Source organism: Schistocerca serialis, chromosome 11 (genome assembly GCF_023864345.2).
Source record: "Schistocerca serialis cubense isolate TAMUIC-IGC-003099 chromosome 11, iqSchSeri2.2, whole genome shotgun sequence".
In the NCBI taxonomy this organism is placed as follows: Eukaryota; Metazoa; Arthropoda; class Insecta; order Orthoptera; family Acrididae; genus Schistocerca; species Schistocerca serialis.
The window spans coordinates 212673012-212745100 of record NC_064648.1 but is presented as its reverse complement, the minus strand read 5'-3'; the positions used below and the strand labels follow the sequence as shown (position 1 = coordinate 212745100).

General features: G+C 43.6%; 1 protein-coding gene across 1 annotated transcript; it reads right to left on the bottom strand.

Moving 5' to 3' along the window:
- Positions 1 to 13791: 13791 nt before the first annotated feature.
- On the bottom strand, positions 13792 to 34220 carry LOC126426665 (protein roadkill-like). Its single transcript, XM_050088550.1, has 2 exons — positions 33655 to 34220; positions 13792 to 14173 (listed from the first exon to the last, which is right to left on the bottom strand). The coding sequence occupies exons 1-2, from the start codon at positions 34218 to 34220 to the stop codon at positions 13792 to 13794; spliced, it is 948 nt and encodes a 315-aa protein (XP_049944507.1).
- Positions 34221 to 72089: the final 37869 nt, after the last annotated feature.

The window sequence follows — 72089 nt, the reverse complement described above, 5'->3', positions numbered from 1 at the left end:
CGGATTTTTATTCTTCAAAACTAAATGTGGCGAGAGCAAAGTTGAATCATTAGGAATTCTATGAACGGTGTGCTGAAATATCTGTCCCATTCAGTGTGTTGTTTGGTTCGTCTGTTGCTGCTTCACAAGTGTCTACCTTGGCTTTGATTCTTCACCTGTATTGGCGAGAGCAAAAGACGTGTCAGTGAAAAATTGTGTATATCATTGTGTATTGTTTGTGCGTGGAAAAAGCTCCAATCTGTTAATTTCCTGTTGCTCGATAGAAATGCTCTGCTGAAACTGTACTGTTAATCTCTTGAATTAAACCAAGTTGTCCCTGTGCTTTAATGATCTGGCAAATAATGTTGTACATGAAATGGTCCCTGTGCGCTGATCATTTTCGTAGCAAACAGATCGTGAAATCAAAATGTCTCACTTCGTAATGTAACTGCTTGGAGACGCAGTGCTTGCTTCTCTGCGCACGCCAGTTGCAAATTTCTGACTGCAGTTGCTGAGAGCTTACTGCCGATGCTCCAGCCAGGAAGTAAACTGTGTTGTACACACCACTGAGTGAGAGACTCTTTTAAATAAAAATTACTTGGACCGAGGATGTGGACAATGCTCTTAGGTGAAATATTCGTTTAACAAACTGTTTTTACATTATCTGATGTATTATTAACTGTATGAAATTTGTGTTACAACATGCACTAACATTGAAAAAGGACAACATTGATGTCAAATGCTTACTCTCACAATTGTTAGAAAAATAATTGACAGACATGAAAAAAACCCTTACAGTGAAAATTAAACAATCTTCAATGAAAAATCTCAATTCCCTTCACATGGCTGTCAGATTCAACAATGAATCTAACTACGCGCGACTGCGGTGCCACAAAATAAAAAAATGTTTCCTTCATCCCAGCAGCGATGACAAAAACGAGCACACCTTCCAGCGACACAGTTGCTCTGAGCGAAGCCTGCGAGCGAATAATAAGCGATTCAGAAGTGTCTCTTAGCGTCTGAGACACACGTAGTATGTACAAAATCCAGAAGTGCAAATAACAGACTCCCAGTAGACCTGTTCAGTGACAGGTTTGTTCTCCTGCTCTTTCTCAGCAGGTTAAGCTGTGTGTTCTGGCTGCCTCCATTTACTCTGCCACCTGCTGGGCTTTAACTCCAAATAAAGATGAGCTACTGGAAAACTGGTGTTGACATATGGCCAAATAAGTACTTCCGTCTTTCATCTGGTAAGCGATTGCATCTTATTAACGATTTTAATATTACATCCTGGAACCTCAGATTCCTGTATGAAATGTAGCAATGGGTTTGTTCGCCTTCTCTTTATCAGCAGGTTAATGAGCATCTTATGGGTGCCGCCACTTATTCTGCCATCGACTGCGTTTTATTTGCAAAGCTGGCTTTCAAATGTAGAGAAATGATTACGTCCTTCTTTACTCTGGTAAGTAATTACATCTGGCTACATTTTTAACATTACATTCTGCTATCTCCAATTCTGTCTACAGATTCCCTTATGAACTGCGCTAATAGCATTGTTCTCCTGTTGTTTTTCAGCACATTTATGAATTTATTCTGGCTGCCACTATTTTTTCTGTCAACAACTGTGTTTTATTTGCAAAATGAAGATGCTCTGCCCGAAAGAACGCTTTTAAACACACAGGAATCAGTACCTCCTTCTTCCATTCGGTAAGTAATTGCATCTGGTTAACATTTTTACTATTACGTTCTATATATTAAAAGCACCACCTCGGTTCCGAGAGTGCCGGAAACTGTACATTTCCGCCCTTTTTATTGCTCACGAAAACCACATATATGCATGTTGTGCCACCATACAGAGAGACCTTCAGAGGTGGTGGTCCAGATTGTTGCACTGCTAAACGGAGATTCGTCGTAGACCCTCAGAGTGGTTGGTGGGTCACGTCGTCCATAAGCAGCCCTTTTCAACCTATGCCAGGTATGTCCGATAGGGTTCATGTCTGGAGAACACGCTGGCCACTCTAGTCGAGTGATGTCGTTGTGCTGAAGGAAGGCATTCACAAGATGTGCACGACGGGGGCGCGAATTGTCGTCCATGAAGACGAATGCCTCGCCAATACGCCGCCAATATTGTTGCACTATCGGTCGGAGGACGGCATTCACGTTTCGTACCTCCGTTACGGCGTCTTCCGTGACAACCAGTGGCGTACGTCGGCCCCACATAATGCCGCCCCAAAACAGCAGGGAACCTCCACCTTGCTGCACTCGCTGGACAGTGTGTCTAAGGCGTTCAGCCTGACCAGGTTGCCTCCAAACACCTCTCAGACGATTGTCCAGTTGAAGGCATATCCGACACTCATCGGTGAAGAGAAGTGATGCCAATACTGAGCGGTCCCTTCGGCATGTTGTTGGGCCCATCTGTACCGCGCTGCATGGTGTCGTGGTTGCAAAGATGGACATCGCCACGGATGTCGGGAGTGATGTTGCGCATCATGCAGCCTATTGCGCACAGTTTGAGTCGCAACACGACGTCCTGTGGCTGTACGAAAAGCACTATTCAACATGGTGGCGTTGCTGCCAGGTTTCCTCCGAGCCAAAATTCATAGACAGCGGTCATCCACTGCAGTAGTAGCCCTTGCGCGCCTGAGCGAGGCATGTCATCGACAGTTCCTGTCTCTCTCTGTATCTCCTCCGTGTCCGAACAACATCGCTTTGGTTCGCTCCGAGACGCCTGGACACTTCCCTTGCTGAGAGCCCTTCCGTGGCACAAAGTAACAATACGGACGCGATCGAACCGCGGTACTGGCCGTCTAGGCGTGGTTGGACTACAGACAACACGAGCCGTATACCTCCTTCCTGGTGGAATGACTGGAACTTTTAACATTTTTTGTGGGATCTGAAATTTAAAAACCTCTCTCACACCGGCCTGATTTAGCGTCACTGATCAGGATAGCAAAAAACATTCGTATATTAAGGAAATTTTCATTCACAAAGCAGGCTTATCACATTCACACAGTTCAATACTGTTCTATCCTGATTAAATTGAGCTTAACTTAAATTGCATAAGGCAGTGAAGCAATTTCGAAGTCTCGGTGCGATGAAAATTGTCAGTCCATCTCCTGAAAACATTTGTAATAATTATTAACTTTCGGTGACCACATGGGGAAGACCGGAGATCTGCTGGTAAGAGCGTGTTAGCCCATTTATTGAATGTAATAAACTGGATATCTTGAGCGTACAAAACGGCAGGTTCGTCCAGTGTAAATCAGACGTTCCCCACTGATCCCGTGCAACACAGCGTAGTAAGCAGACACTGCCAGTAATAATCAGCTAAATAACACGCGAACACACTTACTTTAGTTTAGTTCATGTATTAAATTCCTTCTCATACAGAATCTCATCAAGATGGCGACTAGCTCAACAATACACACATATACATCTTCGTTCTTTCACGGCTGATGGGCAAGATCTGAATCCTTCTTTTCATAAGAGAAAACGTAGACAGCAGAGGAGCTATTCCATGGAGTAAATGCACGGTCCAACGAATAATAGGAATTGAAACTACTTTGCTTTGATAATCATAGTATATTAAAGTTTATGAATCGGTAAGATAAGAAGAGATATTTCGAGATGTGTACAGAGTTATATTATTTATAAAATTTCTGAAAATATCGCGGAGAGACCGCTGCAAGAGACATTTCAAACTGATCAGCTGTCGGACCCGCTCCATCTACTTGGCGCTGCTCATGCATCGTTGTTTAGATCTTTTGGTCGGTTTAGTGACATCTCTGAACAGTCAAAGCGACCGTGTCTCTGATACAATATCCACAGTCGACGTCTGTCTTCAGGAGTTCTGGGAACCGGGGTGACGCAAAACTTTTTTTGATGTGTGTATTTGAAACAAAACATTTAGTTCAAAACTATTGAGCAAATTTGCGTGCTTAGTCAGCTTCATACCTGTTGTCGCCAATAGTGCGGAACGAAACACTTCATTTCAAATAAACTGCCTCAACCGAAAAAAAATTAATAGAAGCAAAGTTCTCCACAGATGTGACAGAAATAGCTTCATTAAGACATTAATGGTTGATTGTTAATAACGTGGAAATAGTAGAAAATCAGAAAATTGAAACTACTATCTTATTTTGCCCTTTCATGATTATGAGAATGCATATTAATTCACTTTATGGCTCCCAGCCACAGAAATGTGTTTTGTTTTCATTTGACGTGGAAGCTGTAAAGGAAGAGAGACCGGCAATATCACGAAACATACACACGGGTCACGTGGAGAATGAGCCCCCACTGTAACTCAGCTTGCTCTGCGCATGCGCGAATCTGGCATTATTAAAAACAAAATTCGATGTAGCATCTGGCTGCTACTCATACGGGAAACAGCCGCGTTTCAAGTAGCCAGGAGCGGGAGAAGGCACTGCTCATACGCGAATTCAGCTCTGCGCATGCGCACGAACTCGCTGGCAACTGCTCACAGGAACCTCGGGTTTCCTACGCAGTCGCCGCCGCGCGTGCGCAGTGACGCCTGTTTCCTGGCGCTCCCTGGCAGCTGCTCAGACGTACGTAAGCAGCCGTAGCGAGACGAAAGGCCCCACAAAATTGTCGCCAGAAATAGAAAATACTTTTTTCCGTTACAGATGTGACACAGGCTGAACTTAATTTAATTTTTATCAGCGTATGACGCGGAATGTACAAAGTAGCTGTTTAGCGGAAGAGTGGAACTGTTTTCTGGCAACACTGCGATAGTTAGTTCCGGTTGTGAATGGCGGTAGCTTTTTAGTTTCATTTTGTTAAGCTAAACACAAATCTACAAAGAAGATGGATATGCTTCCTGAAAGCGGAAGAAAAGCGTGACGCATTAAAACTGTAACAACACTCATGTTGCCATTTTTCCAGATGTCGATGAGTCTATCACTACTTTGTGTGTGGGTGACGTTGACCTTTGCACAAGTCCTGCACTTTCCAGCCGATTGACTCAGGTAACAATGAACACCTGACCCACCCACAGTGATTATGTGTATTACCCTGTATCCGCCTCTTAACGCCTCTCAATGAAAGCGTCCTTTTATCGCAAATTCAGAGACTGGTTTCATTGTTCACGGTAGACTCACTGTGAGCAGCGGTCCTATTCCTTACATATCAGACAAAATGTACCAACACCTAAATATGAATTATATACTTTTAAGACCTTCTTCTCGGTACCTTCTTTATTATCTTTCTAGACGTGATTTTCTGCGATGTTTTGGAAGCGGGTAGTCCAACTTCGTCAAGCACAAATTCTTTCGCTCCTTATATCGTTAGCAATATCAGAAACCATGACATGCAAGATGGTGTTTCTGTCACTGATTGACTTTTCTATTGCTTCATAGGAATAGGTCCAAAGTGTGTACATTAAACGTCGCGACTATTGACGACCGGATTTCACGTTATTCTGCATCTCCCTATTCATCGGATTGCTTTCCATCATGGCTACCAACATGTAAGCACGTCACTATGGTTGGCCGTTTCTTTACGAGAGTAACTGCCTGCGATTTCTTCACTTCGGAGAACCAGCAGTCGGTTTTATCGAGCATTTCAGTCCCAACGAACCACATGCTGCACCACTTAAACGCTCATCTGGGAGGTTAACAACAATTTTGTTCTTCACACAGTCCTTACAGGCGTTTGCCTTTGATGCGTGTTTCATTTCGATGCATTCAGTTGCCGCCAATCCTAAATCTCCGTAGCAAGCTGCGAAACATTTACGGCACTCCCTATGACCTGTGTGTCGAGACTGAGCGCGAAGAATTTTTTGAACACGAATTACGCTCATGAGGCGATGGTACAGATTTATTCTCTGCTGGGCGTTGTGTAGCTGTGGCTGTGGATAAATGACGAAACGTGTAAGCAGTGGGCGTGGTGGGAATTGTGTACGACGTGAGATCGACTTAACGGCACTACTTTTGAGTTCTGGAGGACGCGGTCTGTGTTTTGCCGTAACCTCTCACACCTCGCTACAGCCGGCAGCTGGGTACAGGAGTGCGCTGTGTCACCTCTACACATGGTGTTCAGTACCACGGCGACGGTGTGGAAGATTGCGTGCGACGTGGTACGAAATGTGTAATGCAGTTCCTATCGCAATATTGGGTATAAATATGAGAGGACGCGAAAGAACAAAACTTGGGTCGGCGGACGAGAATCGGTGTATTCAAAGAGGTACGGCCGTGTGGGCGTCTCTCCAGACATACAGAATTCACAACTGTCTGCCGAAACCGGGCGATATTTTATGCAAGGATGGCCGCCCTGCACTGTGCAGCATGCGGCAATGAAGTTACGTGTGTGAGTGGTGGTGAAGTGTTGGTCTGTCTCTACTGTACTCCACTCCGTTCCACCCCCGATTGGATTCAGGAGTTGATACTGCCACTAAACTGGAGGCTCACGCTTTTTGGAAAATTCCCATAATGCAGAAATATCTCGTGTTGGCAATTAAATGAGAAATGGAAACGGGGTGTCCTATTTGCTGTGTCAATTTTCAAGTACTTTGGGCCATAAATCTGAATGAACCTGTGAATTTGATAAATGCACTCAACTTCTGTAGTATCGTTGTAATCATATTCGTTGTAGGTCTGTTGCCGACAGCACGGGTGTTGCTTCCTTTCACGGCAGTAGCAGGCAGTGTGTGTGTCGGGCGGTCTGGCTGTGTACTCGGCCTGCCGTGTGCTGGAGACAGCGTTAGCTCAGGGGGACTTTGTACCGACATACTTCGAATAATGAAAACATGTCCGTATTTCACATACTTTCAACTGTGTAGTTTGTTATTTTTATGACACTGCGTATGGCTGAAGTTTGCACAAGAAATTTCATATTGCAACATAACGTTTTGTCTCGTAAGTGAAACAACTGTTGTCGAAATAGCGTTTAGTGTTAGTGCACCGTATACGGCCATTAGGTAGATGTAACCTGCTGAGATACAACGGCGAAATTATTGGTAGAGCAGAAGAAAATACCTTTGTAATATCGTGACATTAGCTACTAGCCGGACGCTGGTGTCTGCGATCACGGCTGAATTTTGAATTGTTGAGTAGAACTGGAGCTCGAATCGCCAAACAGTGTTGCAGATTTTATATGCTAAGTGATAATCCCGATTTAGTTTCGGCGTCCCCGTCGCGTGGCCGGTCTTCTCTCTCTCTCTCTCTCTCTCTCTCTCTCTCTCTCTCTCCCTCTCTCTGCTCGCAGCGCCCCTACCGCCTGTTCCCGCCCCGCCCGCCGCTTCTGCGCATGCGCGGCCCTCGGCCGGATTCGCTCCCCACATTCCGCGTCGCGCCCCCACCTGCGACTTTCCCCGCGGCGTAAATGTCGCCCCCTGAAGCTACTTGTACGTGGATAAAAGTGCCGTAAGCATTTTTCCCTAAACCACCAGACCGAATGTTTACGCAGGTTTTCGTCACGTAGAGAGTAACGCAGCAAGTTACAGGTGTGGATCGCTTCCCACAAAGAACTCTTTCTTTGGCTCGAGTTCCATTGATGACATTCGGATCTCTGTCATTTCTGTACTGTTCTCTCGTGTTCTGGCGTGCGCCGACGCGCACTTGTATGCAGATCGGTGCCTTAAACTCATCGCTGTGATCCTAAAGCGTACTGTACGATACTCTTCAACTTCTCCCACTGACACCCGCGCTGTTTGTGCTGCAGAGGGAATTTTAGTGCTGACTGCTCAGGTAGTCTGAAGCCTGTTTCTCGTCGCTCTTGCTAGGCAGAACGACCTTCCCACCTTTCTTTGTATTCCTGTTTACAGTCATCCTCAGTGATGCTGTAACGGCCTTGTGATCCACGATTCCCTGTTCTACGCTAACAGATACGAAAAGTTCGGGTCTCTTTGTTCCCGGCAGGTGTAAGATGTTATCTTCACCAGTCGCTTCTCAGACTAATGGCTCGGGGTAGTTTTTGGGTAAAGTACTTGGATCAATTTATTATGATTTTCTGGCCCTACCACCAGTTTTAGCCACCTGTCTCCCTGTATAGATGGCAGGATAAAGTTTCCACCTAAAATGGCCAGCAAATTCACGCGAAACATTCTCCAGGTTCCCCTCAAACTGTTGCGCCGCTGTTGCCGCTGAGTCTATGGAAGCATCTCATTACCACATTTGAGCCAACCTTAACACTTCTGTCGATACAAATTATTTTACATTCGGGATCTCCACTGATCTCTCTAATGTAATCCTACTTCTCACTGCTTTAAACACCAGCGATCGACCTCTCTTTACGACCTACGTTTCGACCGGAATTTAGAATCTCGTTGCTACTGACTTCGCGTTTCACCCAGCTTTCTGTCCCTACTGCTGTGTGGACGTTGTTACTGCTTATAAGCGAGATTACTTCTGAGAACTTTCCGTAGACGCTACTGCAGTTAACTAATACCATGTCGAGACAGTGAGAACAATTCAAGGCCAAGTTCTCCAGATTATAGCGTGCTGCATGCGTGACGGCGCTGGATCGGTTGTAATAAACACGTCACGAGTTGAGTGGATTCTGGGAGCAATGGCCGCCCAACGTCGGTCTGTCGCCAAAGGACGAAAAACCAGACAGAACTCTTAATAGACGAGTAGTCCAAAGATGTCTCTCGCACCGTCCCTGAGGACTAACCTGCCACAGCATTTCACTTACCAAATATTCTACAGTCCTCCGTTCCGAATCATTGATACATGGGAAGCACGTCAACAGAAACGGCAGAATCTCAGCTCCGTTCTCGATTGCTTCCTGAGTTACAGTAAGCCTAGCTTGAGAATGAACCTTGTCCACTACAGTTGTGAAGCAGCTTTTAGGAAAAGGAGGACAATGCAATTTCATAATCTCAATACAGTTCAACAGAGCTGTACAAAAATTAAATTTTGAACGGAAGTACGTGGAGGATGCGCTCGGCACTTCTGCTAATCGTAATTGGAACTGATACTTTGAGCTGAAACTTATGAAAGCTGTTTACTCTTTTGGACGTGAAGTTTTTCACTCGATTTCAAACTTTTTTATGAGAGTACAACACATTGGCGACTGGAACAGGAAAAGGCTGAAACACCTGTGGTACTCAGAGTATCCTCCGTCACACACCTGAATGCATCTGTGAAGGTATCACACCATTTGAGACGTTTCAGATCGGTAAATTGTTTCAGAAAGGTGTTATTTGTCAATTTTTTAAGCCGTTTGACACAAACTCAGATCTGTTAAATTTTATGTTCATTTGCATTATAAATACAAAAGCAGTTCTGGTACAGTCATTGTTTCCATGTCTAAAGATAAGGATTAACAGTATCCAGGGCCAACATTTTAATCTGAGTCATTTGTTTTGTAGACAAGTAGCGTATATAAATTACACTGAAAACCGCCTGCGCTCTCGCAGGCGAATTGTTTCATGTACTGGCTAGCCTGGGTTTCGCATCGTGTAGCGTGTTCTTCACATACTTCTGTTCAAAATTTTATTTTTACACATTTCTGATGCTCTGCACTGAGATTTACATATTTCGGTATCAAAATAAATTTCAATAATTTCTCAGGCACCAGACAGACACTTTAACCGACGAGTTTAAATAAATACGAACACGTTTCAAAAGATATCACTTTAGTTTCATCGCCAGATATATACGGTGAATGCCGTTGTGTTTGGTGATGGGAAGAACGCAGACGGAGTTCTGGGCTGTTTCCCCTCTGCTGAAGCGTGCCGTACCGTTGCAGTGCGCCGTAATACCAGAGAACAACAGACGAAGGCCGTTAAAGGAGCGTTCCGAATTTTCGGCAGTCGCCGTTCTTCAGCGCGCTCTAGCGCCGTCACCGCTTGTCGTCACAAAATCAGACCTGATTGGTGCGTTTTGTAGAAGAGTTTGGCTACTGTAATTTTGTTCAGGGTTTTCAACTCCGAGAAACGCATAGTCTTCGTGAAACGAACGAAAATCTGAGAAGAGTGAAAATTTTGACGCTTTCTGGATCTCTCGTTGTGAAGCCAGTCTGCTACAAGGCAGCAACCACGAAATTATTATTTAGTAGGCCAAAACACGTCATTAAAAGATCTTCCGCAGTTTCGTTATGGGACAACAACCAGTTGACTGGGCTACATTCAGTTGCAGAGATGAAAACAGACATACATACCACGTTTTATTTTAAGAATCTGCCAAAGGAAAGAGGTCGAAAACTAAACCTTGGAATATTTGTAGTTATTTAGCTCCATTACTTTGTAGATTTTTCCATTTTCTTCGAAGGCGGTGCGCTCAACACCGATTATGTTAATTATTTTTCCACTTCAGCTCTAAGACATTTTTTGCACAATTGGATATCCGTTGCGTCATTTGAAATACATTACATTTTCGAAATTACGGTTGAACCTTTCTTCACCTGATTGTTCTCTAGTCTCCTACAGATTGTCGCTACCTGTAAGAACTGTTCTATAACTGGAGATGCGAGAAAAACAAAGTATTTTTCCTAATATCAGCCTTTACTGTGCAGCTGTAAGTAAACATATACAGGGCTGATAATATTTCGTAATGATTTTCTCATGTACGGTCTGGGCCGTGCAGCACTGCATTCAGACTCAGTTCTGGAGACATTGTGCTGGAACAGCTGGAGGCTGTCAACTACAGACGTATCAGCAAAAACACAAAAGGTAGAAATTACCCCGAAACTAATAACATACCACAAAATATTCGAAATATGAAATGATGTAACAATCATGGTGGCAAGGTGGGCAATGTGTTTTGCATTATAGCACAGCACTGTAGCTATCAACGCAGCGCGCGAAATCACAATAGATTCTCCAGTTCCTGCGTGGTGAGTCGTTTTAAGTATTTTACTCGTAGTATGTAAGCGCGTCGCACCAGGGAGTGTGCTGGCATGTGTGGTTGTGAGTAATTCACGGAAGGGTGTGTTGCTGTTGTGGCTTAGTGAGGCATAGTTATACTTGGAACCTTCCTCTCATTTCTCAGTCGTTAACTTCAGTTCCTCTTTTTTGGTTTTTGACAGTTCTGTCATTATACTAATACTAAATAGGTTGCAGAAGAAACGAACCTTCCGTTCTCAGAGGTAGGCCAACATATTTAATTACCATTGCCCACTGTCAGATAGTGCAATTGTCGGGATATATCTGTTAAAGTACATCACTTCAGAGGTTTCAAATCGGTAGATGATCTGAGACAGGTGTTACCTCGTGAGTTTTGAAACAGTTTTAACACAAAGTTGGATGCGTAAAATTTTGTGTTCATTTGCTCTGTAATTACCGTAAAACTGCTGGTACAGTGATTCTTTGCGAGGCTGAAGATAAACATTAACAACATTCAGGACCAACGTTTTAACCTGAGTCATTTGTTTGCAATGAAATAGCACTTGTAAGTTTCATTGAAAACACCATGCTCTCTCGCAGGCGAATTGTTTGACGTGGTGGCTCGACTGGATTTCGCATCGTGTAGCGTGTGCTTCACATACTTCCGATCAAAATTTAATTTTAAAACAGTTTTGCTGCCCTGCTCTGAGATTAACCTATTTACATATCAACATAAATTTTACCAGTTGCTCAGATACCAACCAGACGTTTACATACACGAGTTTAAACAGGAACACGTTTCAGACTATTTAGCGTCCGGTTATTGAGCGATATGAGCAGTGAATTCCGGCGTGTTTGACGATACGAGGAAACGGGATGGAGTTCTGGGCTGTTTCCCCTCTGCTGTAGCGTGCTGTGCCGTTCCAGTGAGCCGCAGTAGCAGGCAGCACCAGCTGGAGGGCGTCAGGCGCGTCCCGAACTTTCGGCGAGATGCATAACATGGCTCTCTGTTACCTCCTTAAAGAGCGTTTAATATCACGGCGGTGTGTAAGATTGTGCCTGATGTGGAAGTCGTAGTTGCACACACAGCAACGAAACGTCAACTTACATGTGCCACATGTGGGGAAGACGCGGCAAAAAGAAGCACTCGAGTTAACTGCCATACTTCCCCATGACGTTTCTCCTCTGTCTCCAGTACAACTGCTGTTTCTAAGAAACTCATTTAAAATGAAAGTGGCAGCTATGGAAAGTTTTAAAAGAAAATATCGGCAACGAGAGGGTCTGTGTGGGTAGGTGCCATGCGTCCATTTGCCGAGAATTGGCCTGGATTACAATGGGCGGTTGAACTTGCTAATAACCTGGACTGCGGGAGCAACACATTGAACTAAGGAGCATTCAGAAGTATTTGAAATTATTACTAGCAATAAACATACGTAAAGTTGTACTTCAAACCGGAGAAACATATGTTTGAAGTAGTATTAATAAGAGTCTCGCGGAAGAATTAAATCAGCTGAGAAATGTTGGGATACTATTTACGCAGGAAGTTGGAAAGTAGCAGAAAATATTGGAATATGACCTGAAGTGAATGTAATGATTGATGCCGGAGAGAAACGGCAAGGCAGAAGAAAACGCTTTGTTGATGAAGCATCAGGGGACGATTTAAACCAAAGCTCGAAGAACAGTTTTCAGCTAAATGTTTGCCACGTTATTACACAGCTGTAGGGAACTTGACTGTACCGTGTGCAGCCACACGCAACACGGACACATTCCGTTTCCCGTGGAACTACGTAAGCGAACACGATTCTCCGGTCCAAGAGCTTGTGGGAAACGACGAATGTTGCTACAGTGTAGACGTTAATAACGACGGTCTCGGAGAAGAAATTTTACTGTTGAAAAGATTCGTGAAGGCAATGTTGTGTGCGAGCATTTCTTCTGCGCCTTGTCAGCACTCTTTGTGAGTGAAGTTTGAGTGACGGCCTCACGGACTGTTGTGCCGTTTGGCTGCTGGCGCCTCACAAGCAGAGGGGCGGCTGACAGTTGTGGCAGGAGTCACGGAGTGGCGGGGAGCGGCGAGCTGCGTCAGCTGCGGCGCAGGGAGTGAAGTGAGGTGACAGCAGCTGAGTTGACAGGCGTACACTCTCCACTGCACTTATCTACTCGATGTACGAGTCAAAGTAAGTGTAATTTTCTTACCTGTAGCTCCACGACTTGCGCCACCGCCTCAGCTTTGCCGTTGTGACCGATGAGTGTCGAGACTCGTGTGCGTCGTCGCGAAATTGCTTTCGTGTGCTGAAACTCGGGCCCCGGTGTTCTGACTCCAATACAACTAGGATTGCTTTGCTCGTTGCAATCTTTTACGTCAAGTAGAGACAGCAGTACCAGATAGAGAGGATTTCCTTCATATTTTGTATGCGTCTCTTGTTGTGGTCTGATTGTGTTTAGTTAAATGTAGACTGACTGTATGGTTCCAGATGATGGTCGCATTATGTGGTGTGAATACCGCTACTACTATCTCATTGTTATTAAACACAACAGGTACGGTAGAGTAGGATGTTTGCTGAATATGGAGAAGTAAATTGAGTCTGGTATCAGGAGCGAGAATTCTGGTGATACAACTGATATAGCATTAATCTCGGTATGTTGCAAATTAGAATAGTCTGATGCAGCACCTTGCTGACTGGTGTGAAATACTTTTCAGCGATCAGATATTATAGAGCAGTTGTGATTGTTCACAATGAACTGTGGACTTTTGCCAAGTTTAGTCTGGAAGTTTTACTCGGGACATTTTTCTTGAGAGAAGGATTGTCCGTTGTTACCTGAATTATTTTGCTGTTATCTGGAGTTGTCTCAGTTTTGCTACAGCATTGCTTAGAGTATTTGTGTGGTGTATGCTACTCGAGGAGGGCTGAAATTAGTGAGTCACAATAGGATTGACTTTTTTGGATCTTTATTTAAAAAATTATGAATATTGCTCTGGTACAAACTCTTTCAGTTCCTGTTTTTTTTGCACAGAGTTCGCTGGACTGCCTGCCTCATGACAGCATCTCCACCAGCCGCCTGTAGGCAGACTCCCTGGCGAGGTCCAGCGCTGTCTCCCCACGACGAGTTGTGGCCCCCCTGTCGGCCCCCGCGACGAGCAGCGCAGCCGCCACTTCTGCGCGGCCGTTGTATGCCGCCAGATGCAGCGGCGTCCACCCACCCTCACTCCTGGCGTCCACCGCTGCACCCGCCCCCACCAGCAGCCTCGCCGCCTCGACGCCTCCCCTGTCTGCTGCCCAGTGCAGGGCGGTCCGCCCCCACCTGCCCCTCACCACCACGTCGGCCCCTGCGGCGATCAGCGCCCTCAGCTCCCCCACTGCCCCCTCCTCAGCCGCCTGGAGCAGCCTCCTGTCCCTCTCCTCTGCAGAGAGGCTCCTGCACAAAACACACAAACTGCCACTCTCTGCTGCAAACACACAACACACAGAATGGGGAAAACAGTCACACGAGGAAACAACTGCTGCGAATACAAATCTGTCCTGAAACAAACCTACCGTATTCCCCCTCCCACAGTACAAAACAGTGCGCAGTTGTGTGTATGTATTAAATTACAGCAAATCTGTTCTACCCCCCTCATAAGAAAATCTTCATTCATCGTCCATTACAAATAGCATTATACAACCTCTGAAAGAATTTCATTACCACATTTTGTCACACTCATTGCTGCAAGTCAGTTCCTTCGCTCTCGGGACGCTACACCTAACCACTCCCTCACCTCCACTACAGGACAGCCATCTTGCAGCTAATACTGGTCTCTGTCTGCAGCTTCACTGCCACACGTCACACACAAGAAGAATCCCATCTCCTGGTTTTCAAACAGACACTTTCTTGCTATGCAGGCAAAAAAATTTCACTGCAGTTACCGGCAGTTTTCTTCATTCAGCCTCACCAAACACTGAAACTTTCTGACACACAGACAACAATTTATTCAAAACATGTGAGAGATAAACACCAACTCGGCAACACCACCCCCATAAAAAAACTGTGTGTGTGTGTGTGCGTGTGTGTGTGTGTCAGACTTTATGGCCTCATAGCTTACGCACATGTATTTAACATGTGCTTTCATGCTCAAAATCATCTGAACGACCTCAGTTGTCGTCCATCTGAATGTTTTTGCGGCGTAAGGACTGTTCCATAAAGTTTCTGGCGTGCAGCCGCATAAATTCAGTGGTTCGGTCCTCGGGTTTAAAAGGACGGACCAGGTGCGGCAGCGTCACTCACCACAGCTCACTCTGGAGATGGCTGGACGGTGTTCGGCCGAAATATTAGGAGAAGAGGCTGAATTTATGCGGCTGCACGCCAGAAACTTTACGGAACGGTCTGAATTGTGTTTCGCCTGATTTGTAATCAGTCCTCATAAGATTGTTCCTCTGCTCTGTTTTCGGTACAGTCTTTGGCTGTACAAAATGTTCACTGCATGAGGCCACAAGAGACAACTGCCCTGTGCGACCATCAGTTTACACGCAAATTAATAATTCCATAATGCAAATACGAGAAAACGTGTTATTCGAGATTACAGAACCATTACGCTTGCATATTCAAATTTATTGTAGTAAATGAAACCTCAGAAAGCAGCATCCTCCTTTAAATGACACGACGAAAGTTTTCTTACTTCGCTACAATCCGGGAATGCAATCTAACAAGTAAAGAAGAAATATCTCAAGTATGGTTTCAGTCACAAGTAACAAAGAGTGTGCAAGTTGAAACTTGAAATGATCTGCCATAAAGTTTTGTGTTTCTCGGAGATTCGAACGCAGCACTTAATAGGATGGTTAACTAAGCACAATGAAACGCCAGAAGTCGTCATTTTTAACCAGCAATGAGATGACAAACTGAAACCAGGAGACGAAAGTGTTTTGCGTTATGCGCACTCAAACCCAGTACCTATCGACACTGACTTCTAGTCATGCGTAGACCTTCTACACTGATTTACTTCATTAGCAGCGAAATGTGCGCATTTCTGTATTGTAAATAAAATTATGAAAATTTTCTGCTGACTAGCAATCGAACCCTGGACACACAGTTGTTGACTACATACAAAGATACCTCGACTGTACTATTCTCTTTCACCAGTAGCTAGGAGTGGCATGTTTGAAAGTGACACGAAAGGGACGAAAAGCTGCCCGTCTGACTTGAGACTCGAAACCAGTACCACCATTATTGTTAACAAAGTCCAGAGAATCGGTAAAATCAGGATAATTTCTCACATGTATTTTGCTGAGCTCATGTTGCAACTTAAAGTGACATGCCAGGATTCGAACCCAGGGATGTCTCTTGTGAACGTCTTTATGACTTTGCAGACAAGTGGAGACAATGAAGCAGTGGAAATGCATCATCTGAAAGTGATCAAACGTGACGAAAAGGGAGATCCGAGTTCGAATTCCAGTCCATCGTCAATATTTTCCACGTAAGAGTCAAGTGCGCTGCGGCCTTGTACAGCAATTGGCTCATTGATTTAAAAAAAATATCGCTTAAGAAAGGTGACTGGTGACAGAGTTTCGACCTGGCGTGACTTCCGCCTCTGTCAGGGCCCAACCTGTAGCGACTCTCCTCCAGGCTACCAGAGGTGGGAGAGATGCTGCTTATGCTTGTTAAAAATGATTGCCGGATGTGAGAAACGAACCTTCAGCATATGTAGCAAGAATCATTTCAACTTTTTCGTAACTAATTAAAATTCATGCGATTTGCGGTATTCGAATCCAGTGCACGCAGACTAGAAACTCGCGCCCTTAACCCCTTTTCTTTCATTTAATTTTTTAGCCATTCCGAGGTCTGGCCACGACGCCTTCCCCATACCTGTCAGCGAGTCGCTGCGCTATTTTCGCGCATTATTTTTTATTTTTTTTATTTCTAATTTTTTTTATTTTTAGCACTTCATCTGAAAGACCATGTTTGCACACAAACTAACTCAGCTGAGAGCGACGCCTTCCAAGTTCCGTGTTCACGATGGTCTGCTTTCCGATTTATTTCTCAACATCTTGTAACTCGCCCAATGCCTCGGTTGCCGAGGCTCGTTTGGAAAGCTGGTCTTCTGCCATCGCTGAGTACTGCACGCGCTGGAAGCTCCGTGCTGCGATTCCTGATACAGCGGGTGACGATGAATGTAACGCAGAACAGCAGAAATCAGTGCAGTCGCTTCTGTCTAAAAGGAGTTTCGACATACGGAACGAAGTGAAATAAAGTGTCCTAAAAAGTACCACGTGTTCTGTCGTGAGGACCAGATTTTCCTCCGAGATTCCTTCAACACAAAACAGAGTGCTTCTGAGCTATGTATTTCAAATTAGATTTCTGTTTCCTTAAAAATAAATAAGGCAGTAAGAAACACCGTTTAACACAAAAGAGCTTAAGGACGATTCATTATGATGTTCTTGCGTTCACGCCTTTTTCTATTCACTTTGCACACTGTACCACGTAACTGTATGTACTGAAACATGTTGCGAAGTTCCTCTCGCAGTTTCCCGCCTCAGCGACGCACGCGCCGCCCCGTGGCCCGCTTGTGCCCGGCGTGCGTGCGGCGACCCACCCAGCGCCCGCCCGTCTCGCTTCCCTCTGCTGGCAGGTGGTGCGTTGTCTGTCCTCTTAGCCAGTTTACAGCATTCCTTTATTCACGCGGCACGTCGCTACGATTAAAAAAAATTGTAAGGCAAGGTATTGGGAGTAGAGTTCGCGTTATTGTGGCTAAGAATTCTCTGATAACTCACCAGATGTCGTTCACTTGAGCGCGTACGAACCTCGCCTGCTGTCAGGTCGTAATTCTCTCACGTGCTGCCGACCACCCAGGTGGACTGCCTCAAGTTTCGCTTTGGTTGCTACTTTCCTGTTTACTGCCCTCTAAGCGAGTAGTTTTCACACTTGTTGGTAGGTGAGGGGTGCCGATGTTTGTCTAAATGGCCCTCCAGCTGTAGTGCGGCTACTTTTGTACAGTCACGTTTCCGCTTTTGCTTCTCATTAATTCCACGTACATGTTCCTGACTTTTACCATATTCGACGGCCAACTCTGGTTTGAGTATAACTGAGTTGGAATCAAAATTGTTCAAAATGATAAAAGCCATTGGCGACGTGCCGTACATCTGTGGGTGGATCCCAGACAGTGGGAGTAATTTCGTCTGGTAAGTGCGGCATGAGGGCCGTCTGTGTCTTCTTCCGCATGTCGTGTGTGGAACACACGAATATAGTTTCTGACTTTCTCCCAAAGTCGGTGAGGTTTCATCCCCCCCGTTTCCGCCTGAGATGGTAAACGTGTCAAACTTTATCTTAAAAATATTACCACGAGTTAGAAAATGACTCGTAGCTGACAGAAATATTGCTACTGTTTCACGTGGTATGGGTAAAATTGTGCTGTAGAGATGCAGCTCATTCACCAGGAGTGATTCGCTTTTTTAGCACAACGAATTGACGCATGGTGCAGGGAATGGCAATTTAACCTCAATGTAGACAAGTGTAATGTGCTGCGAATACATAGAAAGAAAGATCCTTTATCATTTAGCTACAATACAGCAGGTCAGCAACTGGAAGCAGTTAATTCCATAAATTATCTGGGAGTAGGCATTAGGAGTGATTTAAAATGGAATGACCATATGAAATTAATCGCCGGTAAAGCAGATGCCAGACTGAGATTCACTGGACGAATCCTAAGGAAATGCAGTCCGAAAACAGAGGAAGTAGGTTACAGTACGCTTGTTCGCTCACTGCTCGAATACTGCTCACCAGTTTGGGATCCGTACCAGATAGGGTCGTTGGAAGAGATAGAGAAGATCCAACGGACAGCAGCGCGCTTCGTTACAGGATCATTTAGTAATCGCGAAAGCGTTACGGAGATGACAGACAAACTCCAGTGGAAGACTGCAGGAGAGACGCTCAGTAGCTCAGTACGGGCTTTTGTTGGAGTTTCGAGAACATAACCTTCACCGAAGAGTCAAGCAGTATATTGCTCCCTCCTACATATATTTCGCGAAGAGACCATGAGGATAAAATCAGAGAGATTAGAGCCCACACAGAGGCATAGTGAAAATCTTTCTTTCCACGAACAATACGAGACTGGAATAGAAGGGAGAACCGGTAGAGGTACTCGAGGTTCCCTCCGTCACACACCGTCAGGTGGCTTGCGGAGTATGGATGTAGATGTAGATGTAGACACTATTTACATTATAACTTAATAACTTTATTTTTAATACTATTCACTTAAAGCGCTCTCCGTTACAGATACGTTGCTTGGCATCACCAAAGACAGTGTAACACCGATTACAAAAGATTTTTCGTAAGGCGCGAATAACAGAATGCTTCCAATCAGAAAAACACACAGTACAAGGAAATCTCATCAATGACCAAAGAAAAAGCATTGAAAATGTGTTAAGCAAACGAAACAGTCTAATGAATACTATGCAAGTTCGATAACGTTAGATAATTTGGGAGACTACATTCCTAATGCTATTTCTTACGTTTAGCTGTAGAGTTCAGTAAACCTAGAAAAGAAAACAATGAGGTGTACGCTGTAGTAACGCGAACGTATTGCTACTTACCATGTTAACCTTACAAGAAAAATATTCTAGAGTAAAACAATGTTCCCATAGCACAAACGCCCATAAATAGTCGTGAGTAGGCGAGATATTGTGCCCTTCCTGCACAAAAGGAGGCTTTGACAATGCGCAGCCCACAGTCACAATGAAGTTGTGTCACAGGACTACCACGAAAGTATGTGTGGAAAAGTAGCAGTGGGTGCACACATATAACGAACTCAAGTTAACAAGTTATTCAGTGCCCCAATTGAGTGACTACACTTGGTTCTGCATTTAAAAAAAAAAACTAGAAATTATCTCTGGAGAAGACGAAACAACAGCAACTACGTTTTCAAATCCATAAGTTTTTTCACTTTTAGACCTACAGCGCACTGAATCAATTTAGGAAAAAAACTTATGTGGAGACGTTTTCTAAGAACTTCTTAACTGGTTGTGGGTCTGCCTGAGGATAACTTTGCTACAGAAGAAATAAAAAATTCTTTCCAGCGAGATTTCAGCCTACATCTAACACAGTCAGCCCTTTGAAGGGTTTATGCTACACCCCCGAGCTATCGGAGTTCCATCACATGTAGCTCGCTCCTTGACCCCGTGGGGGTCAAGTTGGATAATTTTCGGTGTAAAAGGTTAAAGTGGCTGTAGTTTCAGCTTGGAACGAGCTTTCTGCACTCGGAAACATAAATCTTCTAATCTATACCGTCCCTTATTTAACGACCATTCAGAATGTTCAATGGTAACGACAGGAAAATATCAAGTAAATGCGTCAGGACGATACTCTGCCACTCCAGGAACTAAGTCTGAGGTCACATTGTTGAAATGAGATCAGTCGGAAATTTGAGGGAAGTAAAAGTAGGATGACTGCAGGAAGAATTAGAAGAAATCGGAAAGGAAAGGAACATAGGGAGGACGCATTCAGCACATGCGAAAGTCGGAACAACCTTCTGTGAAATTAAATGCAAGGATGGCTACACAAAGAGTTCGAAAGGAATCCCAGTGTTAAACGCGCAAGAGAGAGCAGGTGGCAGAACATAGTACGTTAAAGACCTCTTTGAGTGGGAGGAACTAACAGATAATGTGACAGAAGAAGAGATGGAAGCCGAATTGGAAAACGTGCGGTACTGGCCATTACACTCATAATTTCACAAAGCTCTGGAAAACTTGCACACAAACAAGGTGGAACGGTTAGTTAACGTTCCCTTGGAACTTACATGATCATTTGGGAAGGTGAAAATCAAACGACAATTCAGTTTTGTCTGTAGGATCCATGAGACAGGAGTCGTAACAACAGACTGCCAGAAACACACCATCCAAACACTACAGAGGCGAGCAAGGGTCGATATTGCGACAGCTTTCGCCCAGTGAGCTAAACAGCTCATTTATCCAAATTACTAACAAGAATAATTATAATACGCAGAAGAATCAAAGGTAAAACTGAGGATCTGTTCGAGCACACTAAATTTGGAGTAAAGGATCGAGAGAGGCCTATCAGACCTTTGACCTGATAGTGGAAGGAATGTGTAAGAAAAATGGAGCTCTTTATTGGATTTGTAGATCTTTAAATGACGTTTGACAATGTGAAATAGTGAAAGTGTACGAAACTTTTTAAAAAAAATAGGTATAAGACATAGGGAACAGCAGATAACACAGAATATGTACAGTAATCAGGAAGGGCTGGTGCTTTGATTAAAGATGGTGAAAGACAGCGATGCTGGTAGTCTCCACAAATATTCAGTCTGAACACTAAAGAATCGTTGGTGGAACTGAAGAAACTTCCAGGAATTTAATTAAAACTGAGGGTAAAAAGCATTTCATTGATAAAATTTCCTGGCGATATTTCTTTCCCTGAAAGTGAGAAAGAATCACTGGAGTTGGTGAATGTAATAAATAGTCGAATGATCTCTGAATTAGGATTAATGAACAGAAGAAAGAGGAAGATATTGGGGAGTGGCGGAAATAACATCAGAATTAAGGACCACGAAGCTGACAAATTGCAGGGATTCTGCTAAATGCGAAGCGTATTTACACTTAGGGACAAGGCGAGGTTGTTATAAAAAGTTATCTAGCACACGAAAACAGGACATTCCTCCTTAAACAAGGCTATTGGTACAAAAGATAGTCCTTAACTGGGGAAGAAACCTCTGAATGTATGTTTGTAACAAAGTACTGTATGAAAATGAATCGTGGATTACGGGAAAAAACGAGAAAGAAATCGAAGCATCCTGAATTCAGTGCTATTGGAGGATATTGAAATTAGGTGAATTCATACCAGAGGAACCCTGAAACGTCCCTCCAGAATAGGTGAGGATAACAATATGTGGAAAACCGTGACATGTACAAGGGTCAGCGTAATAGGTTACATGTGAAGTCATCAGAGAACAAGTGCCATGGTGCTAGAGGTAGCTGTAGAGGGTAAAACCTGTAGGGCAGGACAGAGATAGGAGTGCACAGCACAAGTAATTGTGGACTCTGGGTGGTCACAGCACTTTAAACTTGTTGGTAAGACAGACAGAAACATGGTCAACAGCAGGCAGAGTTTCTGCTTCGCATGTGTGTTGTTCCTGGGACTGGCTGTTACTCCAGAGTGCGGCGGGTCGACCAAAGTCGTCCACACCCTGACGAGCTGACGCTCTTCCGACATTTGCTTCTCTTTGCTGCTTGACGAGCATACTTGTTGTTATTAGCGGAAATTTTATGGCAAATAATTGTTTTTCTTTTTGTCCTGTCTCAGTGCTGCCAACCACCCCAAATGGTCTCACCAACATGTGTTTATCTGACCCCTGTTAGACCATTCCAATATGCCAAGAGTGCTGGACGTTTACCTCTTTTGACATAGAGAGTCACACATTCAGTGCAATCACAATGGCTCCCCGCCACCAGATCTTCTGTGTACGACGTTGGAGTACGTGCGTGAATTATCGCTGACATTCGCTGCGTGAGAATAAATCACTGAACTGTTGACAATAACTCACTATTTTCCCTACCAACCTATTCTTAATGACTCTCTCTCTCTCACGATACAACCTCCTATCATGTCGATACAGTCCCATTATTCATCTGACTGTATTGTTCTGATTTTAGTGCCAGTTCGCTTTGATGACCGTCATTAACTCTAGACTCTGCATTTACGCTTTGCTTTTCGGTATTTAAATCTTATCTACCACAGAATGGTCGTGTGTGTGTGTGTGTGTGTGTGTGTGTGTGTGTGTGTGTGTATGGTGAGAACTCACCGCAAGTGAGAGACAGTGGCGTCATCAGGTGCAGGAGTCGTGGGCAGTGCAGCAGCAGCAGCAGCAGGAGTCCGGCGGGTTGTGCCGGCAGTGGTGGTGGTGGCGGTGGCGGTGGTGGTGGCGGTGGTGGCGGTGGCGGTGGTGGTGGTGGTGGAGGTGGTGGTGGGCCTCAGCTGTGCAGTGGCTGGTGGGCTGCACACACAGAGAGAGAGAGGCACAGTGTGAGCAGGCGTGTCCTCGTGGGGTCCTGGGGACGGCCCACTGCAGCGCACACACACACTCATACACGCCGACAACAGGAGTAGCGGTCCAGTAAATACAAATGATTTACCAGTGCGGTAATCACATTCATTTGCACCACCTGAGTTCCCCACAGCAGTTGCTCACCGTACCACACAACAGGAAGTTCAAAATCAAGCATGAAGAAAATGTACATACAGCGCCTGACACTTACACGAAACTTAATTACAGACCCACTGTACAGGCCAGCTCTGGTACTATCGTTCTCAAAGATCCGAATGATCTGAACTGGACTGTGCCTCCTTGTACATGACCCACATAACTTGACTACCTCGCAATTCATGTGCACCCTTTTAGATATTGTCGTTTTACTATACATAATAAACGTCCTAGGACTGGTTGGGTACCAATCCCTGAAGTGTGGCATCTGAGACCAGTACAGACCAAAGTATGTGCTTCAGGTAGAGGCATTTGTACGCCTGTCTGTCTTTGTAGCTGTTGTAATGGTAACAGACAGTCAAATGTTAAGGACAAGTGGCCCTTCCAAACTTTGAAAAATATCGTGATTAACACTTTGAGCTATTTCTAAATTTCCTTATTTAACAACCACTTTTGAAATATGTATGACCTGTAGGACAGCAGCTCCAGAAAAAATTTCAAGACATTTGGCTTACCATGTGCAGTCATTACTGAACAGTCCTCTGTGGGACTTGCGCAGCTGGCTCTGTCCACACCGCTCCCTGTGTGAGAGACCCCCTGCTCCGTGTGGCGGGATTACTGCAAGTCTACACTCTCTGTTCTGTGATATTTGTATGACTGCTTCAGCGCCTCAGCGTCTCTGTCTATCAAGAAGGTTAAGGAGGAAGGTGGTGGTGTATATTTGGTGTATAAGACAGACCTGGAAGAATTGGAAGGTTCCAGCCGTATTATATCATTCCCAGATAGAGAATCCGATGAATTGCAAGAGGTACGCACGAGCAGACCTAGGGTCAGTTAGTTATGGTGGTGAACAAACTGAAAAGAACTGTTAGGAGCAATCAGTGTGTAGATAAATGGGATAATGAAGAGCTGACGAAAGGAATGGGTTCTTCAACTTCTGTGACACTGCAGATGACGCGATAATGAATGTCTCAGCTGGAATTTCAGGTGAACAGCAGCTGATGTCTCTGACAACGCGAAACACGAAAATTGAACAGAGAAATGTTGGAGCAAGGAAGGCAACTCTGAAGAAATCTGAGCAAACGAAAAAATACATAAAATGATTGATGAAAGACAGAAGTACTAAAATAGCCAGGGAAAGCCAGGAATAAAGTATTACAGGTCGCTAAAGAATGTAATTCTAAGTTCGAGGGACGATGAAGTAGAATGACTGCAATAAGTTTCAGGTAAATAAACAAAAAGTGATCGTAGGATGCACGCAATCAGCACATAGAAAAGCCTAAAGATACCTCAGTGAAATTAAATGCAAGGATGACAACACTAACACCCACCCTTCCAGATGTCAGACTCTCAGATCGGTGCCAAAAGCCGTTATGTCGATGGAGTATGAACCGAAACAGGGCACGTGTAAACGGTAGTTAAAAGTATCACGAGAGCTGCCGAGCACGGGAAGAGCGTATCGGTGAGTAACTGCATCCTGGATCTCGCGTGGATGAGAAGGTATAACGTTCAAATACCACTAGTGACAACCGTGTTGGCGCGAAGCTGTTACATGGGACAACATTTTCCTGACGTGTACAAAGACTTTCCGGAGTTTGTAGCAATGTTCTTTTGAGTCTGCTTCTTTTGCTCCGTTAGTTGAACACCATGTACTTATCATTGGTCTTCTTATGTTGTCTATTATTGATTATTGTTATTGCTGTTATTTTCACGTGTGTGATGCAACTATTTCTTTATTTTTCGGTTCTGGTTGTATATTCTGTGAAACAACTAAAGCACTCTACAGCTTTACTGCTTTCAGTGAAACGAACCGAAAGCGGACTACCAAGAGAACATTGCTGTGAACTCCAAATAGCAATTTTACATGTCATGAGCACGTCCAGTATTAGAATCAGAATATAAGAGAGCTTTGGAAGGCTTAAGATCCAATAAGGCAGATCATATAGGTAAAATTCCATCATAATTTCTAAAATCATTGGGAGAAATGGCAACAAAACGACTATTCACGTCGGTGCATAGAATGTATGTGTCTTAGGACTTCGGAAAAATACCATCAACCCAATACAAAGACTGTTAGAGCTGACAAGTGCGAGAATTACCGCACAATCAGCTCAGCAGCTCATGCATCCAAGTTCCTGACAAGAATAGTATACAGAAGAATGGAAAAGAAAATTGAGGATGTGCTAGACGACAATTAGTTTGGCTTTAGAAAAGGTAGAGGCACTAGAGAGGCAATTTTGACATTGTGGTTGATAATGGAAGCAAGACTAAAGAAAAATCAAGACACGTTCATAGGATTTGATGACCTGGACAAAGTGTTCGACAATGTAAAGTGGTGCAAGGTGTTCGAAATTCTGAGAAAAATAGGGCTAAGCTATAGCTAGAGATGTGTGGTATACAATATGTACAAGAGCCAAGAAGGAATAATAAGAGTGAACAACCAAGAACAAAGTGCTTGGATTAAAAAGAGTGTAAGGTGGGGATGTAGTCTTCCACCCTACTGTTCAATCTGTACAAAGAAGAAGGAATGAAATAAAGGAAAGGATCAGGAGTGGAATTAAAATTCAAGACGAAAGGATATCAAGGATATGATATGCTGCTGACATTCCTATCCTGAGTGAAACTGAATTAGCATCAGAATTGATGGTCATGAAGCAGATGAAGTTAAAGAATTCTGCTACCTGGGCAGCAAAGTAACCAAAGACGGATGGACGAAGGAGGACATCAAAAGCAGACTAGCCCTGACCAAGAGAATTCTACTGATATAAAACATAGGCCTTAATTTGCAGAAGAAATTTCTAAGAATGTACATATGGAGTACAGGATTGTATGGTAGTGAAACATGGACTGTGGGAAAACTGGAATAGAGAATCTAAGCATTTGAGCTGTGGTGCTACTGGCGAATGTTGAAAATCATGTGGATTAACGAGGTAAGGAATGAAGTCATTCTGTGTAGAATCGGAGAGGAAAGGAATATATGGAAAACACTGACAACGTGAAGGGGCAGAATGATAGCACATCTGCTAAGGAATCGACGAATGACTTCCATGGTAGCAGAGGGAGTTACAGAGGCCAAGGACTCCAGAGAAAGACAGAGATTGGGATACATACAGCGAATAATTGAGGACATAGATTGCAAGTGCTACTCTGTCCTGAAGAGGTTGCTGGCACAAGAGAGGAATTAGTGATGGACCGCATCAAACCAGTTAGAAGACTGATGACCCCAAAAAAAAAGCGCGTCGTCCCATATAGCACTTTCACACATAATACGGTAAAAATTTAGGGTCGTTGGGTTGTGAACCCATGATCTTTGATACAGGAATCTTAGACTCTATCAACTTCCACATGAAAGCAACATACGTTACATACTCACAGTTAGGCTTGTGAAGTGTTCTGTAGTCCTGGTGTTACTTTTAATTAACGTTTATGTACTCTCTGCTGGACAACAGCAGACAGCATGAACTAAACCGCAGTTTTTGTTGATAAGCTATCGACCTGCAACTTTTGGTACTGATCTGAATGTCTGACATCTGCAGGGTTGGGCGTAAGAGTTAGAAAAGAATTCCGCTGCTAAGTGCAGGGGGGCGGGGGGGAGGAAAGAAAGAGAGAGAGAGGGAGGGGGAGGGGGCAGAGAAAGGGATGGCTGACAAAAGTACAATGAGCACCTCCATGAGGGAGGGACTATTGAATGATATGATGGAAGGGAAACTGAAAGTCGAGCTGGAAAACATAGCAGACTGGTCATTAGACACAGAGTTTAACAAAGCTCTGGACGATTTGTGCAAAGAGAAAGCGAATGGTTAAATAACATTCCCTTGCAGTTTATATGATGCTTGCAGGAGGCTGCAATGAAACGACTATTCAAATTCCAGAATGGCAGAAGTGAAGCTGTGAGCACCGGGCGTGAGTCGTGCTTCGGAAGCTCAGATGGTAGAGCACTTGCACGCGAAAGGCAAAGGTGCCGAGTTCGAGTCTCGGTCGGGCACGCAGTTTTAATCTGCCAGGAAGTTTCAACTATTCAAATTCATCTGTAGAATCTATGGGACTATAGACATAGCAACAAATTTACAGAAAAATATCATCTACACACTCCACATGCGTGTAAGGACCACTAAATGCGAACGATTTCGCACAATCAGCTAAATAGCTTATGAATCCTAATTGCTGACACGATTAATATGTACAAGAAAGTAAGTTTGGATGTAACAAAGGTAAAAGCACCAGAGAGATAGATCTAATCTTACACTTCAAAAGGGAAGCAAAGTTTAAAGAAAGTCACGCAGCCTTCATTGCATTAGGCCACCTTTAAAAAGATTGACAAAGTAAAGTAATGCGACATGTGTGAAATCTCAAAAAATACGAGTGAGATATAGAATACAAGCAGATTATATAAATTACTATATGTACAATAATCAACATGGAACAGCAAAAGCTGAAGCAAGGAATACTGTCATTAAAAAGGTGCAAAACAGGGACCCAATTAGTATCGCCAAGGGTTCAGTTTGAACTTCAAGGAATCGTTCGCGTAATTTAATAAACTTCCAGAAATTTAATTAAAATTGAGGGTGAAGGCATTTCATTGATAACATTCACTGGTGTTATTACCATGTTCACTGAAAGTGAGAAAGAAGTACCCAAGTGGTTAACGCAATAAACAGTTGGATGAGGACAGAATTATGATTTAAACTAAAGAAAGACTGAAATATTGGGGAGTAACAGAAATAACATCAGTGTCAAACTTAACGTCAAAATTAGGGACCACAAAGTAAATTAATTTGAGTGATTCTGCTACCTGGGAAGCCAATTTACAATGAGGGACACAGCGAGATTGTTATATGAAGTAATGTAACAGAGGAAAACAGATCATTCCAGGCAAAACAACGCTACTGCTGCCGAAGATAGGCCTCAATTTTGTGATGGAATATCTGAAAATGTACATTTGGAGCACAGTATTGTATGAAAATGAATAATGGATTATGGGAGATACAGGAAGAGAAGTGCCTTGGAGCATTCAAATTGGGATACAATAAAAGGATGTTGAGAATTAGGTGAATTGATAAGAAAGGAACTGTGGAAAGTGGGATATATCTGAAGACATCAGGGAATAATTGCCATGGTAGTGGTGGAAGCAGCAGAGAGTAAAAACTGTAGACAAAGACAAAGATTGTACTACATCCAACAAATAACTGGAGACTTTGGATGCAAATGCTGCTCTGTGGTGAAGAGTCCGACCCGGCACCCCCTCTTCCCAGAAATAAATGATGGGATCTCAGCACTCTAAGTGTGTTGACAGACAGAAATGTGATCTACAGTTGGCAGAGTTTCTGCTTTGCATGTCTGTTGTTACTTCGACTACCTGCTATAGCAAAATAAAGTGGTACAATCATGTTGGTCTAAACCCTGAGGAGCTTAGGCTTAAGAGACCACCTCTGCCAACTACTGCTTTTGTTTTGACTCTTGAACAGAGTAATTCTTGTTACTTGCACAAGTTTAATCCAGGGGTCTAGGATCCTTTCTTCTCTTTTGTTTCTACCAACGACCCTAAATCGTCTCATAAATAAATCTGTCTTTACTCATCCCCTGCTACTGCATTCCAATACACCATGATTTTTAGAAGTTTATGTCTCTTTAAATATAGTGTTACGCATCATGTGCTCTCATAATCCCTCTCTGTGACTGGATTTTCGGTGTGTGAAGTCGCCTTACATGCCAGAGTTGTTGTTGGATTGGTTTACTGGTTCTGATGGGAATATATCACTGAAATGTTCACAATAGATCACTGCTTTCCCTACCAAACCATTTTTAATTGACCTTTCTCTCATAATACAACCTACTCATTCTGTGGATACTGCCCCATTATTCATCTGACCATATGTTATGATTTTCTTTCCATTTCATTTTGCTGACCCTCACTGAATGTAGACTGATCCTTTACATTTCCTTTCTCTGTTTTTCTACCTTCTGTACAATGTAGCGCTAATGTGTGCGTGCATGTGTGTGTAGTGAGGGAACTCACCGCATGCGAGAGACAGTGGCTTCTCCAGGTGGAGGAGATGTGGGAAGTGCAGCTGCAGCAGGTGTCTGGCGGGGTGCGTTGGCAGTGGTGGCGGTGGCGGTGGTGGTGGTGGCGTCAGTGGTGGTGGTGGCAGTGGCGGTAGTGGCGGTGACGGCTGGTGTGCTGCACATACAGAGAGAGCAGAGTGTGAGCTGGCTGGCGTATCCATGTGAGGATGTGGGGGTGGCTCACTACAGCCAGCCCTGCTGAGGGGCCGTGCACACACTGGCAGGTGGCAGACGACAGGTGCCGAATGCTGCAATAGCGGTCCAGTTAATACAAATGAATTGCTGTTGAGTTAATGACATTCAGATGCACGCCTGAGCTCCCTACAGCAGTTGATCACAACACCATACAACAGGTAGAAATCTTGAAATGACATTCCATAAAGTTTTGCATTGGATGCAAACCCAGAACCCAGAACCTAATAGAATTGTTAACGATTTACTGGGATTTGCTTCCAGCACCTATCATTGTTTTATAGCCACAAATACTCGTTAAACACCGTTTTAGAATGCTTAAATAATAATCCTTATAACCTTCAAATGTATAACATTGAATACATCACTGCATAAACAGTTTATACATTCAAATAAAAATGACAATAGATAAACGAACTTATAGTAACCTGTGTAACAACACATCGAACAATATCTCTACCATCTTATGCATGAATCTACTTGTTTCAGTTAATTATGCCCTTTAAGGCTATATGCATCAATGTTGAATGTTATGTGAGAAAGAGTATGCACTTTACTATGCAGTTGCATGATACTTTTTTTTAGGCCTGCGCTACATAGGCTACATTTACTGAAGACATGCATCGTCTTTGCCAAGATCAATGGTGTGAATAATAACAGAATAATAATGAATGACCTCCTCCAAAAACTGTTATATTGGATAAACAAAGTTGCTTTGTAGCTTAATACCACCTCATGGTGAAAAAGAAATTCCTTTTGAAATCGTAATAAAAGCACAACACTTTCAGAATAACAATGGACTCAGTGTCTGAACAGAATAATGACTGTCTACGAATGACGTCCTTATAAACCAAATACATCTCTTCTTTTAGTAAAATTATAAACCTCTAGCACAAAAATAAAGCACTACAAAATAATAAACTGCTTTGACACAATGACACATATGGCAGCTATAAATGCGACAACACTATCTGGAGAACTTTCTGGAAATTCGATTGATACTTGTCGCCGAGTTAATTTTGTATGATCGAGTGTTAGTGTAACCATAGATTCGTACGAAGTCACAGCTGCTCAGTTAGGGGCCAACACTTCCTACAGAAATTTCTGCATCATTCCATAATGCCAATAGTGTAGCTGACCGTTATTTATTTCAGCGATTACAAAATCAAGTCGAAATTATATATTTCACAGCGCAGGTATTTGAGGTTAAGATGTTCAAAATGTTACTGCTGAGCTGGGGAGCTGGGAGTTTAACACAGATATCCCTTTCCGCAGTTTTTGACCCTTTTTGGACTATACAGTTCAATCGTTTTGTTGCTTCCCCAACATTACCAACTCTTCAGGTTTTCCAAGAAAAGTGCAAGTCTGGTTTTAAATAGTGGGCAGGTGTAAGAATTTTCATCAGGTCACTTCAAGTCGTAGCATTTGCATTGCAAATCATAGGTGAAAGGCAATAATAATTTTTTTACATCTCTACATGCATTGTCAACAATAACGATTGGTGCCGGTTTCGACTCTCAGTCGGGCACAGAACTTTTTATCACATCATTTCAGGTTTATAAATTCCACTTCTAATTACTGGTGAAAAACTATTTGACAGTCAACATGTCTTCATGTGTAGTCATCAGCGGTGATAGTATGTACGGGGTTAGAATCCCAGTCAGCACAGAACTTTTCCTCGTGTAATTTCTAGTTCAGGCACGAGCATATCTCGCTAGTGGTGAAACAATCCAACTGGGCAGCCACGGCGCTCTTCTGGTTGTGAAGGATATCTTAATTTAATTAACAGGATACTCCGATCATCAGTCTTCAAAGCATGTGTTAAAGACTGGGTTTTGGGAGGTACATATAATGAAAAGGTCGACAGCGCGTTTCGACCTGAGCCAGAGAAGAAATTCAGTACAGTGGGAAGTGTGGGAAGGTGTGAGGATGTAGCAACGCGAAATTTACTTGGCCTAACAGAGTTACCATATAAATCTAAATTTCATCCAAGAAACACAATTAACAGAAACTGAAGTATTTTTCAAATGAGCCACCTCACTTTATAAGCACACACAAAATGATGAGTCGCTCAAAGTAGGCTGTGTCATTTCCCCATTATGGAAAACAAAGTGTGTGTGTGTGTGTGTGTGTGTGTGTGTGTGTGTGTGGGTAGGTGGGTGGGGTGGGGGCTGGGGCGGTGCTCAATGTTTGTGACTGATGATATTGTGGTCTGTAAGCTGTGCTGTGAACTCACTACTGAAACAAAGTGAAGTTTGTCCTCCACATACAGGAGACATGAATGGTAAATTCTATGAGAAACTTATGTCTACAAGGTCCTGGCACGGATACAAGGAGAGGAGGATAAACATGAGGTAATGAGACATCTTCCCCAAAAAAATCAAAAGCACTGTATTATTGAAGTAAAAAATTATTCTGCTTATATGCAACACTTTTATACATCTTATTTTAATTATTATTAAAATCCTAGGCGTCTGTGATGTATAAAATTTGAGTGTGAGGGGCAATGGGGGGAGAAGAGGGGAATCATACAGTAAAAGACGGTGGTAGACCCAGAAAGGAACAGGATATCTCTGTCTGCAACTGACGCCCATAGTGTGTGCAGTATGCGGCAGTGAACTAGGTGAAGATCAGGAATTACAAGGATCTAATATACATCAAGAGAATTTGTAAAATGTACACAAGGATTACTGTCAGTAAAAAGGTTACTGTTAACAAAAACTTTCTCAAACTTAAGACCTTGTGTCATTCCCATAGTGTGAAAAAGGAGTTTGGAGTAATGTAGGAAAATATATTTAGGTGCGATGTATTAATTTTTTTTTCAGGAACATAACTAAAGATTGTAATATGATCGATGTTTCAAACATGAATTTTCATGTTGATGTCTATTGAACGAAAGAGAAACACATTGAATGATTTACAGTATAGGCTATAAGTTCATTGCAGTTGTTTGAGGGAATGCATTTAGCGTCACCTCAAACACAAGCTTACCAGTATGTCAAATACCACACAAAATATTATCTAAGTATTAGAATACAGCTGCAAAATAAATGACGGTTTATCAGTGTTAATGGCTACTAGACTTGTATGGACATATGTAACTGTAAGATGGTGCAGAAAAAAGGGAATGTTGGTCTCAGAAACTGTTTCATGTTCAGACTATGAGAGGTGGAATAGCAACAGTAATAGATGGGGTAGATAATATCATAGGTAGTGCCACAGTGGAATGAAAGTCTGTGGTGTTCACTGGGTGGCTATAGAAATCCATAGAGCAACTGAAACAGGCAGAGAGGCGTGGGGTACCGGTTCATCAAAGACACAGTAGAGCATGGCACAGAAGGGAATGTATCCAAGTACTGTGTGAGCTTCATGTAGCGGCTGAGTAGAGAGAATAAGGAAATGAGGTGGAAAGTCTCAATTTTATGGAACGAACTGGAACCACCATGAGGACTGGTTTTGTGTTCCTGTGAGGTGGTCCAAGGCTGCGAGAGGTGTGAGCAGCCACACACTGGAGCACCAATGCTTACTTCAACAGGTTTTCTGATCATCTTCCATACAAGACCTGACAGTGAACCATTATTCTGTCATATAATGTTCCTTTAGAGAAATTCAAAATCTTCCATGTACTGCATGGATTTGGAGAGAACAAAGAATTATGTTGGGGAGGTTACTGGCATATGGCTTGCATGAAGAAAGAAAGTGACAGAGAAGGAAGCTGTAGTACTGAGGTGTGAACAGCGATTACTCTGATATTCTCCTTTACTACATGAAGAAAATTCCGCAGATCAACATCAGCTGTCGTAAACTGTAAATATGTTGCCGCCCTCCTCGAACCGTTGTGCAGTACGCTTCCTTGCTCGAGGTGTCGGCCAGAAGTGACGCACTCGGTCGTCGTCTTCATGCAGTGTGACTCTGTTCAGAGGTGTCTCATTGTCATCAGCCACAGAGGCACTGAACAACTTTAAACGCTGCTCTATACGAACGGGCTTACAGCAACCCGTAAGGGCTGCCGGCTGCAAACACATCACTGTGTTTTAGGCTGGGTTGGGCAATACAGCTTTGTGTGCACAGCAGACTGCGTGATGCTGCATTCACACAGTTAATGTATCCTACTCTCCTCACACTTGATGCCAAAACCTATAGAACAACTTTTCCTACACGTGTAGTTCGACAGATAAATGTCTACAAATTGGTTGTTTGATTATTTTTGCTAGAAAACATACCTGTTAATGAAGTGGACTCAGCTTAGGGATTCAGCTAACCTGCTACAAGAGGACAATGATAGCATCGTGAGCTAGCAGGAAATGACAGTCTATGATTGCGTATCTTACAGCAGTGACACATCTAAGGAAACTCAGTGACAAAAATTATAGTCTTACAAATACACACACACACACACACACACACACACACACACATCGAGAACTGAGGGACACGAATGAGTGGGTTGTCTCGCCCTTACCTGCTTTTTGGTGGTGGATCATACAGCAACCGGCTCACTTCGATCAAGTCTTTTGGTTGATGAAGCATCGCATCTGCCCACCCCTGAGTGGCCATCACCTCGAACGGACAGGTCTTAATGAACGCCAGTGCAGCGTGCTTGAGGTCACTGCAGGAGTGGCGGACTGCGAGAACAGCTGCGGCCGCCGCCGTCTCAACGGTCAGCTGAGCGGCCACCTGCCGCTCGCACTCTGCTTTCAGCCGCGACACCCCGTACTTATCCGCTGCTGCCAGCAGCTGGGGGGCCATGCCGGGCAGCTGGGGGGCCCGCAGGGTGTACAGGTAGGAGACCAGCTGCCTCAGCACCGGGCCCCCCACGTCCGGGATGCTCACCGCGCCGCTGCTGGCCTCGAGGGTGTCGTGGGCGAACATGGCGGCGAACACAGGGCTCCTGTCCGCCAGGACGGCCCTGTGCGCCAACAGCCGCGTGTCGCCTGCCTCGAGTATCACCACGGCGTCGTCCCCGGCGTCCAGCAGGTCCCCCAGGTCCACGGCCGCCGTCTCCGTGATGTCCTTAACCACTTCCATTGCGGACGATTCTGAAACACTGCATCACCGAGCAGCCCTTTCAGCTTAAAGGTGACTGCTGATACTTCTCGAGTGACGGTTCATAAAAAGTGGTCCATCACCAGCCAGTGGCAGTATCGTCACATCTTTGCTGTGTTAGACTGATGCCATTGGTGAATACCTGCATATCTTTAATAATACTTTTTTAAATAGTTACGGTTTTCTTTCAGCACATTTCATTTGTGCGACAAGCTCCAGAAGGGGGGAGGCTTCATTTCCATAAGTTTTTCTACACAGCGATTTTACTTGAACCGGCAATCGTTAGAAGTGGACATCTACCAAAATACTAAGAAGGTTGTAAAGAACTACAGCAGTACTTTATTGAACGAGATATTCTGTTCACTTCTTTCCTTCAAGGAAGCGACATTATTTTATGGCAGGAATCTATATTATTCGTCATTTAACCAATAATTGTGCATGTAGCCTTGCAGGAGTTGTTTCACACAGGTCTACTAAAACCTGGAGGGTGCTTCTGGGAAACATTGCCTATGGGAAGCAGGCTTACTCAGCCTGCAACTCATTCTCAACACTTCTCAAATAGTCCAACAGGACAACATCCGACAACCACACACAGCACGATATGTCAGAGCCAGCCACAGAGCATATTCTTTCCCTTCAACTAACACGTATACTATCATTTTGTAGCAGAAGTCACTGAACCGCCGCATTGCAGATGGTACTGATAATAGTAGATAACCACTCGATGATACAGTTTGTGGACAACGAGGTCTAATTTTCGCTGAAGAATTTCTCAGTTCGTCCTTACACTGACTGTGTGCATTAGATGCCGAGACTGGACCTTTGAATAAAATGGGAAATCACTATCTGCTTATTGGATTCACGTTGTTTCATTAGTAACAGTCGCTGAAGAATCGATTTTAAAACAGCAATTCAGAATAGTTCTGTAGAAGTCGAGAATCAACATGAGCCATGTACCGACAATGTTCCTGCTGATCTTCTCGGTGTGGGAGCGATGAATGTGAAAGGTTGGCTCTATACTCTTAGGTGTTGTATAAGTGAACGAGGGAAACTGTCCACAAATCTTAAAACAGACATTTGAATTTCCATCCATAGAAAGAAGAATGACTTAAAAAGAGAGAAAGTACTGAACATTTAAGGTAGTTGTCCAGCGGAAATATTAACATTGTTTCCTCAAAAAGGTCAGGCCACATTTTAAGAAACTCAGTCTGGATTTATAAAAAAGTGCGGGGCTGGTGGCGGTTACATGGACCACACACACACACACACACACACACACATACACACACACAGACACACGCGCACACACACAAACACACACACAAACACCTGAAAACAAAAAAAAAATTTTTTCACTTTATACATTTTTGTAGTAGTATTTATGTAGAAATAGCTCTAAATGCATTAACAAAGTTATTGATAGTATTAATAAAGCTACATCCACATCATTTTTACAAGAATGCCTACGATCACCATTGAATAAGAGACAGAACCTGAAAATCAAATCTTCAAATACAGATGCACTTCATGTATACGAAATTTGAAAAGGTTTATTTTGTTAGTTATTTATAATGCCATCTTTACTTCTTTACTGGTATTAGTTTTGAACTTTATTTAACAGTGTAATTTGGACTGTCATTTTTAGCTTGACTTCACACCTGATCAGTTTGAAGCAAATTGTAAGGATGGTGTTAAAAAACTGAAATCTAATGTAGTACCCACTATATTTAGCCATCGTCCTCAAATTAAGGGAGGAAAGCCAGCAAAGGACAGGGGTGTGCAAAGGGAACCTGAGTGCACTTTCACTACACAGACAGAGCCAGGTACTGTTTAAATATATATATGTAACTAAAGACAGACTTATCTATCTTATTCACTACTAACTTTTTATGAAACTTAAATTTCTCGCGTTTTCGTTCGACAAAACATTTTTTTGTTATTATTATTAATACTATTTCTTTTCAGGCAATGAGCAAGTTTGCGTACTTCCTCAAGAAGTTTTGCCGGATGTTCACAGTTCTGACGTCGGATTGCCTCCTGAGAATGACACTGAAACGGAACTAGAAAGTTTGAAAAGGAAAGTCCACTTGTTGCAGAAGCAACTACACAGTGCGAATGGTAAAATTGGTACAATGGCGGCATTTGTGAAACCTTTTTTAAACGACGATCAGATCTCGGCACTGCAGAAAAAAAACCATACGAGGGACAAAGTGCTCACCAGAAATTATTAAGAAGGCTTTGAAAATTCGATTAGCTTGTGGAAGCGTTGAATACAATCCGGTAAGAGAACTGGGACAACCATTACCAAGCGAACGAACTCTACAAAGGAAACCTGAGTCTCTGGCAATCAGTCCAGGTATTTTGGAGGATTTTGTATCCGCTCTTAAAGTGAAGGTAGACACCACGAATCCCTTTGAAAGACATGTTGCAATAATGATGGATGAGATGAGCCTCACGCCAGGCCTAAATTACGACATTTCATCGAAATTCGTAATTGGCTATCCAACACTTCCAGCAGCTAATGGTTCGTATGAAAAACATGCTTGTCACGCCTTGGTATTTATGCTTGGTGGTCTAAGTACGCGATGGAAACAAATTATTGGTTACCATTTCACCAGTAACTCAATTTCAGGTAAAGAACTTCAGTCTTTCCTGTGGCAATTAATTGTGAAGTGTGAAGCGATTGGTCTGATGGTAGAAGTTATTGTATCAGGTATGGGTGGACAAAATCGGGCAGTGTGGCGTGAATGTCGTGTTATTGCTGGTCGTCATAATGAAACAAAGAATTTCTGCCAGCATCCATTTTCTCCAGAGCGGAATCTGTACTTCGTGCCTGACGTAGCTCATATCTTGAAGAATGTGAGGAATCACCTAACTAATTCCGACCACTTTATCCTACCACGGCAAGTAATTGCAGACAATAATTTGGCGGGACCGGTAGTCTCGATTGAGCCTATCACGAAACTGTACGAGTTTGACAAGGAAAAGAAATTAAATATTGCTAGGGATTTAAAAGATAAAGTCATAAGGCCAGGGCATTATAATAAAATTAAGGTTGGTCCTGCTTACGCACTTTTAAATCACAGCGTTGCAGCATCGTTACATTATGCAATAGAGGAACATGTACTTGAAGATTCTGCCACATCAACAGCGTTTTTCATAGCCACAATTTTCCGTTGGTTTAAATTAATGACCTCAAGGAACAGGAAAATTGCCATGTGTAGAACCGTTGAGGACATACACAATGATGGCGTACAGTTCCTTAAGAGTGTCATCTCGCTGTTTGAAAATTGGAAACAGGGGTATCTGGGAACCTGTACAATCTGGAGTTATTCTAGCAACATGCACAGCTATTAATGTCCAGGATTATCTTCTGAACGAAACAGGTTTCCAGTGTGTTCTGTTGTGCAGGCTGTCACAGGATGCTCTGGAAAACCTTTTCAGTATGGTTCGAGCCAGTAATCCTGTTCCAGATTGTCTCAGTTTCAAGATGATACTGCGGCTTATTGCTGTGTCACAGTATTTTCGTCCCAGTCGCCGTGGAAGTTATCAGACGGAAGATGGTGAATTTCTTGTCGACTACTTGGAACACAGACGGACGTACGACGAAGCAGAAGGCACAGACGATGCAGACTTGCTTGCAAGTGCGAATTCAGACGTAAGCGATGTTGAAGAAATGCCACCTGAGGAAGCACTGTCTCCACACTATTTAGCAGGCAGAACAACAAAGCAAGTGCAGCAAAAGTATTTGCTTTGTGAAGCGTACCGAGAATCACTTTCACCAAAGGAGAAGTCTGAATGTGAAGCAGTACGAAGACTCACTGAACTAAAAATTACACAGCTCAAGACAGCTTGGAATGCATGTCCCAAGAAATATTTCGCATTATTGAGATGACAGATAAAGTCTTTCGTGTGGATGAAAAACTGTTCCTGGAAGCTAAGTTGTCCCTCCAAGCACTGCAGGCAGTTGCACAGAAGTCATTCGAGGAACTCATTCAGAATATTCCTTCTTCTCACAGTGTTGTGGACAGAGTTGTAGATGAATTTCTGAAGACTCGAATTTACGTTCTTCGGAGGAAATATAACTGCCAGGTACTGAAGGAAGATACAGCAAAGTGCAGTATTGGTATGAGAAATGCAGCAAAGGTATTTTAAGAAGAAGAAATTTATTGTCTTTCACATGTTTTAGCTAAATTGATGCACCGGTAATCTGTAATTTTGTGTTTTTTTTATTTTTAATTACAAATAACTACCATCATTTGTAACAAACAAGCATTAAAAAAGGAAATATGCAAATCGAAGTATGCATTTGTAATTTAATATGTACTGTAAGTCATGTGTGTACCTCAAAGACCTTGACTAGATTCTATCGTTTAAGCATGTAATACTTTTCACAAAGGTCAGCGTGAGAAAAAAATTACTGCTAGCTATATTTATAAGCGTCTATATCTCACAGGGGAACCTCCCCATCGCAACCCCCCTGAGATTTATAATTTGGCACAGTGGATAGGCCTTGAAAAACTGAACACAGATCAATTGAGAAAACAGGAAGAACTTGTGTGGAACTATGAAAAAAATAAGCAAAATATACAAACTGAGTAGTGCATGGGCAAGGAAGGCAACATCAAGGGTAATGCGAGCCCAGGAGCGCCGTGGTCCTGTGGTTAGCGTGAGCAGCAGCGGAACGAGAGGTCCTTGGTTCAAGTCTTCCCTCGAGTGAAAAGTTTACTTTCTTTATTTTCGCAAAGTTATGATCTGTCCGTTCGTTCATTCACGTCTCTGTTCACTGTAATAAGTTTAGTGTCTGTGTTTTGCGACCGTACCGCAAAACCGTGCAATTAGTAGACGAAAGGACGTGCCTCTCCAATTGGAACCGAAAACATTTCATCGCAAGGTCATAGGTCAACCGATTCCTCCACAGGAAAACACGTCTGACATATTCTATACGACACAGGTGACGGCATGTGCGTCACATGACAGGAATATGTTGTCGACCCACCTAACTTGCACACTTGGCGAATGGGCAAAAAGATTCTTCTAGCTTGCCCGATTTAGGTTTTCATGTGGATGTGATAATCACTTCCAAAAAAGTGATGAAAACATAAGAGTGTGTCACATAAACTGCAACAAATGAATGCAACACTTTCACAGTCGCACAGTTTTCTCTGTGCTCTGTCAAAACATATGTTTTTAACGTTTTCAAATTTTTCCGTTTGTAGACCGTCAAATGCTGCATATGTCCAAGCAAATCTGAACATGTCCTGGAATTTTGGAGAGAGAAGTTAATTATGTGTGAGTGCCTGAACTCTGATAATTGTCTGAAAATAAAAAATTGAACTTTTCACTCGAGGGAAGACTTGAACCAAGGACCTCTCGTACCGCAGCTCCTCACGCTAACCACGGGACCACTGCGCTCCTGAGATCGCATTATCCTTGATGTTGCCTACCTTGCGCATGGACTACTCAGTTTGTATATTTTGCTTGTTTTTTCATAGTTGCACAAACTTCTTCCTGTTTTCTCGATTGATGTGTGTTCAGTTTTTCAAGGCCTATCCACTGTGCCAACTTATAACTAAATCTGAGGGGGGTGCGATGGGGAGGTTCCCTTCTCAGTGACAGAGTAGCACATTTTCAGTAAATTTCACAGTAGACGCCGAGTTATCAAGGATGTAACGATTAATAACGACAGTTATTTGTTCACTTAACGCACTGTCGTATTCAGGCGAACTTTACAGTTCCGTCCACAGGGCTGCCATTGCGCAGTAGGCCCAAAATGGCGGCGGCCGGCAGGCTGGCCCTACTCTCCCGTGTAGAGGGCTCCAGCGTGGCGCTGGCTGGCGCGAATGCCGGACATTTGCCACGCCGGACATTTGCCACACTCGCCCCTTCGCCAGGTAGCGAACCCTCAGGTAAGGGACGCCCTTCCTCGCACTTCTTCTGTCCGCTTTCAAACCGCCGTCTCCACATCTTACTCGATACAACCAGGCCGTAAGGGACCTTCTTCTTCGACATCTTGGCCAAATACAGAGCTTCTTTTACGAAATCGGAATATTTATAACTTTTGGGAAACGAAAGCAATACCGAGGATAATGTCAGTATGTAATTACTTCTGCCAAGTATAAATATAGATCCCTCGCCCGTACGGTAGCTTCCTTTCACGCTTACTGATCGCGATAGAAACAGTCCATCGGCAGGGGAGCAACAAGAAAGGAACGATGTAAAGCGAATGCGAATTTATGCTAATCATTTCTTTTTGATCACTGCATTTGTGCCTACTTTAATTATTACAACTGCACGCCCAAAAGACAATAAGTAAAGAAGAAATGGGTATGTGAATGTGGGAAAAGAAGAACGACATACTCCATATTAATTTACTCTCTAAAACGCGGTATCCCTTGCGGTGAAACATTAGTTAATAAAGTGTAGCGGGACAATGTTCAAAACATGACTGAAAATACGTTCACTAAATCGAGATAAGAACATCTATGATTGGCATGTCATCTAAAGCCGACGTACATTTTTAAAATGTTAGAAATAAGGAAATGAGCCGGCCGGTGTGGCCGAGCGGTTCTAGGTGCGTCAGTCTGGAACCGCGAGACCGCTACGATCGCAGGTTCGAATCCTGCCTCGGGCATGGATGTGTGTGATGTCCTCAGGTTGGTTAGGTTTAAGTAGTTCTAAGTTCTAGGGGACTGATGACCTCAGATGTTAAGTCCCATAGTGCTCAGAGCCATTTGAACCATTTTTGAAGGAAATGAAGTAATACAGAACGCTATGCTTGTAACGTACATTGTTGTTCTACATTCTTTAGCTCTGGTATTTACAGGGTCACAGAGAAGCATCCTAGGTTTTCGAGGGAAAAGCTGTAATGGTAATGATCTCCACTACAACAGAAACAACTTAAGGAAAAATAATGTAATGGGTGTTCCAGCTCACAAGCGACATCGAAGCAGGTAGTTCCTGTGACTTAGTATGGACAGAGGTTATATTCGACAATCGGAATAAATTAATAACTGGCTCCTTTTACTGACCGCCGGTCTCAGATGAAACAGTTGCTGAAGAGTTCAAAGAAAACTTGAGTCTCACCACAAACAGGTACGCTACTCATGCAATTATAGTTGGCAGTGACTTCAATCTACCTTCCGTATGTTGACAAAAATACATTTCCAGACCACATTGTAGATATAAAACAACTTCCGTAATTGTTCTAAATGCTTTTTTAAAATTATTTTGAACAATTAGTTCACGAGGCCATTCAAATTGTAAATGGTTACGAAAACACACTTGAACTCTTAGCCACAAATAATCCCGAGCATCACGACGGATACAGGAATTAGTGAAGACACTGTCGTAGCGAGGCTCAATTCCGTAACAAAGAAATTCACCAAAACTAAACGCGAGATATATCTATTTATAAAAGCAACTAAACATTCGGTTGACTTCTTAGAGACAGTCTCCAATCCTTCCAAACTATGTAAGTGAAGACCATATATGGCTGAAGTTGGAAAAAATAGTATCAACAGCAGTCGAGAGATTCATACCAAATAAATTAATAAGAGACGGAATTGATCCCACATGGTACACAAAACACGACAGAATGCTGCTCCAGGAGCACCGAAAAAGGCAAGCATAATTTAAACGAACGCAAAATCGCCCAGATTCGCGAAGTTTTGCTGAGGCTCGAAATTTGGTGTCCATTTCAATGCGAGATGCATTTAGAAGTTTGCACAACGAAACTCTCTCTAGAAATGTGGCGGAAATTACCAACAGATTCTGGTTCTGTGGTAAGTAAACCAGCGGAAAGGGTCAGTAGGCGATGGGGAGGAGGAGGAGGGGGAGACAAGAGACCAAAACCTTCGGAGCAGGTAAAATCGAGGCAAATGTCCGCCGTGGCAAACGTCCGCACACCGGCAGACGCACCGCCGCGCGGGATTAGCCGAGCGGTCTGAGACGCTGCAGTCGTGGACTGTGCGGCTGGTCCGGCGGATGTTCGAATTCTCCCTCGAGCGTGGGTGTGTGTGTTTGTCCTTAGGATAATTTAGGTGAAGTAGAGTGTAAGCTTATGGACTGACGACCTTAGCCGTTAAGTCCTGTAAGATTTGACACACATTTGGACATTTCTGCAGACGCGCGACCGGCTGGCAGGCGGCAGCAGCGGCGCTACTCACCCTGCAGGCGGGGCGGAGCAGAGCGACGCGGAGCGAGGCGAGGCAGCGCAGCCGGCGGCAGCCGCTCTTATACACCTGCCGCGTGACGTCACGCCGGCCGGCTTATCTGCCGCGGGAGCACGCTTGCGCAATCCGCCCTTCGGATCCCAGAGGCACGTTCCATTCCCACGGGGTGTGATATGTCGCAATACACTCGATAACTGGATTAAACTCGACATCCTCGAGATTGAAAATTTTGTTTCGGTTTCAGTTTGAACAACGTCAAACAGAACCTTTCGGCCCTCGATGTAGAAAATGGTTCAAATGGCTCTGAGCACTACGGGACTTAACTTCTGAGGTCATCAGTGCCCTAGAACTTGGAACTACTTAAACCCAACTAACCTAAGGACATCACACACATCCATGCCCGAGGCAGGATTCGAACCTGCGACCGGAGGAGTCGCGCAGTTCCTGACTGTAGCGTCTAGAACCGCTCAGCCATTCCGGCCGGAGACTAGATGTAGAATGACCGCGATTGTATCACAAATGATTGTCAGTCCGTTCTGCTTCATTCCAGTGAGTATCATGCCACGAAACGGACTCCCGAAATCTATTATAGTTTTTTTGACATAAGATTGAACACTTTGCCTGCTGATGGAATTTCTACAGCTGGAAGAACAGCGATTAAGGACACTTCTTGTGGATCTACTGCGTAATAACGAGGATACACGATTAAAGTTTGTAGGTGATTTGGGGTGTACAGGGCGCCACATTCAGTTCACGGAGCTGCCACCTCTGCCGTCAGCAGTCGCTCTGCTGTGGCTGGCCAGCAAGCTGAACCCAGCTGAGGCGGCAGGTGCGGCACATGCCTCCACGGTGCTGCAGCTGTGAGCCAGAGGCCGCCGCAGTGGCTGCCAGGTGGTGGCGTCCCAGCCTCACAGCAACCTTATGGTACCTGCTGGAGGATACATTGCCAATCACTGACCCTTCCCCTCTTCCTGTTCCACTCGAGAATGCTTCAAAGCAGCAATGGCTGTGAGTACGCCTCCATGCGTGTTCGACTCTCTCCAATTCTGCCTTCACAGTCTTTTGCGAGATGACTGTTTGTACATTCTAGGGACTTCGACAGTAAACCACACAGTGCTGTGGAGTGCGTCTCTTGCAGCGTCTGCCAGCACACCTGCCTGAGCGTCTCCGTGATGCCTACGTAACGGAACGCGCTGCTCTTCTTTGGATCTCCGTTAATTCCTCTATCAATCCTATCTGCTCCGGATGCCAGACTGACGAGCAATAGTCAAGTATTGGTCGAACGGGTGTTTTGTGAGCTGCCTCCTTTGTGAGTGGACTGCACTTCCAGACAGTCCTTCCAATTACCTTGTATGGCTTTTACCTGCCATTAGTTTCAGATCGCTCTGTACACACACATGTAGATATTTTATGGATGTAATTGCTTCCACTGGTTGTTCTGCAATCCTACAATCATCCAGTAGTCAGTCATTATGCCTATTTATGCGTAATAAATTACATCTGCTTATCTTGAGGGTCAATGGCCACTCCCTGCAAGCAAGTGTCGATCCTCTGTCTCTTGAACAGAACACAACAGCAATTACAACCCAAAGTAGCAGAATATCGAGCAGGATTTAGATCAAACAGATCACGTCTGGAGCAAATTTTCAACCTCACAACCATACTCAAAAAGCGGAGTCTCAGACAAAAAGTGTAGTAAGCACATTTGTACATTTCAAACAGCATACAATTCAGGAGACACGCCCTCACTACTCCAGATTTTCCAAGAGAGGCGATTAGATCCCAAAACACGAGAAATCATAAAACAAACACTCATTGGCACGAAATCTAAAGTAACGTATATGGGGGAGATCTCAGAACCCTTCGACATTCAAACAGGTGTTCAACGTAGTTCTGGACAAAGTTATGGAAGAATGCGAGAAAGAACTCAAGAAATGTGGGGTTTGGAAGCCAATACGACTCGGCATTGCCAAAGACAATGTCTACATACCAGATCTCGCATTTGCAGAATACGTACCAGTACTAACAGAGAATAAGCAGAGGGCAGTGAAACAGCTGGAAGTACTCTAAGAATGTGCGGAAAAAGTAGGTTTACAAGTTTCATTTGAGAAAACTGAATTCTTTTGTTGAAAAACAGAAACTGGAAGCTTGAAAACAAAATTGGGTAAAATTAACAGGGCTCGACATTTTAAATACCTTGGAGAATTCATTGACTGACAGGTGTTGAAACAATCTCACATCAACATCGCCTCCACAAAATTAAAAAGGATTAGGGTTAATGCAAAATCTCTGCAACTAAAAATCAATGTCAAGATGGGCAAAAATTCGACACTACAATACTGTCATAAAACCAGCAATCCGCTATGCAAGCGAAACACTAACTCTTAACAGGAAACAACAACTTGAAGACATCAGAAAAGAAAAGAGAAAGATAATCAGCAAAATTCTAGCAGGAAGACGTAACAAAGGCGGTCACATGCTACAATCGATTAATACAACAGAAAAGTTTTCAAACATCGAAAATGATATTAGCAGAAGGCGAATGAAATTTTTTGGTCATCTCAGCCGACTACCAGAAAATCGATTGACGAAGGGAATAATAGATTATGTAGCCACACAAGAATTCCGCACCTCGGCTAGATGAAATTCGAAAGGACCTAAATAATGGAAACATAGGACTAGCTGACTTCAAGAAAGAGACACTTTCAGACACAAAGAAGACAAATAGGAAGCTATATCAGAGAAACCAAAAGAAAAATAGTACAGACCAAAGGGATCGGATGTGCGTAAACAGGTCTTTTCGGAAAGAATGAATGCGTATTGGAAGAACAAGAAGAACTCAAAGAAAATAATTGATCGAGTTATATGGTCAACTTTTTCCATTTCTGAGGAGAATTCTCCAACAATAACAACACTACATATATATATATATATATATATTACACTGTGATAAAAAAATCGGCGTATAATACTCCATAGTGGCCGGGGTGGCCGAGCGGTTCTAGGCGCTTCAGTGCGGAACCGCGCGACCGCTACGGTCGCAGGTTCGAATCCTGCCTCGGGCACGGATGTGTGTGATGTCCTTAGGTTAGTTAGGTTTAAGTAGTTCTAAGTTCTAGGGGACTGATGACCTCAGCAGTTGAGTCCCATAGTGCTCAGAGCCATTTTTGAACCAATGCACAGTGCTACTCCGAAGCTCGTCCTGTCCTTCCGTCAGCCCCACAGCACTGCAGGCAACGGGGCTCAGGTTGGTGCAGCGTTCCTCGACTTAAGGAAGCCATCTGACACTGTCCCGCACTGCAGCCTGGTGGAAAAAATACCGGATTGCCGAGTATCGGACTACATTTGCGAGTGAATTCAAGAGTTTCTCATAGGTAGAGCTCAAGCTGTCACTCTCAATGGAACAGAATCCTGAGATGTATAGGTAATGTAAGCAATACACTGAGGAAGAGTGTTAGTTTCGTTACTGTTTGCAGTGTATATGAATGATCTAGTAGAAAGCGTCGGAAGCTCTTTGACACTGTTTGCAGGTAGTGCAGTTGTCTGTAAGAAAGTAGCAACGCAGTGTCTATTTCCACAACGACCTGCAGAGCACTGATGAATGGTGCAGGTTGACCCTGAACGTAAATAAATGTACGACATCGCGCGTACGTAGGAGAACAAGGGCACTACTGTACAGCTACTCTGAGCAGCATGTAGGCGTAACTATTCAGAACGGCCTTGAGTGGAACGACCTCACGAAACAAATAGCAGGAAAAGCAGACGCTAAGCCGCCCGGGATTAGCCGAGCGGTCTGAGGCGTTGCAGTCAAGGACTGTGCCGCTGGCCCCGGCGGAGGTTCGAGTCCTCCCTCGGGCATGGGTGTGTGTGTTTGTCCTTAGGATAATTTAGGTTAAGTGGAGTGTAAGCTTAGGGACTGATGACCTTAGCAGTTAAGGCACACAAGATATCACACACATCTGAACATTTTTTGAACAGCAGACGGCAGATTGAGAGGAAGGATCTTAAGGAAGTGTAGCTCATACACGAAGAACCAGGCTTATAAGGCGCTTGTTTGGCCCATTGTTGAGTGTTGTTAGTCAATCTGGGACGCTTACGAGGTAGGTCTGAGAGACGAGAGAGAGAGTATGCAACGAACAGCGGTGTGTTTCGTCAGGTGATCGTTTAGTCGGCGCAGGAGAGCTACAGATATCATCAACAGACCCCAGGGGCAGACGCTACACGAGAGGTGTTGTCTATCTCGCAGTGGTTTACTACTGACATGTCGAGAGAGTACTGTATGGGAAGAGTCGGACAACGCCTCACTGCCTGTCACGTACATCTCGCGATATCAGCGCGCTCGAAAATTCTGGAAATCAGAGCCAGTGCGTGTCTCAGCCACGACTGCTCTTCCCATGCGGCATCCGCGACTGGAAGAGGGGAGGGGCGGGTCAGTTCGTGCGTCCAGAAATACTCTCCAGCGCACGCAGTCACGTGGCTTGCCAACTAGTGATGTACGCGTAGTTTTATAATGTATCTCTGCACATACTATAACTTCTCATGCAAACGTGGAATTCAGCAACAGGCTAACATGACACTCTTTATCTAATTACTAGATATTATTATTGCATTGGTACCTATTTAAAGAGAGGTTTCTGTTTGCAAACGAAGCAAAAAAATACCGTCAGATTTGTTCCAGGTTTCCTTGCAGTCATCGTGAAGTTGCCCTTCCCTGTAGGTCACTGTCTTCGTCTGAGAATGCAGCCGGTGTTCTCCGCTAGAGTGTTTAGTGTGTCGAGGATATCAGCGACCTGTTGTGCCTTCTTGCGGAGGACACGTGGGCACTGTAGTTTCTATAGAGTTTTCGCCTTTAGCACATCGTGCTCTGTTCAGCAAGTCGAAAATTCTCCGAGACAGGCCCATGCCTGAGAAGATACACCGTATTACTTTCTGATAATAAACAACCTACAATGAGCTACCCTAGCTAATACATTTCTGTAGTGTAACAAGGCGTACACGTTGACCTGCGTGTGTTATTAGCCACCCGTCGTGTGTGATACAAGGGGACGATGTCTCACGTGTTACTCTGTTAACGTTTGCCATGTCTCAGAGAGGGATTTAGTCCCATCGGAGGGTCTCCACGTCGGACTGCAGACCCCCCTGCAGAGCCTCCCCCCCGCCCCCAGTCCCCCTCCCCCCGTATCCCACCCCCTGCCGCCCCCCAAAGCCAGGCTGCTCCACACGCAGCCCTCCTGCACGCACTCACCTCTCAGCTGCTCCGTCTCCCAAACCGCCCGAAATGGAGCCGTTTCTCTCCAGTTGGGCCCTCACTATTTCCGAACGGCACAGAATCGCAAATCACTGGCCCTATTGCGCAAGTGTCGACACCCGATAACGGCGACTCGCTTATCAGCTCATCACAGGTCTGGAGTGTTGACTGCCAGGTGCCCACTCACGTTTCCAGATAAGTGCCGGCCTATCAACTTGAGATCAAGGTCTGTGCGACCTGCAAAGAATGCGCCTCTCTTTACGTATAAATAATGTAGAACGTTTTCACATTAAATTCGACATCTTACGTATTTACCAATTTATTGTCGCATGTCATCCCACCCACGTATCACAGCCCTAGAGCACCTCTCGTTTCTAGGAATGCGAAATGTCGGAAGGCTTTTACTGGCCGTTCCCACGTTGGAGGTGCGAGACTGAATACGCGCCGGCCGGACTGGCCGAGCGGTTCTAGGCGCTACAGTCTGGAACCGCGAGACCGCTACGGTCGCAGGTTCGAATCCTGCCTCCGGCATGGACGTGTGTGATGTCCTTACGGTTAGTTAGGTTTAAGTAGATCTAAGTTATAGGGGACTGATGACCTCAGAAGTTAAGTCCCATGGTACTCACAGCCATTTGAACCATTTTCTCTAATAACTTTAAATTCGCTCCTCGAAGTGATCGAGAGGCAAAATTCGGAATGAAAAATGCTTGAAAGTGCTATGGTTTCCCGTGTCTATCCGCTATGTAGCTCACAGCATACACCTACATCTACACAGATACTCCGCAAGCCAACGTACGGTGCGTGGCGGAGGGTACTATGTACCACTACTTGTCGTTTCCTTTCCAGTTCCACTCGCACAGAGAGCGAGAGAAACACGACTGCCTGTATGCCTCCGTGTGAGCCCTGACTTCTCGTAATTTACCTTTGTGGTCCTTACGTGCAGTGTGTACTGGTGGCTCTAGAATCGATAGGCAGTCAGCTTCAAATACCGATTCTCCAAATAGTATTTCTCGAAATAACGTCGCTTTCCCTCCTGGGATTCCCACTTGTGTCCCCGGAGCATCTCCGTAACACGTGTAGTTCGAACCTAGCGGTGACAAACCTAGCAGCCCGCCTCTGAATTGCTTCGTTGTCTTCTTTCAGTCCGACCTGGTAGGGATCCCAAACCCTCCAGCAGTACACAAGTGTACGTCGCACCAGCGTCCTATTTGTGCGATATTGACTGTGGGTACTGAAGTCTTCACGTCTCAAAATCCAGTCGCGAAAACCCAGACAGAGGGTTTTTGTCTTCCTTCCTGACGTCTTCACATTAGCTGCACAGGCCGCGAGTCTGGGTTTCGATGCTTTCGACGCGGCACGCCGAATGAAACAGACGTGCGAGGCAGGACACATTTGTATATCTCATGCAAGAACTGTCAAATATAAACGTACCTCAGCGGGCCGTACATTTATTACAAATTAGACCATTTCGAGAAATTTCGCGTAAGTATACAGGGTGGTCCAATGATAGTGACCGCGCCAAATATCTCACGAAATACGCATCAAACGAAAAAGCTACAAAGAAGGAAACTCGTCTAGCTTGAAGGCGGAAACCAGTTGGTGCTATGGTTGGCCCGCTAGATGGCGCTGCCATAGGTCAAACGGATATCAACTGCGTTTTTTAAAATAGGAACCCCCTTTTTTATTACATCTTCGTGTAGTACGTAAAGAAATATGAATGTTTTGGTTGGACCACTGTTTTCGCTCTGTGATAGGTGGCGCTCTAATAGTCACAAACGTATAAGTACGTGATATCACGTAACATTCCGCCAGTGCGGACGGTATTTGGTTCGTCATACATTACACTTGTTAAAATGGACCGTTTACCAATTGCGGAAAAGGGTAATACGGTGTTGATGTATGGCTACTGTGAGCAAAATGCCCAACAGGCGTGTGCTATGTATGCTGCTCGGTATCCTGGACGACATCATCCAACTGTCCGGACCATTTCACCGGATAGTTACGTTATTGAAGGAAAGAGGGAGTGTTCAGCCACGTGTGAAACGTCAACCATCACCTGGAACAAATGATGATGCCCAAGTAGGTGTTTTAGCTGCTGTCGCGGCTAATCCGCGCATCAGTAGCAGACAAATTGCGCGAGAATCGGGAATCTCAAAAACGTCGGCGTTGAGAATGCTACATCAACATCGATTGCACCCGCACCATATTTCTATGCACCAGGAATGGCATGGCGACGACTTTGAACGTCGTGTACAGTTCTGCCACTGGGCACGAGAGAAATTACGGGACGATGACAGATTTTTTGCACGCGTTCTGTTTAGCGACGAATCGTCGTTCACCAACAGCGGTAACGTAAACCGGCATAAATGCACTATTGGGCAACGGAAAATCCACGATGGCTGCGACAAGTGGAACATCAGTGACCTTGGCGGGTTAATGTATGGTGCGGCATTATGGGAGGAAGGATAATTGGACCCCATTTTATCGATGGCAATCTAAATGGTGCAGTGTATGCTGATTTCCTATGTAATGTTCTACCGATGTTACTACAAGATGTTTCACTGTGTGACAGAATGGCGATGTACTGCCAACTTGATGTATGTCCGGCACGTAGCTCGCGTGCGGTTGAAGCGGTATTGAACAGCATATTTCATGACAGGTTGATTGGTCGTCGAAGCACCATACCATGGCCCGCACGTTCACCGGATCTGACGTCACCGGATTTCATTTTGTGGGGGAAGTTGAAGGATATTTGCTATCGTGATCCACCGAAAACGTCTGACAACATGCGTCAGGGCATTGTCAATGCATGTGCGAACGTTACGGAAGGATAACTACTCGCTGTTGCGAGGAATGTCGTTACACGTATTGCCAAATGCATTGAGGTTGACGGACATCATTTTGAGAATCTATTGCATTAATGTGGTATTTAAAAGTAATCAAGCTGTAACATCATGCATTCTCAGAAATGATCACAAAGGTACATGTATCACATAGGAACAACCGAAATAAAATGTTTAAACGTACCTACGTCCGGTATTTTAATTTAAAAAGCCTACCTGTTACCAACTGTTCGTCTAAAATTGTGAGCCATATGTTTGTGACTATTACAGCGCCACCTATCACAAAGCGAAAAAAGTGGTCCAACTAAAACATTCATATTTGTTTACGTACTACACGAATATGTAATAAAAATGGGGGTTCCTATACGCAGTTGATATCCGTTTGGCCTATGCCAGCGCCATCTAGCGGGCCAACCATAGCGCCTTCTGGTTTCCCCCTTCAAGCTAGAGGAGTTTCATTCTTTGTAGTTTTTTCGTTTGATGCTTACTGCGTAAGGTATTTGGCCCGGTCACTATATCAGTGGACCACCCTGTATATATATATATAGCAGTCCCAGTGTGTGCGTACCGCGTGCAACGGAGAAGGGCGTTAGGCGAGTGGGAAGTGTGAGCGGCCCAGCTGAGAACTGACGGCTGCCGGCTACCGGCCAGGAGAGTCCCCCCGTGGGGGACGCGGGGGGCAGCCCCCCCCCCCCCCGTGTCGCTCAGGGGGGATGCTAAGTTCACCCAACCTGGATACGATGTGACGTCATTATGACGTATATACGCTTTAGTCGATTAACACACCTATCGACTTTTACGAACGTTCCAGATTCTAAACTGTCGTCAGCTAGTGGTTTGTCTTGACACGTGCGATTCTGAAAACAGCTCAGTGTGGCAGCGTATATGTGTTTCGCCAAAATAAAATTAAAAGAGCTGGATATTAATAGAAATATTCCCTGACCTTGGCCTTGAAAACACCATGGACAACACGTTTCGTAAAAAAGTGAAGTCTTCTTATGTCCCGACCAGATTAGATTGTGTGATTGTTGTATTGAATGCTTACGCCGAAAATAATATTTATTTATCATCAACATTTTAGTATGGTTTCATACAATTGGTCTTGTCAGTACATATTAGATTGTAGCAGCATACTCTTGCTGACTTTTTTTCTTAATTTATATAGCTGAAAGAGAACTCGGGCAAGTTTGTTAGCTAAGTAATTCACATGTCCATCCCAAGAGAGTCTTTTATCAACCATAATTGCAAGTAATTTTACACTTGGACCGCAGAGACAGGTACCTTAGTGTCCAGTAATGACTGGTGTGTAGAATGATTGAATTTCGAACTTAAAAAGAAAAATATGAGGCATTGTTGAAGAAAAATCGTCGACCGGAGATGAAATACGAGGGGAAGTGGATTTCTCAATGTAATCTTAACGAAAGGTTAGTGTCTAGTACTGATTGACGTATGAAATGACTGAATGCAGTGTCAAAGCATTCCATGGTGGTATGATAATCCAGACGTACTGTATATTATGTCATGTATACAGCCACAATAGTTTTAGCATGTACCTGGCCATTTCAGTGTGGTTTATGTCAGCAGTATAATTTGCTAAGACAAGATTATGCAAAATACGAATTGCATCACAACATGAGCGGATAGGCACAATAATTAGAGACGAAGAAATGAAAAACATCGCACAGGACACAAACACAGTACAATACACGATTTAAACGCAAGGAACGCAAAACACATCTAAACGAATGGCGCAGAGCACAGCGCTACCCTGTCACAACCTCTCGAAAGTTCACAAAAGTCGATATACGGTTTATATCGTTTTCGATGTAGCGTGTATACGTCATAATGACGTCACATCGTATCCAAGTCCGGTGAACTTAGCAGCTGCACCCTGTGTGCTAGGCTGCCTGCGGCTCGGCAGCCGCTGCCCAGGCTGGAAAGTAAGCGCAGCGACCAACTATACGGCGAGTGCCATTTGGAAACACTCGAGTGAAGGCCACGGCAACACTGAAAAAGGGTAAAATTCTCCAAAAAATGTATCCAGCTACAGGAAGTACAGCTACCACTTTGACACGCCACGTAAAATCTGTAGACACTGCTGGATATGGAGAACCAGACAGCTCAAGCATGAAGTCACGCTTCCCCTTCCTCCAGCTCAGCTACGCTACGGGGAACTAAAGAACTGGTAATTTGATTACATTTTTCGGTAAGAAACGAACAGCAGTATACGATGAACGTAAATCAAAAGATATTGACTATCTTATTACTGAACTGACTGCCATTAATTTTGCGAAAGATGTCGGCTTGTAACGCTTAATAGAATTAAAGACGCCATGCTATCACTTTGCAGTATGTCATTCGTTTTTGTTTTGCATTATACCTTACAGTCGTCAGTTACATAAATAGCTTAGAATAAAACCAAATTTTTATTTAAATAAATAACCGGAGTATTTCATATACTGGACTTCGTTAATCATAAGCGATAATTACGTAAACTACTTTCCATCAGAGTTCTTAAGCAACCTCCGACCCCAACGTTGGTTCCGATGAAACCACCTGCCCCATTTATCAGCAGTGACCTGCGGGCTGCTGGTTACAGAAGCGGCAAACTGCCAGTGGCTGTGAGGTGCGGTCGCTTCTCAGGGAGCGGTCCCCGGTTTGAATCCCACTGTGGCCACTTGTTACCTCGTTATTCTTTTTCCCGTTTCTTCCAGTTACACGTAGGAAGCATATTAACTTCAAAGAGCTAGTACTGACACTTCAACGACTTAATTCACGACTTTAAAAATTTTAGTTTTTCGTTTGATTTTGATTTGTTTAAAATCGCGCCTCATACTCATTCAACGTCATTTGCTACACAAAAAAAATTTGCAATCAAACACGCTTACACAGCTAAAGAGTTTACAGCGCACAGAAGCTTCGGCAAACTTTTCCACGTACTGCTGTTCTTGTGGCGCGAGCAAAGGTCCCTTAAGATAAAATTCAACCTTCCTGGTGCTCGACATACTTGATCGATGGCCCGATAAAGTTGGCGAGCACTTGCTCTGGTTGCCACAGAGAGCTGACACAAGTCACGTACAAACACTCCAGAGATGTGACGTGTACTAGGTGAATGCGTGGCAAGTCCTGCGAAGAGCGTCGTATTGTTTGTACTTTAAACGAGCCGAGTGTTGAACACAGGCAACAACGCAACACTTGGTTGAGATACGCGCCACTCACGACACTGGAATAGAAATATTTCGAGCTTGTATGAGGTACACGATTTCTTCTGTTTATTGTGACCTGCACCAGAGTTGATGAAAAGGAAACTAGAAATGGCAGAAAATGTTTTGGCGAACTCGCAGCAGTTCGATTTGTTGTCGAGCAATTTGTGAATAACTGCAAAGAATCGTATCGTCCAAGTGAAGTTCAGAGAAAACTGTGGGTTCATTCAGTACCGGCCGAACCCGCCTGCCAAGTGTGCCCTGAAGGTGTTTGTTTGCTTTCCGTGACGCAAAATCCTTTTACACAGGTAACGTGCGAAGGTATTGCGTATGCAGTGAGGACAGTACATTAAGCCAGACACACCCCCATAAAGTGTACATGCATAGTTGGAAAATGTAATATGAAAAACAGATATTTCGCTTGTGAAAACTTTTACTCTAGTGCTGATTGTTTGCTGAAGCAGAAACTGACATTCAAAGGATCTGTGAATAAGAACAAGCAAAGGTGTGGGGTTCTCTGCTTTTGGATTTCGAAATGTTATTGTTGTTGCATCCTATTTACCAAAGAATGGGAAGTGGGATTTGCTGCTATCAACAATGTAGAGTGATGTATTTTGGATCGAGAAACACGCAGACGTCGGACTTAATAAACTTTTTTAATACCGCCAAAGGTGCCGTGGACACAGTTCTCCAGAAGCCAGTAATTATTCCATTTCCAGAAGAACCAGAAGGTGGCCCTCATTTTTTTTTCCAGATATTGAACACAGCAGGAATCAGTGGCCAGATCATATACAGTTTTCCACGTCCACGTGTCACTGAGAATTCTGAAAACGTCTGAGTTTGTGATTACGGGAGCTCCGTCTACTCTCAAGAGCTAAAATCATATGCCTACCTAGGATTGTAAACGAATCCTTAAGGTTTTTCACATACAAAAGAAATGTTATGTCCGTTGAAGAAACACCACGAAAAGTCAAGGCCCAGTGCTACCTTTGTGGAAGGATGAAGATTAGGGTAACGACCGTTGCAGGTATTGAATGCTGGCGCAAATAAGAAGCACATGCGTTTGAAAGATTCACTGGTGAGAAGCTGGTAGCCAGTTCGTATATGGGTAGAAGTTGTTGAAGCTTTTATTCGTACGTGTGCTTATTATGTAAAATTTTACTGAAATCAATCCTATGGATTATTTCACCGTAGATGGGGGTGGCACTTGATATCATGGTGTGGTGTGGAAATGTGCGTCGAATTCAACTGAATCGATGAAGGAGTACGAATTGTGGTCTACTTCAAAAGACTACTTCAATCTGAGACGCGAAAGTAGTCTAGTCTATTTATTATGTCTTTAAGTCGTAAATATGTTGTTCGAAGCCTGCCGAAGTGGCCGCGCGGTTCTGGCGCTGCAGTCTGGAACCGCGAGACCGCTACGGTCGCAGGTTCGAATCCTGCCTCGGGCATGGATGTGTGTGATGTCCTTAGGTTGGTTAGGTTTAACTAGTTCTAAGTTCTAGGGGACTAATGACCTCAGCAGTTGAGTCCCATAGTGCTCAGACCCATTTTTTTTTTTTTTTTGTTCGACGTAGTTTTAAGATATTGCTCTGACATATTTGTGCATGTTTAGTTTAGGATGCCAAATAAGCACCGCATATACTGACTCTGCCAACGCACAGAATGTTACACTTTTATCTCTGTTATGTTTTGGTGGTTCTATGTGGCTATATTCGTTAAGCTGTTTTAATTCGCGTTGCTGCTTCGATTACCTCGTTCACTTCCTGGAACACAAGGTTCGACACGGCAGTGCTGTTGAGACGTATGACGCAACATTGCTTCGGAGATGCGCGCCACTCCAGACGAACGGCCACAGCGGAGGCGCAATGAAATGCACGGAGGGTACTCGCAGCTGCCGCTACGGAACACTCGTCAGCTGTGTAATAAGACTGACGACAGTGAGGATATCTGCCGCGCCGGGACTCGAACCCGGGTCCGCAGCTTTACACCAGCGCCGCCGCTTTGGCCGCCCGCGCGCTGCGCACGGCCACACCCGCACTTCCGTATCATACGTCGTCGTTCCTGCGCCACAACCTGTGCTGGTAGACACGTTACATAAGTTTCCCATACAGGGGGGGAGGGGCACGTTTCAATCGAAAGTCGCTGCCTGGTGTTGGCGTGTGAATGCGATCCTGCAGCGGCTGTGTTTCCGAGGAGAACGGTGCAACGTTCTTTTGGACGTACGTGCATCCCCCAAGGAACATTCGCTCTTCCTAACTGCACAGGCGTATGTATCTGCAACTGTTGTAATATTTGACGGCACGAAGAGGATGAGAATGATGTAGTCTGAATTTCAGTGTTATTTAAGTATCAAAAGATGCAAATCAGGCTGGCGAGACTGCGAAACTCGTTACGTGATGTACAAGTTGAACTTTTCACGGAGGAACCAAGCGGGACTATAAAAGGGCGGCAGCCGTCCTGCTGAAGGGCAGTGTTAGACTGTGCAGGGCAGCGCTGGTCAGAAACAGTTTCAGCCTCGAGAAGTAATTATTTCGTAGGATGTAGTTATCGCCGACTTGGCGCAGGGATATCTCTGGTCAAAGGACTTACACTGTTTAAAATAAACTTCGTTGTATTTTTAATACTTTATTTACACAGCACAAATAAATAAAACTTTAACTGCAGTTTCAGTGAAAACGGCAGAAATCAAATCAGTAAACGTAAATTAGCAACAAAAGCAGCAACCAGCAAGCGAGCAACAAAACAGATCTAACAATGTCGTGTAGTAGACTACACAGAATAACTAATCTACACAGAATAATCTACAGCACAACATTCTTTTATTCCTTTACTTGCTACTCTTAGAGATCATTTTGTGTTTAAATAATATTGAACCTAAATGTTTATTTCAATTACTAAAAAAACAATAAAGGCAGATTAAAAAATGTCACCTACAACTGACGGAAATTGAGAGGAGCTACACATTTTGCAGATTTCGAGCCGGGTGTGCATTCGAACTGATCACTGGCCGTTTTCGCCTTAACTGCGTACATGTGGTGTCTATTCTTATGGACGATATGTCCTGGCAAGCAGGAGACTTGGGTTCGAATCTCGGTCAGGCACAAATTTACAATATTCCACGTTGATGTTCATCAATGCCCACTCGCAGACAATATCTGCAATTTCTTTGTGACTTTCTAAATGTAGTCGTCGTGTTATTGAACTAAGATCCAGTGGCAAAAGGCTACATATTGGACGCAGTTATTGAAAGTTAAAAAAAAAAGGTCAGGAAAAGGTAAGGGTAGAGATAGTCTTATTACCTTTTGGTCAAAACTCATTATAGATAAATTAATAAATATATATCCACTTCAAGTTGAAGAAGAGATCGTGAAGGAAATCCAGACAGCGAAATCTTTCAGCTTCAATGCGGGCTCTTGCCAAGACGTTGGCGTTGTTGATCAGTCTGTAACCTGCGTGTGCTGTGTTAATAATTCAGTCGCGCAAGAACGGCCGATCAGTGTGGTTCCTGTTGGGAAATCGATAGCAGAAGCTTACTGAGTTCTTGTAACTTACGAATCAGCCCAGTTAGGCTTACATTTGCCAGATCTAATTAGCGTATCTTTTGATGGCCCTGGAAACATGGCGGCAAGTATGCTGGTCTCTAGCGGCACTGATGGAAGAAGTACCAGAATTAATTTTCGCGCCTTGTTACGCGGATGTTTTAAATTTAGTGCTGGGAGGCGTGACTGAAAGCTGCGCTGAAGCAAAGAGTGTGTTTCGGTCCTTGGAGTCTACCAGTGTATTTATGCACGAATTATTTAAGCGCACATCTGTATGGGTGGACAAAATTTTGGAATTAACAACTGGTCAACAAAAACTGAGACGATTACAGAACATCGGGAAACGGGACTATCGGCTCAATACAGAGCCTTGGCCACTATTAAGGAGAAAACTCGACACGTCGCGTTGGTAAAAAAACTTTTAAGTGTCTTATCTTCGAGAATGGAGTTCGAGTTAAAGATGTCGTTGCAAGCGTAGGCACTGATGGATTCATTTTTGAAATCGGAAACCATCCTGACAACCTTTACATTCAACAAAATTTTTCACACACGAACCCCGGTAAGCCAGTATCCTCAAACCGCAACAGTACACAATCTTAAAGCTTGGGGTCTTATCAAATGTTTGGAGATAAGTTTAAAGAACCCAATTAGGTAATTTTGACGACGTTTCCAGAGCTCCAACACTGTTTAGATCCCAAGTTCAAGGATTAATGCAAATCAAAAATATTGATATCGACAAACGGCGCACGCTGCCATTACGAAGAATATCTTAAAAAATCAAAAACCACGGTGAGTTATGTCAGGACGAAGTGGCATTACTGTCTGCGGACCCAAAGAGATTCTATTCTGCCTGCGTCTTCAGAGTCATCATTAACGCAGATTTAGTTAAATCAGATGCAAAGTTCAGTTGCAACTAACATTTAATGAAGACGCTCGCGTTTTTGTACCCGAAAAACTTCGATGAAATTAACAAAAATGGTTTTCCTAATGCCGCATTAAAGTCTCTCGCATCAGCTGCAAATGCCGATCGAGAATTTCTGTGAAACGAATTATAATATTTCGCCAAAAGTTTTAATGAACCGTCTGAAACTCTTTGGAGTCAACTCGTTCCGCCCATGCAACAAACCGTGAATGGTTCATATTCTCAGAGGAACAAGACGCCGATCGAAAACGGCTTGGGCCAAACTGCAAAGGACGCCATTTGCTTTTCCCGAAGCGGTTCTGACGCCTGGCGAAGTTGCGTACGACGTGCATGTAAACTTTTGCCACAGTATGACACAGCACAGCGGTACGTTCTCCGACCTGTACGCTGCTTTACTGTGTAATACTGACAATTTCGTTGACGCAAGTGACTTCTGAAAGTCGATTTTCAGTGCACCGAAGCGCTTTAAGACAAGATTTAAGTCTTCACTGGGCCGAGAACTGCTGAATTCGTTGATTATTTGAAACACAGAATTAGATCTGATCAAGGATAATGGGAATCGAATCTTCCAGGATGGAGTTGTTGACAGCTTAGCTGAAACTTCTGCTCTTTTAAAAACAATTTTTTTGATTAGGTAGCTTTTCAGTTGTTAGAAGTAATTGGAAGTATATTTACGTAATAATACATATAAATCACTGAAAGTTAATATTTAGCACATGTTGTTATTATCCGATAGTATCGCACCTACCCTTATCGCAGGCTTGCGGGGAATCACCCAGGTCCTTCCAGCCCAGGATGTGATGACCAACAAGACAAAAAGAAAGATCTAAATGTGGTCTGTCGGTCATTATCCAGCAATACAGATCTAATATTGTGGTAACTGCAGTGCGCCATGCAGTAAACAAGACTACATTACCGTATAACCGTCTGTGCACCACTAAGTGAGGTTGCATTGCGATGATTGTGTGGCAATAACAGTACGGTATTTCTTGATCTCACGTTAGCGACGTACAAGTTTTACGTTCCGACCCTGAGAAGGTTTTATAACAGTGGATGCTATGAAATAATACTCATGCACGTAACTGAAGCCCTACCGTGGGACGTAATATTTGCTTCACACAGAAAGGAATGAAATTAAAAAAGTAAAGTTTCTCGAACTTGAAAATAAATCGATGCGTGAAACCACCAAATTTGCCGAGGTGCAAGAGGTGGTTATAAATTTTAATGAATTGCTTTTAATAGCTGATTTCACATTTAAATGAGGGGATTCTCCATGTAGTCCAATATATTGAGGGATATACAGATCTGAGTTAATGTGATGGAGCAAAGTTATTTGCACTTAGATTCAGCCTAATGAATAAATTAGTTATGTGGACGAAAATACGTTGTTATTACAGGCGGCCGATGACAACATAATGTCGTTAAGTAATGCGGCGCGTCGCACTGGAGAGAGAATTTCCAGTCCAGGACGAGATTAGTAACGTCGCTGGCTGTGTCTTCTAAACACTGGAGAGCAAGATAGTGGCCGGGGCTTCAGTGTCTGGAGAAAAGAGAGAACTGTAGTGAACGTAGTGAAGCCTAAAGAATTCTGCCACAGGGAGACAATTTTTAGTGCCTTTAGTGCTGGGATGACAGTATAGCCGTGAGCGACGAGCACAGGAAAATGGGGGTGAGTGTAAAGGCCCGTCCACACGCAACGATCTGTCTGCGCAAATGTCTGCGCACATCACATCTGCGCAGACAGATCGTTGCGTGTGAACAGAAGATTTGCACCAACCTGAGGTGTGTGCAAACCTGGAAGTTGGAGTTGGAGGTTTGAGCGAAACCTCTCAAATCTGTCGGTTCAAACCACATCTGCGCAGACAAGTTGGAGCGTGTGGACAGGAGATCGTCGCAAATCTGGCGCGAAACAGCTGTTTGCTCAGTCTAGTGTTTGTGTGCACAGGGCATTAAAAAGGTTGATACTCGTCAGTGTTCTCGAGAGTTTGTAAGTGAATTCATTGAAATATACAGAAACCACCCATGTTTGTGGAAGATTAAAAGTAAAGAATATAGTGACCGAGACAAAAAGACAGCAGCATACAATGCTCTAATTGAAAAATTGCGGGCAGTTGGCGCCTCGGCAAACACAGAAACGGTAATAAAAAAATAATTTCGTTGCGAACTGGCGAAATTATTTGCGGATGGATGTCGAAACTTATACTTATCTCTTAAAGCATGTAACCCCTCATATTATGAGAAAAATACTTGTATGAGAAGGGAAATTTCTCCTCATGAACGCCTGGCAGTAACATTAAGATTCCTAGCAACAGGAAGGAGCTACAATGATTTGGAATTTTCATCTGCAATATCGAAACAAGCATTGAGTGAAATAATACCCAACACATGTGAAGCTATTTACGCTTTCCTGAAAGATGAGTTCATGAAGGCAAGTCAAGTAAATTAGTCTGTCAGCGAACTGTTTACCGAAAAGAGTTATCCAAAGTTCAGAAATCTAGAAGATCTGGTGTAGGAGTAGATCAAGTATACCAGCCAACGTTATGGTATTTTGATCTACTTGGCTTTCTTAGTGAACAAGAAACGCCAAGACCAAGCAGGAGTACAATTGAAGATGAAATTGGAGTGCCAATGTGCGAGGAAATGGAACACGAGGTTATGTAAAACAAAACAGGTTCGCCCTGCAACTCTCGCAGTAAATTTACGTGACCTAAACTGCTTTCGCTTTAGCAGCCACTGTCTGCACCATTTTGACCGCTTTCTCTGTTTCCTGCGGTTGGTCTGAATGTTTTTTGCAACACAAGTTGTGAATACAGACCACAACAGAACTTCCTCCATTTCTATTTCTCAAAATAACTGAATTAAATTTTGACGTTTTCGGGGAGCGTAGTCGCTTGCCACTGATATTTCTTTTCTACACCGACAGATGGCGGGCGAGTAGTAGATTGGGGTTTGTGTCGTGTGAACACACCACATTTGCAGCGATCTTTTGCATGTACAGACATCTGCGCCGATGTCTGCGCAGACAGATCGTTGCGTGTGGACCAGGCTTAATATGGAGGGCGGCGAGAGGCAGCGGCTGCGGGAGGTACACCTTACTGCAGGCAACGTGCAGTGAAGACAAAGAAGGGAAGGGAGCGTCATTCGTGTCACGAAATTAATCTGCTTACGATTCCGGGATTCGGAAAAAACATATCGCAGAAAAACTGCTGATATTCGTAAGTCATGTATGGTTAAGGTGGCCTTTCGATCGAATATCTTACAGAAGCAACAACTTTAATAAACGACGGGTATACCAGACTTGATGTTAAGCTTTCTGAAACGTTGCTTTTTGGAATATTTAATAGACTATGCACCAATTTCTTAATTAAGGCTAAAATACACTAAGAATTTATTTTTTCAGTCTAAGTAAATGTGTAAAGTAAAAAAAAGTTCACGATTTAATGTAAGGAACGTATTTTTTTTGCTGTTCTGGTAGACAAAGTTCCAGAGAAATGTTTATCTATCGAAACTGTAAAGCAAGTTGAAGGAACTGGCCGTAATTTGTTTTTGGATTACATGAAAGCAGGGCCGCGCGGGATTAGCAGAGCGGTCTGAGGCGCTGCAGTCGTGGACTGTGCGGCTGGTCCCGGCGGAGGTTCGACTCCTCCCCCGGGCATGGGTGTGTGTGTTTTGTCCTTGGGATAATTTAGGTTAAGCAGTGTGTAAGCTTAGGGAGTGATGACCTTAGCAGTTAAGTCCCATAAGATTTGACACACATTTGGACATAAAAGCAGGATCTGTGAGCCCTCTCTCTCTCTCGTTGGATTTCGATGGCTGTTTCGAAAATGTAAGTGTCGCTCTGTAACGTTTGGCAAATAATTAAGCTAATTTAATTTCAAAAGCCGTGTTTTAATTAAGACTGTACTTTCCTTTATCATTAATTCCACTTATCAAATTATTATGCCACATTTTAGAAATTTGTGTTCAGTCGGCTGCTACTTTAGAAAATGTTTATTTCAGTGTCCCTGAGATCTCTTTTACCGGTCTTACCTGTCTTTCAGTGTAATTACACAAACTGCGTAATTTTTAGATCGATCACTGGCCTCTAAACAATGACGTCGGCCTACGTTCTCGTCGGTCTGCTGCTGGTTGGCAGAATGTATAATTTCGTTATCCACAAGTAAAAATTTTCTGTGCACCATTTTATCATTTTAGAAGCTTGCCACCAGTAAAAGCAATAAATTTAATATTGCATTCTTTTATAAATGCCATTAATATTAAAATTCGATGCTGAGTACGTTCCAGAGCCTGGGAGAACCTTTCAAAACATACACGACAAGCTTCAAGGAGCTCTCTAACTGTGACAAGTCATACGTCACTAAACACACATACACAACAGGCCGTCCTTTCTGAGCCATCGAAAAAAACTTTGACAGATTCAAGGGTGCGACGTAACAGGTGGAGGGAGCAGATGTAGGAGGAATTAAAAGACTGCGAACCAGAGCAGGCGGTTTGACCACGTGCTGAATGGACAAACGGAGAACTGCGGCGACAGACTGCCGCACAGCTGTGCTGGTGTACCACGGGTACTCTGAAGTCTGGTGGCAGGTGGCTGACGTCTGCTGAGAGGGAGTTGGAGACTGGACAGTAGGGCTGGCCAAACACGACACTCGCGTTTTGTCGATAGTCTGCAGTGGCCACGTGTCATCTGACCTGTACTGTACGAGTGTAAGCATTAGGAGAGAAACTACGAACTGTGTGAGCTTGTAACCTCCCCATAAAATTCCATTCTTTCACGTTTGTAACCTCCCTACAAAATTCATTGCCATTTTTACCTCCCCACAAAATTTCGTTACCATTTTAGTGTAACCTCAAAACATAAAAATTCCTAAACCTCTCAATTAAATTGTCGCTCACTTATAACTTTTCAATTATTGACTGTGAATTTAACCTGGTAAATTTTGGACTCAGCAGTGCTGCGTCATGGCCCTGAAAGATCATTCTGAATATAAAGAGAAAAATTCTTACCTCAATGAAGTCGCCGGATAACGCATATATATCTGCTCTTACAATAAACTTTTTTTAGCACAGCCCTGTGCAATGCTGGCCGATAGATTTGTCATTTATGAAAGAAAGCAACTGATTTTTCTTTTGCAACAATCGGAATGATCATGGATTGGAGAAATTAGTAAATTCTTTAAATTGAAATGAATGCTTGTTAAAAATTACTTTATATGAGAAAGATTATTATTAGGACATTTTTTAAAACATTTACATGGGACTTGAGATAACATCAGTACATATGCGCGAGGCTGCTTTTACCTTATACAATAATACTCAGGCTCCGGCATCGCTGCACCACGACCGGCCCAGCCAACACGATACACCAGACCAGACCAGACCAGAGCAGACTGCAGACTAGCCACTAGCAACATCTTACTGCTACAGCTACACAGTTCCTACTCAGTCAACACTGCTCTCTGGTCAGAGATTCTCTTATACCTTGCATATCGCAGGCAGCGCGTGAGCAATACATCGAAATTACATCTGCCCGGACCTCTTACAAGCTGTACGGCCACGACAAACTGACGCTCCGCTAGAAGATTTGTCAGTTGCATTCTGGCCGAGCGGTTCCAGGCGCTTCAGTCGGGAACCGCGTCACCGCTACGGTCGCAAGTTCGAATCTTGCCTCGGACAAGGATGTGTGTGATGTCCTTAGGTTAGCTAGGTTTAAGTAGTTCTAAGTTCTAGGGGACTGATGGCCTCAGATGTCAAGTCCCATAGTGCTCAGAGCCATTTGAACCATTTTTGACAATTGCATGAAAGACACCAGGAAACAGTACCAAATGCTCCCGCCACAGAAACTGCTATTTTGTCTACACAAATCCGCAGTAAAAATTGTCGTAGTATATGTCTGGAAATATAAGCATTTATGTAAACTTGAGACGAAAGCGTCGCCATCTTTATTAATAGAAGATTTCATTAGCCCAAAGAATAAATTGTGTTTTCGACGTTTATTTCTAAGATTGTTTATGTCCATCAAATAATTTTAGCCGCGACACTTATGACATTTGAAGGTGGCTTAGCAAATGATAACGCTATTCGGCGTCAAATAAAGTTTTTTCGGAGAGCACGGCCTACACAGCAATGAGGAGTGTCACCTTACTGGTTTGACGGGAATCATTCTGGTCGACATGTCGCCAGCTTCATGAAGTGACCTAAACCGCTTCCAGAAGTTCGCTGTCGAGAGCGTGACATCCACGAAGAACGTGAAGGCCACTCATGACGTCAGACTGCCACCCCGCGACGTGAATGTACTGTCTTCTGTACGACAAGGCCTTCACATTTAGTAATGACGCCATCTTCTGAGAGCTGCAGAAACCAAACTACTGTGTCCAGGGGCTTACTGACCTTACCGTGCCACTGGCCTGAGTATTTTCCATGTTTTCCAGCATTAACATGATTTTCACTATTTTTTTGTGCTTTAAATGGTATCCCATGACAACACTCAGTTCTTAAGTAAGATGAAAACAATTATTCGGTCATGTTTTGGAGTTTATGGAGTGATGCTGGTTGCAGAATTTTAATGATGAACGTTATCGGAGAAAACTGGATGGAACGCCTTTTTGTTGGAACTGAACACAGCGTACGTGGTTCAGTCCCAGGTGGTTCTTTCTCCCTGTACGTACACTACGTGTCCACCTAAGCTGCGCCCCTCTGCCCCTGTGGCTGTGTCCAGACAAAGCATCCAGCAGCTCGCGGTGACGAAGACTCTCTGCCGCTTTGGTGTCGAGGGGATGTTTACACGAAATGAGAATAAATGAATTGACGCTGCTATTGTAACGTGGCTGCGTCAACAGCACCCTCCCTACTGCACCACCTCGCCATAACTGATTATCCAACTGTGTTTCAGTTTAATCTTGTATCTCGAGTACTAAACGATAACATGTCAGGCCCGAGATCAAAGTGTTAATCGCTATGGATTTTCATACTGATCCATATTATATCTTGTTTACTTGTTCACGTACAGCAGAAATATGGCAGATATCTTAACACAAAACACACTGCAGGACGATGCCGTGAACTCAGGGTGCGGCCACATCCGAAGCGATCTTGAGGAGGTAGTCTTCTGAAACACGAAGATGCTGCGTACACAACACCACCCAACACCCCTCTTCCGAGAGGCACTAGAACAGTAGAGGTGGTCCAGTGGTGTGCAAGAAAATAGTGCAAGCCTTTACACTGCAAATGTCGCACCGCTTACCGCTTTTAATGTCATCAGAGATGAGTAAGACACTGGCGCCCTCCGAACAAAGAACGAATAATTGAAAAAGCGTCATGCCGATATCTGTTTCGACAAATAGTTCCGGATTGGTTCTGCATTTGGATCTCTGAGAGGGGCTGCTCTGAGGGTGTGCTAACAATGAAAAACAGAGTGTACGGTTCCCCACGACGTGATGTCCTATGTCGGCAGTTTATGCCGCTGAAGTGCTTCTGGGTTTCTGCATCTGTGTGACACAGTAATGCATTAAGGTGCATTGCCGTGCTGGAAGAACAGAAGAACATGTCCCATTGAACTTCTGAGAAGCGCTGCAGAAACAGCAGGATTAATTTTCCACGGTTCACCGTTGCCTCATCAAACACCAGATGTTTCCACAGCTTACGCTTCGCCGAAACATGGTACCCAACTGGTGATGCTTGTCGCTGCACAGGAGAATTGGGGCGTGCGTAAGAGTGTGGCGCTGTGTAACCCGGCCAGAGACTGAGTGGGCGTTGTCCACCTGGGAGAACACGCCGAGTTCATGAAGTGCTGGCGGCCTCAGGAGAAGTGGGTGTGTTCCACTCACTGTACAGTTCCCCGAGGGCAGTGACGCTTAGGTTAAGACTGTACGTGGGTGCTGTCACTGCCCTGCAAGCTGAGCAGCGTCTGGCCACTTCATGATGTTTAACGAGGAAAGTGATTAAAGGAGCAGAGTTCTGCTGGAAAACACGTACCCGACTCACACGACTATAGTTGGTAGTGACTTCAATTTACCCTAGATACGTTGACGAAAGTACATGTTTAAATCCGGAGGTAAACACAGAGCATCACCCGATATTGTGCTAAACGCATTCTCTTAGAATTAATTCGAACAATTAGTTCATACGCCCACTCTAATGGTAAACAGTTGTGCAAACACACTTGGCCTCTTAGCAACAAATAATCCGGAGATATTAATGAGCATCAAAACCGACACAGGGATTAGGTAACAGAAGGTTGTCATAGCAACACTGAATATCGTAGCTCCGAAATCCCCCAAAATAAACGGAAAACATATCTATTCTGCTTGACGCCTTCCTCAGAGACAATCTCCATTGTTCCAAATTAATATTGCAAGTGTAGATCAGATGTGGCTTGAATTCATAGAAATAGTGTAGCCAGAAATTGAGAGATTTGTACGAAATAAATTAACAAAAGGCGGAACTGGGATCGCCAAAGGTACGCAAAACAGTTCGGAAAACTGTCGCAGAAACAACGAAAACAGCAGGCCATATTTAAAGGAACGCAAAATTGCCAAGATTGGCGATATTTTGCAGAAGCTCGAAATTTAGCACGATCTTCAGTCTAAGATGTGAAGCCCGTAAATTCGACTAAATACGTAGGACTTACAGTTACAAACAACTTAAATTGGAAAGAACACACAAAAAACGTTGCGGGGAAGGCACACCAAATAGTGTGTTTTATTGGCAGAATACTTGGAAGATGCAACAGATCTACTAAAGAGATTGCCCACACTACGCTTGTGCGTCCTCTTTTGGAGTAGTGCTTCTCAATGTGGGACCGTTAGCAGGTAGGATTAACGGAGGACGTAGAGGAAGTTCAGAGGACAGCAGTACGTTTTGTACTGCCGAGAGAAAGGGCAAAGAGTGTGGTGCAAGTGACACAGGATTTTGAGTGGACGTCATTAAAACAAAGGGCGTTTCTCGTTGCTGCGAGACCTTCTCACGAAATTTCATTCACCAACTTTGTACGCCGAATAGGAAAATATTATGTCGACGCCGACCTACTTACGAAGAAACGATCATCATAATAAAATAAGGGAAATCAGAGATCGCACGGAGAGGTATAAGTGATAGTTTTTTCGGCATTCTGTTCGAGAGTGGAGTAATACAGGATTAGTGTGAATGTGGTTCAATGAACTCTCTGCCAGGCACTTTCCAGGTGAGTTATCTACAAAGTTCTATTGCTCCATTTCGAAACAGGTGAGGGTGTCTTGGGCTGCAGTTTGACACAACGTGACATAGCAGTGTGCCCCTGTGTGTCACGGCCAGGTGAGGTGAGGTGAGGTACGTCAGTGGTAGTGGGGCTGTATAAGACAGTGTGCGTGATTACAGAGTTGCAGAGGCAATGGAAGACTGGGTTGGGTACATCCTCCACATTTCAGTTTATCCTAAACATGAACGACAAAATGGGTAACGTTCAGTATGCTGCTGATAACGAAGCCGGGCTCCTCATGGAGGGATGGCGCTGTGTAACACTCGTGGTGAGTAACGACACTCTGCCTCCACCCTGAGGTCCAACACCTGTCGTGCTGTACACGAGGTGGCAGACCGTGTTGGACGACCCCTGGACACTGCTGTGGCAGCTCAGCACCGTTACCCTGTCCAGCAGACGCAAAGTGTCTGCGCGAGCGGCACAGGAAGCAGTGCTGTAGTGACGAGTGAGGCGATGTCCGTTTCAAAGAAATCCCGCCCTTACGACGGGTCGGCTGCAGAGCGGGGAACGCGTTCCCTGCAGCCACGAGACTGCCATAACCACCCACTCGGCACACACTGTTTATTTTACAACTCAGTTCGCCACCATACCATTACTGAAGCTGTTCCGGTGCGCCACTGTAAAAGGAGAGGAGGAGAGGAGCTTAATGGCGCAGTAACAGAGCATTGTCCTACTGGAAGATATGTGCTGATAATGTCGTCAGAACAATACCGAAATGGCTTGAGTGTATCATGCACGCTCTCACATTCACCATAACATGGTAAAGACATATCTCGGTCTTGTACATCATAACCGTGAAAGCTGAGGAACATTTTGGACAGTGGTAAGAAACTGAGAAGCACTGCCCATTTGAAAGGTCACATCACAAAGATGTACGAACGACACGAAATTGAAAATGTGTGTGAAATCTTATGGGACTTAACTGCCAAGGTCATCAGTCCCTAAACTTACACACTATTTAACCTAAATTATCCTAAGGGCAAACACACACACCCATGCCCGATGGAGGACTCGAACCTCCGCCAGGACCAGACACGAAATTGAGTAGCACGTATGCAGTAATTCAAAGCTACTTCAAATGATGTGGAACGTGTCAGGTTAATAAAAGCTGTCTATACAAGATATTACATTACACAAAATATTACATGACACTTAATATTTTTAATTTTTTTGTGGTGTTTGGGGAAATTATCCACTTACTATATGCAAAAATTTATCTAATGAGTACAAGGAGTTGCCATTAAGAAATTCTTTTAATTTCCTTTTAAATGCTATATGGCTACCTGTCAGACTTTTGATGCTATTAGGTAAGTGACCAAAGACTTTTGTGGCAGCATAATTTACCCCCTTCTGAGCCAAAGCTAGATTTAACCTTGAGTAGTGAAAATCATCCTTTCTCCTAGAGTTGTAGCCATGTACACTGCTATTACTTTTGAATTCGTTCGGATTGTTAATAACAAATTTCATAGGTGAATATATATATATATATATATATATATATATATATATATATATATATATATATATTGTGAGGCTACAGTGAAGATCTCTAGCTCTTTAAATAAGTGTCTGCAGGATGATCTTAGATGAGCTCCAGCAATTATGCTGACTACACGCTTTTGTGCAATGAACACTCTTTTACTCAATGATGCGTTACCCCAGAATAGGATGCCATAGGAAAGCAGAGAATGAAAATAGGCATGGTAAGCTAATTTACTCAGATGTATATTGCCAAAATTTGCAATGACCCTAATAGCATATGTAGCCGAACTCAAACGTTTCAGCAGATCCTCAGTGTGTTTTTACCAGTTCAACCCCTCATCAATGCATACGCCTAGAAATTTTGAATATTCTACCTTAGCTACTGATTTCTGGTCGAAGTCTATATTTATCAATGGTGTCATTCCATTTACTGTATGGAATTGTATTTACTGTGTTTTGTCAAAATTTAATGAGAGCCCATTTGCAGAGAACCACTTAATGATTTTCTGAAAAACATCGTTTACAATTTCACCAGTTAATTCTTGTCTGTTGGGTGTGATAGCTATACTTGTGTCATCAGAAAAAAGTACCAGCTTTGCATCTTCGTGAATATAGAATGGCAAGTCATTAATATATATTAAGAACAGCAGAGGGCCCAAGACCGAACCTTGCTGCACCCCATTCTTGATTCTTCCCCACTTTGAGAAATCACCAGTTTTTTGCATATTATGTGAACTGCTTATTTCAACTTTCTGCACTCTTCCAGTTAGGTATGATTTAAACCATTGGAGCACTGTCCCATTCATACCACAGTACTTGAGCTTATCTAGAAGTATTCCATGATTTACACAATCAAAAACCTTTGATAGATTACAAAAAATCCCAATGGGTGACTTTCGGTTACTCAGAGCATTTAATATTTCATTAGTGAAAGTATATATATCATTTTCCGTTGAAAAACCCTTCTGGAAACCAAACTGACATTTTTTTAAAACTTTATTTTTACAAAGGTGTGAAGCTACTCTACAATACAATAGTTTTTCAAGAATTTTGGAGAAAGCAGTCGGAAGAGAGATTGGGCAGTAGTTGTTGACATCAGACGTATCCGATTTTTTATGCAGTGGTTTAACAATGGCGTACTTCAGTCTATCTGGGAACATACCCCGCTTCAGAGAGCTATTACATATGTGGCTAGGAATCCCACTTATTTCTTGGGAACAAGCTTTTATTATCCTGCTGGAAATGCCATCAGTTCCACGTGAGCTTTTATTCCTGAGAGAGTTTATTATCTTCCTAATTTCAGCAGGAGAGGTGGGTGGAATTTCAATTGTATCAAATGGTGTGGGTAAGGCCTCTTCCAGGAACTGCCTTGCTTCTTCTAATGAACATTTAGCTCCTATTTTCTCTACGACATTTAAAAAATGATTATTCAAAATGTCTTCGACTTTCGGCTTGTTGTTTATCAAGTTTACAGTCGCTTTGATGGCGATGCCGTCATCCTGTACTCTTGGTTGCCCTGTCTCCCTTGTAATAATATTCCAAATTGTTTTGATTTTGTTATCAGAGGTATTAATCTCAGACATGATGCACATGCATCTGGACTTTTTAATAACCTTTCTTAATGTAGCACAGTAGCTTTTATAATATTTAGCTGTTTCTGGGTCATTACTCTTTCTTGTTGTTAGATACAGTTCCCTTTTGTGGTTACAAGGTATTTTTATTCCTTTAGTAAGCCAAGGTTTTTTGCATGGTTTCATATAATTTGATTTTACTACTTTCTTGGCGAAACAGTTTTCAAATTCTCTTACAAATGTATCATGAAATAAGTTATATTTTTAATTAACATTGGGTTCCTTGTACATCTCATCCCAGTCTAACTGATGAAGATTTTCTCTCAAATTTCTAATTGTTGAGCCATTAATTGAACGCACAACTTTGGAGGGTAGTTTTGAATTACCGAATGGAGCTATGTCATGTACTGTAACTAGCTGAGCATCATGATCAGAAAGCCTATTCTCAACAGGACAAGAATTTATGTTTTTAAACCTGCCTTGGTCTATAAAAGTGTCATCTATCAATGTGCTGCTGTCCTTTACTACCCGAGTAGGAAAATTAATGACAGATGTCAAACTGAAAGAACCGAGCAAGACTTCCAGGTCATTCTTCCTATTACACTCTTTCAGCGGCTGTGTCTGCAGCGGGTCACGCTCCACAGTGGCCAAGGAATCTCTGCCAAAATGCGTAACACTCGGTCACTGACGCTCGTCTTATGCAGAAACACTCACTTCCCTCTGACACCATAAGAGCACATTGCCGATAATGTCACTCCTACAGAATGAATTTAGTTTTGACCGTGGTCGAGCGCAACTAAAAAGGTATCAGGCTATTCTTCGCTAAACGGAAGATCACATTCTGTTAGAGCCCAGTAGCTGAAATAGCCGGAATCGAACCAGTGTTATGGTAGGTTAATACTGTAGTAATCTCTAACTACGTAAATGAAAAGGAAAGTCTCCAACCTAACCAGGCAAAGTGCAACCAAGTGATTCACTGATCATTAACGACTGTATGTGACTTTACTTGGTACGAACACCTGTATCGCAAACAGGACACCAAACAGTAGCACAATGTAGCAAGCCTTCCAATGGAGGTTTGTCTTGAGCAACATATATGGAATTTCATAATATTTTGGCAGCAAAACGACTTTCACTATCTCTTACCATTTCTGTTTAAAGTGAGAAACCTAATGTTCACTGATCAAAATCATTTAACAATGGATTAGCACAACAAATATGCACATGAGGAGCTTTAACTGATTAACTATTTAGAAACACTGATATAGCAAAGATCTATTAACTGTTATCTTAACTGAAATGGTTACTATACGGTTTCTTTGGCAGCATTTCTTTGTATTAAATAGAGAACAATAAAAGAAGAGGTCCTTGAATCTGTTACAGTTTGAACAGTTGTAGTCGCTGAACCTTTAAACAAACAAATGCTATTAAAATGATTGTTGCACTTTATAAGTACATTTAATGTTATAATGACTGAACAGTTTCCGGCCTGCTATGCTAAAAGTTGAGACAGTATTACAGTCAATTGACTCAGGTCAGAACTGAACACTTCTGCCTAGACATAAAATGAAAACACTTTGAAGTAGAGATACAATAATACAAACACTTTTACAAACCAATGCAGCAGCTGT

Bases quoted from the DNA above. Each gene is read 5' to 3' on its own strand.
- LOC126426665 (XM_050088550.1), bottom strand. From the start codon at position 34,220: ATGGAAGTGGTTAAGGACATCACGGAGACGGCGGCCGTGGACCTGGGG. The intron at 14,174-33,654 runs GTAAGGGCGAGA...TGTTTTGTGCAG, and splicing joins GATCCACCACCAAAAAGCAG to GAGCCTCTCTGCAGAGGAGA.